The sequence below is a fragment of the Helianthus annuus genome, chromosome 10 (assembly GCF_002127325.2).
Source record: "Helianthus annuus cultivar XRQ/B chromosome 10, HanXRQr2.0-SUNRISE, whole genome shotgun sequence".
Lineage (NCBI taxonomy): Eukaryota > Viridiplantae > Streptophyta > Magnoliopsida > Asterales > Asteraceae > Helianthus > Helianthus annuus.
Window position 1 is genome coordinate 132,021,107 of NC_035442.2, and position 72,089 is coordinate 132,093,195.

General features: G+C 38.6%; 2 protein-coding genes and 1 long non-coding RNA gene across 3 annotated transcripts; all 3 read left to right on the plus strand.

Moving 5' to 3' along the window:
* The first annotated feature begins 12,043 nt into the window (after positions 1 to 12,043).
* On the plus strand, positions 12,044 to 13,623 carry LOC110882476 (hybrid signal transduction histidine kinase E-like). Its single transcript, XM_022130484.1, has 4 exons — positions 12,044 to 12,406; positions 12,798 to 13,095; positions 13,140 to 13,261; positions 13,342 to 13,623. Exons 1-4 carry the CDS (start codon positions 12,044 to 12,046, stop codon positions 13,621 to 13,623), a joined length of 1,065 nt encoding a protein of 354 aa, XP_021986176.1.
* Positions 13,624 to 23,458: 9,835 nt separating this feature from the next.
* Positions 23,459 to 25,335, plus strand: LOC110885638 (uncharacterized protein At4g06744). The gene has a single exon (XM_022133338.2). The coding sequence runs from the start codon at positions 23,546 to 23,548 to the stop codon at positions 25,109 to 25,111; it is 1,566 nt and encodes a 521-aa protein (XP_021989030.1). The 5' UTR covers positions 23,459 to 23,545; the 3' UTR covers positions 25,112 to 25,335.
* Positions 25,336 to 37,471: 12,136 nt separating this feature from the next.
* On the plus strand, positions 37,472 to 40,048 carry LOC110885637. The gene is made up of 6 exons (XR_002562342.2): positions 37,472 to 38,102; positions 38,192 to 38,301; positions 38,610 to 38,722; positions 39,051 to 39,288; positions 39,609 to 39,684; positions 39,756 to 40,048. It is a non-coding gene; the product is annotated as an uncharacterized LOC110885637 (long non-coding RNA).
* Positions 40,049 to 72,089: the final 32,041 nt, after the last annotated feature.

The window sequence follows — 72,089 nt, forward strand, 5'->3', positions numbered from 1 at the left end:
GGCGCTTGATGCGGAACTGGAGGTCTGGGAGGTATTGGATACCCATGAGCTGAGTAGTCCGGTGGTCCCATGTTTCCATGTGCTCCGTCAGGGTAGCGCGCATTATATCTAGCCGACACCACATATGGGTCGCGCTCATAGCCGTAGTTGTATTGTGCTTGTGATGGTTCAAACGGGTTGTAAGCCGTTGGACCTGTGTAAGCTGGTATGGGTTGGTCATACCCAAATGGTGGCGAATTTCGTGCAGTAGGTGCGGAGTTCGCTTCTTGTATAGGACTTGAAGGTCCTTCTTCTTGTAGCGGCGGATAGTGGCTACTACTAGAATGTCGAGGAGTGCTGAAGTGGATTCCCCCTCCTCCTCGTGTAGACATACGAGCATTTGTCCTCCTACGCCTCGGCGGATCAGGTATCACTGGTTGTGCCGGTGGCGGAGGTGGTGGCGTAACTGCCTCAAAGCGTGAATCCTCAGAGGGATCCTGTGGATGTCTCGGTTGCGATGTCTGATGAGATGGTGTGTTGTACCACTCATGTCGGTCAAACAAGGCCATAAAGCTGTCTGGGCCTTGATACTGCGGACCATGATATGAAGATCCATCAGATACTTCTATCGGATGCGTGGGCGTACCACGAGCTGGTTCAGTTGGATCCTCATCTTCCTCCATGGGATCTTCAGAAAAATGGTCTTGTGGCCCTAGTGGAACAAAACCTGAAGGTTCCTGTATGTAGTCAGCCGGATTGAACTGAGCTACGTAGTATGGACTAGGGTCGTCGTAGTTCCGGTGCGATACCGAACGTTGCAGAGGTATGAAGGAAGGTTGTGGGTTATTGGGATTATTTTCTGAATCTGGCCCAAAGGAGTGCCGGTAGGATGGCGTCGAGCTGTGCGAAGTGGAATGCCTCGCTGGTTCGTAAAGATCTCTTCGTCGTTGTGGCTCTTCGCTTCGTGTCATCGAAGGATGTCTTGTACCAGATGGCCCAGCTTCTTGATCGTGATGTGTCACGATTTCTCCTCGGCCTCTACGTCCCCTTCCTCTTCCTCGGAATATAACAGGTGGCATTTTCCTGCTCCAAAACTTATTAAAAAATCAATTTGAAAATAAAGACAAAAAGGAGTAATAATCCGAATTTGTCCTAAGTTCTTGTCTAGACTCAAGTATGTGCAATTGTGTCATTGAGATTAAACACAATAGGTTAGTGTTTAATTCACTCAATGTTGGCTCTGATACCAACCTGTCACACCCCGATTTCCACGTGTCTCACCGGTGGGCCCGGTGGGGGATTATCGTGACGATGTTGGCAACAATATAGTCAAACCACACAATTATATAATGCACAGCGGAAGCATAAGATAAATATATAAATTTCAACCTCTGATTGTAATATCAAAATGTATTACAGGGTTGATTATATCCACAGTGGATCGTAAATAAAGGTAAAGTAATGTTCCATCAGATACTGCAATCAAGCTTGCGAGGCTTATCCCGACGCTAGGGAGCTAATACCAGCCAATTACGTTTAGGTACCTGCACTTAATCTTTTTGGGGAAAATACGTCAGTTTACACTGGTAAATACATTCAACTGACACATTTGAAAATGTTTATTAAAATTGATTTGAATGCACAAGGCACAAACTCTTTTATAACTTGGGAAAATTCATAATGATCTTGTGAACGTTTTACATGTTCTTTTATGCGTTCAGTAGCCCGGGTCGTGCCGGGTTAAAGATTTATAGACACACCACATTGCGTAAAACCGTAGTATAAAAACCAACGGCTACGTCTTTTAATTTAATGTCGACACTTTATACCGGGTGTACGCCTACACCGGGATGTCGATGGTCGTGGCCATTTCGTAAAATGATGCCGAGGATATCCGGGACAACGGTCATTAAACCCCCCAAAGGCTTATAAGCAACAAAACTGTTTAAATGAGCCGATCATATTTAATCAATTAACCACCTAAGCGATGGAATTATATAATGCTCAATCAAGCGGTATTAATATACCGTAACCCAAGCCCATATAGGGGAAATAAGTCAAAAGTATTTACCTTTGCAAGTATTAATCCTTAATTTAGATCAAGTCACCGATAGCTTTTACTGGGGCTCCTAATCTGGAACGAAGGTTTTAATTAACCTCTTAGAATCCTAACGGTCCTTGTATTAGCCGTAGCTTAAACCGGTTGATTCCGATATATAGATATGGTTAATTCGCACGAAAAGGCGAAAACCGAGAATGGAGTATGATTTGGACCCAACAAGTTTAGTGACTTGTTTTATATGGGTTTATAGTTCATACTCTGGATTTTGGGGTTCAAATAATATAATTTGACCCATATCGGCTATTGCACGAAAACTAGTTCCATGGGCCGTACCGTGTGCGCAAATAGGCGAAACGGTTAATCATAAGGGTCGTACGTTTATTTCCTAAGTCAATATGCCTTAAAAGTATTTTGGTATCAGTAGGATACCTTCCGTAATGCCCGTAACGAGTTTAAGTTAATATTATGCCCCGTAGGGGCTTTTCGGTCATTTTAAAGACTGTAAAAGGGCTTTTCGAGTTCTACAGGAAATCTGAGTTTCCCGAACAGCTTATAAAGCTTAAAATACTTTATTTATTATTTAAAACCAGTAGCAACTGGAATCGGGTCAAAAGACCTTGTAGAACTCCCGTTTTGGCCAAAAAGGGCATATTCGGTATTTACCGAACCGTAGCCATAACCGCAGGTTATGAGCAAGGTAAAAATTATTAAAAATCTTTAAAATTCCCAAAATATTATTTTACCACAGTGGGTAAAAGTTTTGGTGACGAAAACTTGGGTTAGATGGGCGTTATGCTAATTGCGCCGTTAATTACTAAACTTTCTTAAAAGTGCGCCTTTTAGCATAACTCTCATTCTAGACCTCGGATTGACGTGAAACTTTAAGGACATGCTTATAATTTAACAAGCAAGGTTTTGGTCCGTTCACGTGTCCGAAATACTCGTTTTAATTTTAAAAGGCCGTTACGGTCAACTTTTAGGCGAATGACGGAATTGCGCAAAAGACTTGGATAACTCGTGAACCGACCACAGAGGCTTATACCAACATGTGACCTGGTCCTAAGAGAGTCCTAAGGTATATTTATACCTCACTAAAACGGGTCAGAACTGAAGTCAAAGCGAAAGTCAAACTTTTGCGACATTCGGCTCCGAACCGGTTCTATATAGTAAATGATCGATTCAAACGAGCGCAAACAGGTTTATATACTTAATATCATGTTTTATGATTGTCAAAACAGGTTCCATAACATATACATTACAGATTATGCATAAATCGCTAAAATAGCTTTCTGTTGACTTTTTAACCGCACGTTTGACTCGACATTTGACATAGTTAGAGTGGTGATCAGGGGGAACCATTTTAGAGGTTTATTACCCACATAAATACCAACTCATAACCACTTTTGATTCGTCATAAGACTGAACCATTACTGATTTATTGTAAAGTCAAACCGTAGTTACGACGGTTTGGTTTTTAGCTAAAAACTAAGGAAATGTGAAAGCACAAAGGGTTGGATCACTTACAGAAATTGTGTTCTTGCTTATAGAGCAGAAGAGAATGCTTGGGAGCACTTAGAATGATCAGAGAGGTGTTGTTTGAGTTGTGTGAATGTTATGTGCCAAACTTGGTTATTTATAGCCAATGTCAAGCAAGCATGATCATTACAAGCACTACAACAGGTCAAGGGTGATGGGTAGGTGTCCCCTGAAGTTATGGGTCAAGTGTAGGGTGCCCATGCCTCATACATTGGTGTTTGATCATTCAAAAGCTCCAAAAGCCAAGTAGTTACTATAATTCTGCATCTGGGCGTCTAATGCGGCCCGCATGGACATTCCATGCTTCTTTTACGCGGGCCGCCTAGGATTAAAAGATCAGACGCATAGTTGAGGAGGCTCGCGGCCCGCCTCAACTTAACCCATTATGCAATGCGGGCCGCGTGGGTTAAGATTTCAGAAATTTTTAAATCTTTTATCATGATTACAGAATCTGGCCATTAATAACGAAATCTTTCGTAATGATTTACCTGACCTTTCGGGTTTGAAAGGGTAACTTTGCGGTTTGGCCCTCGGTTATTTACCGATAGGGGCCTCGTGTTATTTTCCCGCTTTATTAAGTCCCCGGTTTATTTATTAATTATATTGGAAAGCCTTAACTTTCACGGTTGACGCTTTTAACCCTTCTTCTACGAATTCGATCGTAACTTTCTCGTTTCATATCGAAACTTCGCGAAATTCATATATATTATTTTAGTGAGGGTATAATACCGTTACAAGGTCTATGGAACGTTAAAGGGTCACTCAGAGGTATTATTAAACATGTTGACACAGTTAACCCCTGTAGTTTGTAATCTCTCACTTTCTTCCGCGTCTTGTTTTTGTACGATCTATAATTTATTCGTTTGAAGGTTTAAGCATTATTTAAGGATACTATACAGTATATTTACCCTTGTTGACATTTATAACCCTCGAATTTATATACTTTCAAGGTTTGTCAAAATTAGTCCTTTATTTATTATGGACGCCACGTGTAATCAAATGACACGTGTTAACACATCATTGGACACAAAATTTCGAGGTGTTACACTGGATGGGACAACCCCAAAGTGCCTAAGATACCTTAATTGCTCTAGATTAAGACGAGAATGCAAGAGGTTGTCGGTGAGGGTGATTCCTATGCTAAATGTAGGTGGACATGTCCAACCCTTTTCTGGGCTCTCGTTAAAGAAGGTGTATGCCGAATCGCGTAGGTCTATGTATGCATCGAACGAAGTCGATGGGGAGTCCTTCATGGCACAATCGGCACAGGGACGACTATCGTCCAAGTCCTCGCTAGAGTGGAAGGTATTGTTGGGAGCAACGAGGTTGTTTTGATTTGAATGCGAACCCAACAATTCTTCTTGGTCATCGTCTTGAGATGAATTAAGGAAATCCATCTTAACTTCTTTTAACCAGTTAAGAACTAGATCTTCTAGTTGAAATAGTTCGTCGAGGAGCATTTCTCCTAGAATATCTGGTTGAGCGCACTCGAGGGAGAGATAAGGATTATTTTTACTTTCGCCCCTCTTAAGGCTACAGGAAAACGATGGGTCTATATAGTGGGGCTTATAGTTTAGAAAATAGCATTCTAATTCTTTATGACCGCCTCCACATAATTGACACCACGTACCATAAGAGTGCCGAAAGTAAAAAGTATCATTATCACTCATGTTTCTGTCAGAAATTACCAACCGTCGGGATCTTACGGTTCTATTTTCAGTAACTGAATCTTGGGCACGGGGGCGTGTTGAGTGGGCACGGCCCCGTGTTCAGCTTACAGTCTGATTAAAACAGGATTGCCAGTTCCAATAATTGGGCACGGGGCGTATTCAGCGGGCACGACCCGTGCTGAGTTCTGCAGAAGCTGAAAAACTAAGAAAATCCTTAATAAAATAAAAATAAAATAGAAAAAATGATTAGGCCGCAGATTCCTAACTTTCTTAAAATCCTTGTGTCCCCGTCAACGGCGCCAAAAACTTGATGCGTGTTAGTGTGTATATAATTTAGGTGTATATTTTAAGCCCTTTTTACACTTTTTAGCCAAGTTTTAAATTTATAAACACGATATTCACTAACACTAAACACACATATGGGCAAGTGCACCCATCGTGGATGTAGTATAGTGTTGGTAAGATACCGAGGTCGTCCAAGGACACAAGAGCTTTTAGTACCGGTTTATCCTCAACGTCTAACCAAATCAAAATGTTAGAAACAGATTTTTAAACTAGAAAAATAAAACTAACTAAAATGCTGAAAAAGAAAATAAAAGTAAAAAACATATAGACAAGATGAATCACTTGGATCCGACTCGTGTGTAGTGTAACCTTTGATTATTTTCGCACTTTTGCACTTGTTTAAGAGATTATCTTAGTTATTGTAGTAGGCCCCTCTTTTGAAGGCGACGTTACCCTCAACCCAGTAGTTTGAGTCAGCAAGGATACAATCCTAAAGGGTCGGATTATTGAAAGATAATTAATTAAGTTATTAATGCATAATGTGGTAGGCCCCTCTTTTGAAGGCGACGTTACCCTCGGCTAAGTAGTCTGAGTCAGCAGGGATACAGTCCTAAGTAGCCGGGTTAAAGTTTTAATAGTAGTTTAACTTATGAGGGGATCAAAGAGTTTGGACCCCCGCCATCCAATACCGTTGGGTATTGAAGGAGGACCTACTAAATTTGATCCAGGTCCTTTGCAAGATCTATACACTGAACAATGGCAAGACTCTTACCAAACCGTTCCCTTAACCCCCGACCAGGTAGCCAACATACCTCCATATAGACCATGGAGATATGAATGGTGAAAATCTTTTATTTTATATAGACAAGAAAATAATGCCAAGACACCACGGACAAACGATAAGGAAGAATCACCTTCAACTTAAGAAACTAGTAATTAAAGTCATTAATACAAAACCAATTAAAAAGTGCAAAAGATTAAAAATAAAAAGTATTACACCAAACACTTGTCTTCACCAAGTGATGTAAGAGACTTAGGCAAACATGGCCTTTGATTGTCAAGAACTCTTACGATCAATCTTGAATCCCGAGACGACTCACACACTCTATGATGGACAATGGATGATGGTGGTGGATGATAGTGTTGTGATGGTGGTGGGTGAAGTGTGAGAGAGGTGGTGTGCCAAGGGATGAGTTGCAAGAGCTCCAAGCACTCCTATTTATAAGCTGAACAGAAGCCTGGGCACGGCTCCGTGTCCACTGGGCACGGCCCCGTGTCCATCCGACTCTCTCTCTTCATTAATTGCAATTCAAAATTTCATTAAATGCGTCTGCAACAGTTGACCACGCCCCCGTGTCCGCTGAGCACGGCCCCGTGGTGGGCAGTAGAAGCTTCTATCACTTTGTCTTTTCTGCTGACGCTTGGGCACGCCCCCGTGCTCACTGAGCACGGGGCGTGTTCAGTCTTCTGTCTTCTTGTTTTGCTTTGGGAAGATGCTGTCGGGAGGTCGGGCATGCCACGTTTGTTCCTTTTCTTGTATTTATGTTAGATTTAGCTTTATTTTTGCTTCTTTTGTTCATGTGAGCTCATTTAATCCTGAAAATACAAAAGGAAGACAAAAGCACACTTTTTCCAACATTAGTACTAACAAAGGGTTAGTTTTATGCCACAATTGATGTAATTTATATGTTGTATTTTGTGCACATCACCTATTTGGTTATGCCATGTGGTGAACGTATAAATATTCTAGTAACTTTTGGTTACTCACCATATTTGATTTAACGGAATATTGTGGAAAATTAGTATTATTTCTAGTAACTTCTAATATAGTCTTCTGGCCATATTTGCTATATGATATATTTTAGATATTTAGTACATTTTCTTTTACACCATTCCAAGGTGATGACTTTTCATTCAAACATAGTAGAAACTTAATAAATTTCTTCGGTATACATTAGAATATAATGAATTATGAATTACAAAATTCGATATCAGCGGGTAAACTATCGTTGCTCTTCTGGAGCATTTAATATGCTATTAACACGTGAAATAGTATCAACAGCGTCTCTACCAAGAAAACTAAAAATTATATTACTTATGTTTGTGACAGTATTAGTTGTGTTGTGTATGAGACATTTGCCACCTCAATTTGTGATTGCTCTACTGGAGCTTCAAGATTTGCATATGTTTGGGCCATTGATATCAGTTTTTTTTCATGATCATCCACACGTAAGGCCTATACTGCGGCCGATAATCCTTTGCTCCTCTGGTGACATTAACAAGTTATAACATTTACATCCGAGCGTTTTGTGAAATCACATTCTCGGTATTGCTGCATCAGGAGCATGTCGAGAAGATTTATAGCAAGCTTTTCAAAGGATGACTAACTTCTGGTGAGTTTTAGCCTTTGTTTAGAGGGAAAACATGTACTATTCATAAGGTTTTCCATCACTAGGCTATATGTTAGTCAAAAACGCCAAGTGCGATGAACTAAAGTTTGGGTTGAACTTGAAAAATCATTATTAAAACAAACGGGACTTTCTATATATTTGGGAGAACTTCGGGTTCTCAACATTGATTTAGGATTCACGTGAAATTCAATATAAATGAGCATCAACACTAACTCAAATGAATTATTATCTATCAATTTAAGTAACTAACATCAGAGTAGTTTACTTAAGCTAAAGTCCACTAATTATTTTCATAGCTATTTTCATCATTTCATGTGAGGGCACATTTCTAATGACTATATCAATGTCTATTAATATTTGTTTAGCAACAACAAGCAAATAGAAGAATAACCATACAATTAATTATGTTGACTATGCATAGCATTGTAACAAGCTGAAATATCAAATCACTAAAGCATAACAATGTTTATCTCAGCGTAGTTGTTTGGTAACCAGCTATCAATGAAATTTGTATTAATTTGTTTAGCACATGTAACTTGTCAAAAGGCAATACATATAACATATATGCTATCTAAAACAATGAGACCAGTAGAAGTATTGCTAAACAAATGAAATCCGTAACATCTACCCATAAGCAAGTTATATGCATGTTAATTATTCGCAATTTATATGCATATCAATTACATATATAAATCACACACAATCCTAGGACATTATACGTATACATATATGTGTGTGTGAGTGTTAAAGAGATTAAGCTCATATTAATTTGCTTGTCATGTCTAGAAAAAAAACAATTGCATTTCCGAGGATTGAAGAAAGTGCTGGTAATTTTAGTGATTATCAACATTTGTAGTGGTATTGGATTAACTTGTTGAATAGGTATTCTCGTTATATATTAACCAAGTTAGGTGATGCAGGAATGGCAGACTTGGTTGTTATAACGGGCTGGTGTGTTATCGGTTTTGGGTCAACTACCTTTATTAAATGGATTAATTAGTTAATTGATTAATTTATTAATTAATTGTGTATAGTTACATTGTGGCACCCACGGAAAATGCCCAGTCATCTTGATCTAACAATGTACTGATTTGGATTGCTTGTCAAATTTCGGGACGAAATCTCTTTCAAGTTGGGGATGATGTGATAACCCGAGATTTCATGTTCTTTCATTTGCGTATCTCTTGTGTGACAATCTTGTTTTGATAAATTGTTTATGTTATGTGAGGTGTTATTGTTTGAAAGATTAGAGTTGTGAGGATTGATGAATATGAACTGTTATGTTGTTTGTAAATGAGAACTTAAGACTTTCAAGTGTTTCGCCACTTAATGCTCACGACGAAAGACTAGACTTTCGTCATAACCGGCTAACCGACGAAAAATGGTGTTTCGTCGGGGTGATTATTCGCTGAGATGGGCTTCGGCCCAAACGGAACCAAAACACGCTGCATTCACTATTTAAACCTAAACCTGCACAACCCTAAACTCTTTCTAAACCTATCAACGGTAGGAAACCCTCTCGAAGCATCATCTTCTTGGTCTAATTACCCTAGCTACTGTATCAAGGTTAGTGTTTTGTTTGTTCATTGGATCTATATCCGATACGTCGATTTGTGTTGTGATGATCATGTGTGAATACGTTGGATCTTATGTGCGTAATTTCATCATTCATTAAACGTGTTATGTGGTTAGGGTAGTTTGATGGAGTCATAAAGGTTCTTGTATGTTCTCATGATTACTGTTTGGTTAGAATGATAAGTAAGTATTAATGGAATGACTGTTATAATGATCATGATCATATGAATATGCGAATTGTTAAGGAACTTGTTGCATGTTGTTGATAACTGAAAACTGAATGATCGATCGATGATAATGGTGAAACTGTTGATGATGATTAGGGTTCTAGAACCTGTCAAACTGTAACCATTGAATCCGTAACTGCTGCTCGGCGAAACATATGGTTTCTCGTCACAACCCATATCGACGAAACATGGGTGTTTCGCCGACAGGCATCTCGACAAAACCTGTGGGTTTTTCGTCACCCCTCACCTCGACGAAAGTTGAGCTTTCGTCATAGAGGGTGTTTCGCCGTGTATGTTGCTGAGATGAACAGTAGGTGTTGTGATGTTAAGGATGATAGATACTTGTGTGTGTACACTACCATGTCACATGTCAATGAGATTAAGAAACTTCGTTCAACAACTCACCTGCTATGTTATGTGTTACTGACATGCGAACTTACTAACTGATATACTGTGATCTCGTGAGGAATGTAAACTGTGTGAAAGCAATGACTTGTTTAATTGTGAAACTGATAATATTGTTAACCACGGTAGGGTTGGTTGACTAACTGGAACGGGTAATTTGATAAATACCGAACAAAGCTAAGGTGAGTTCACTGCCCTTTTCCCAAGCATGCGTCCCGGGGAGGGACATCTGGTAATCGTTCCGGGGAGGAACGTCGGGTTATTGGGATGTTGGTTATTACACTCATTTCTATCATTAAGTCCCCTTACATATACCGATTAGTTGCCGGGGAGGCAACGGGGTTATTAGTTGATAGCGCTATTAGGTTTGGCATCCTCACACCCTACCGGGGATGACGGTCGTGAACTAATTACTTTAACCACTTGACCAATGTGTGATAGAGCATTGGGGTTTGGGCAAATAAATCTAGAGCCATCTGCGGTAATCGAGTTAATAACAACATCAAATCATTGAATCGTCTTATACTCATATCTGGTAACTAAAACGCGTTAACAAACTTTGAACTCACCAGCATCGTCTGACACACTTGTCTGCATGCTTGCAGGTCGTTAGATTCTTGATTATGGACTTGCTATCTGGGAGTGCTGGAGTGGTCATGGATCGAGACTCTTGGATACTTGTTACATTGGTTTTGAACACTTGTTTTGAAACAGTTGATTTACAATTTACTATATGCTTCCGCTGAATGTTTACTTTGGTTTAACTTTTGACTTGGATTTATATTTTGAAATGAATGGAATGTTTTATTTAAATATTATGTGTAGTTCAATGTGATTGGTGGCTTGGATCCTGGTACGTCACACGTCCCGCGGTGATTCCGCATGTGGTATTTTGAGGGTGTGACAGTTTGGTACCAGAGCCACTTGTTATAGTGAACTAGGTTTTAAAACGTTTTTATAAAACCAGACTATAACCGAACAACTTCGAAAATCGACCATGACACTCAACTCCAGATTGCAAGGTTCGTCTTCTGTTTACTTTATGCATTACTTGCTTAGTAGTTACACACACACGACTTACATGAAACAACATATTCGATACCTTGATGTGATTACCTGTGCTGTATGTCTTTGTGGAGTTAGATAGTGTGGCACTACCCTTCGACTCTTGTGATTATTAATCCTGTAATGCCTTTCGTTGTGCTATTTGAATGTGGGGGAAACTTTTTGCGCAAGTTAAGAGGCACTGAGATAAGCATGCAAATTTCCTTATTATTATGGGTGCACACATAATAATAACGTGAGGTGCATGTGAGTCCTAGTGAGGCTTAACGAGTGTGAGAAGGGTTCTGCCCTATTGTTTGGTGTAAACTTTGTAGTTTGTAGATGTCAACGTGAGATTTGACTCCTACCTTATCCCGATTCTTAAACTTATTCCCTCTCCTTATATAGAATCATTAGTGGACGAGGCCATGGACGTGGACACATTGCGATGACTCAGGCTGAGTTGACAAATCTGATTAACACCCATGTGGCTGAGGCATTAGCAGCCTACCAAGCTAGTACGATATATGCCAAATCTTCTTTATTCTTGTGTCGCGTACACAACTCTTACCCTTGTGTTGTATTTTCCTTTCGTCCATTAGGTCAGCAAGTGAATCAGAATCAGAACCATCCACCTGCTTGCACATTCAAGACATTCATGGATTGTAAGCCACAGACGTTCAGTGGGACTGAAGGGGCTGTGGGATTACTGCTTGGTTTGAGAAGGCTGAATCAGTGTTCGCTATGTGTAATTGTCCCGAGGGGGACCGTGTGAAGTATGCTACATGCACTCTAGAGGATGGTGCCCTAACTTGGTAGAATGCCTAGGTGCAAATGTTGGGCATCGAGATGGCTAACGCCACTACTTGGGATGACTTCAAGGAGCTAATGCGAGAGGAGCCTTGTCCTCGAGATGAAATTCAGAAACTTGAAACCGAGTACTATGATTTGAAGATGGAAGGGTCTGAGATCGAGGCTTACACGAAACAATCTCATGAACTAGCAATTTTGTGCCCTAATCTGTCTCGACCTCCACCTCGAAGAATTGAACTATACATCAAGGGCCTAGCTCCATCGATAAAGAGTTTGGTCACTACTGCAAAGCTCAACAATCTGCCTACGATCATCCGTTTAGCACACAAGATTATTGACCAAGAGGTCGAGCATGGTGCGTTACCGCCACGTGTTTCTGCTACTACCCCTACTGCTACGGCTACCACACCTGCTAGTGATAACAAGCGTAAATGGAACGATACTGACAAAGCAACCAGTGCGAGTCAATCTTAGAAAAGGCCTGACAACAGCAATAACCGTAGTTTCAGTCAGTCGTCCTCAGTTAATCAAGGCCAGGGAAGCAATCAGAAACAAGGCTTCTACGTTGGTAAGAAGCCAAAATGCAACAACTGTGGTTTTCATCATTATGGATCATGTGTCCGGGCATGCCATAGGTGCGAAGAGGTGGGCCATGAGGCCAAAGACTGTAGAGCCCCGCACCCAAAGCAGCAGCAGCAGCAGAATCAGCAGCATCAGCAACAGCAAAGGCAGCAGCCCCATCAGAACCAAGGCTATAGGAAGGGGTACTTCCAGTGTGGGGTGCCCTCAGTTGAATCAGAATGTCAACGACAACAACAATAGCCAGAATAACAACAACAATGCTGGGAACAACAACAATGGCAATAATGAGGGCAATGGTGCTCGTGGAAGAGTATTTACGATCGGTGCTGGTGATGCTAGGAACGACGGAAATGTCGTGACTGGTACGTTTTCTGTGAACAACCTCTTTACTTTTGTATTATTTGATTTCGGTGCTGATTGGAGTTATGTGTCCCTTGAGTTCAGTCAACGATTAGGGTTAGCAACAACACCTCTAGAAGCTAAGCATGTAGTAGAGTTAGCCGATGGTAAGACAATTGAAGCCTCACACATTTTAAGGGTTGTGAACTAGATCTTGTGGGTCAAGTGTTTGAAATTGACCTCCTTCCTGTTACCCTTGGTAGTTTTGATATAGTGGTTAGTATGGATTGGTTGTCTATGCATCAAGTGGAAATTCTCTGTAAAGAGAAAACCGTGCGTATACCGCTTCCTAGTGGAGAATTTTTATCGGTTTAGGGGCATCGCAGTGGTGCGATGGTTGGAATCATCTCTAGGCGCAGAAGTGTCTACGAAAAGGGTATCCTGCTATTCTAGCACTTGTTACTGACACTCCGTCAGAAGAAAGAAGGCTCGAAGACCTGCCAGTTGTTCGTGAGTTTTCTGATGTATTTCCTGAGGAACTACCTGGTTTACCTCCTTACCGCCAAGTGGAATTTCAGATTGATCTTGTGCCAGGAGTGGCCCCAATTGCTCAAGCTCCTTATCATTTTGTACCTGGAGAGTTGCAAGAGATATCCAATCAACTTCAAGAGCTGTTGGATAGAGGCTTTATCTGACCCAGTTCTTCGCCTTGGGGAGCCCTAGTTTTGTTTGTAAAGAAGAAAGACGGGTCCTTTCGTATGTGCATAGATTATCGGGAACTTAACAAGGTGACTGTCAAGAGCCGCTACCCTTTGCCACGCATCGACGACTTATTTGACCAATTGCAAGGGTCGAGTTTTCATTTGAAGATCGACTTAAGATCGGGCTATCATCAGATGAGAGTCCAAGAGGAGGATGTTCCTAAAACGGCTTTTCGAACGCGGTATGGGTACTATGAGTTTTTAGTTATGCCGTTGGGTTGACGAATGCGCCAGCGGTTTTCATGGACCTCATGAACCGTGTATGCAAACCGTATCTCGACGACTTCGTTATCGTGTTTATCGACGACATTCTAATCTACTCAAAGAACAAGGATGATCACGAGCGGCACCTGCGTCTTATTTTGGAACTCCTGAGGAAGAAGCAACTCTACGCAAAATTCTCTAAGTGTGACTTCTGGATTCGAGAGGTACACTTCCTTTGCAACATTGTGAATGAATCAGGGATACACGTGGATCCTGCTAAGATTGATGGTATCAGAAATTGGGCGGCACCAAAGACTCCTTCAGAGGTGTAACAATTTCTTGGACTCGCTGGGTACTATCGCAGGTTTAGAAAGGAATTTTCGAAGATCGCCCAATCTCTTACCTCTTTGACACAGAAAAGCGTTGTATACTCATGGGGAATGAAGCAAGAAGATGCTTTCCAGTTGTTAAAACAGAAACTCTGCAGTGCACCGATCTTGTCTCTACTTGAAGGTACAGAAGATTTTGTGGTATATTGTAATGCTTTCATTCAGGGTCTCGGTTGTGTGTTGATGCAACGTGAGAAGGTGATAGCCTATGCCTCGCGACAGTTGAAGGTCCACGAAAGGAATTATACGACACACTACTTAGAGTTGGGAGCCGTGGTGTTTGCGCTCAAAATCTGGAGGCATTACCTGTACGGTACTAAATGCACTATTTATACCGACCACAGCAGCCTTCAGCATATTTTCGACCAGAAGGATTTGAATGTACGACAGCGTCACTGGGTAGAACTTTTAAACAATTACAATTGTGCAATCAAGTATCATCCGGGTAAGGCTAACGTTGTAGCTGATGCTCTTAGTAGAAAGGAATCGAAACCCAAATGTGTTCGTGCTTTGCAGCTCACCATTCATTCTAAGCTACCTGACTAGATCCGTTCTGCACAAACTGAAGCGTTGAAAGAGGAAAACATCGAAGTAGAGTACTTAAGGGGCATGGAAAAACGACTTGTAGAAAGATCGGATGGTATCCTCTACTTCATGGAGCGTGTATGGATCCCTTTGTTTGGAAACCTTAGAGAGCTTGTGATGGACGAAGCACACAAGTCTTGATACTCTGTTCATCTAGGTTCGTATAAGATGTATAAGGACCTCAAAGTCATGTATTGGTGGACGAAGAGGAAAGCTCACATCGTGACTTATGTGAGTAAGTGTTTGACCTGCTCGAAAGTTAAAGTGGAATATCAGAAACCGTCTAGATTGCTGCAACAACCAGAAATACCCATGTGGAAATGGGAGCAAATCGCAATGGATTTTGTCACTGGGCTACCTAGAGCTCAAAACGGGAACGACACAATTTGGGTGATCGTTGATCGTCTTACGAAGTCAGTGCACTTTCTAGCAATAAAAGAAACAGATAAGTTCTCACAACTAGCTACTGTCTACCTAAAGGAAGTGGTTTCTAGGCACGGGGTGCCGACCTCTATTATCTCGGATCATGACTCGCGTTTCATTTCAGATTTGTGGCAGTCGATGCACAAATCTTTTGGCTCACGCCTCGACATGAGTACTGCTTATCACCCACTGACGGATGGTCAAAGTGAACGAACCATCCAGACACTAGAAGACATGCTGCGGGCGTGCGTGATTGATTTTGGCAAGGGTTGGGAGAAACACTTGCCTTTGATAGAGTTTTCTTATAACAATAGCTACCATACCAGTATACAGGCAGCTCCATTCGAAGCATTGTATGGATGGAAATGTCGTTAACCTCTCTGTTGGGCAGAGGTGGGTGACAGTCAGATTACAGGCCCGGAACTTGTACTTGAAACCTCCGAGAAGATTGTTCAGATCAGGAATCGCATGGCACCAGCGCATGATCGTCAGAAAAGCTACGATGATAAGCGTAGAAAACCTTTGGAGTTCGCAGTTGGTGATCGTGTTATGTTGAAGGTCTCACCCTGGAAGGGTGTGGTGCGTTTTGGAAAACGCGGCAAGCTTAACCCTCGTTATGTTGGGTCATTCAAAATTCGGGAGCGAATTTGTAAAGTGGCCTACAAGCTAGAGTTACCTGCTGAGTTGGGTAACGTTCATGATGTTTTCCACGTGTCACAGCTGAAGAAGTGTTTGTCTGATGAGACACTTGTAGTACCGTTTCAAGAGCTGAAGATCGATGACAAGTTGCAGTTTGTCGAGGAACCTATCGAAATCATGGACCGGGAAGTCAAGGTCCGTAAGCATAGCCGAATTCCGATCATGAGGGTTCGTTGGAACTCAAGACGTGGACCGGAGTTCACATGGGAACGCAAGGATCAGATGAAGCTCAAGTACCCTCACTTATTCCCAGCTGACAAATCCAAATCTGATGCAACTAGTGAATTTCGGGACGAAATTCCCAATCAAGTTGGGGATGATGTGGCACCTGCGGAAAATGCCCAGTCATCTTGATCTAACACTGTACCGTTTTGGATTGCTTGTCAAATTTCGGGACGAAATTTCTTTTAAGTTGGCGATGATGTGATAACCCGAGATTTCAAGTTCTTTCATTTGCGTATCTCTTGTGTGACAATCCTGTTTTGATAAATTGTTTATGTTATGTGAGGTGTTATTGTTTGAAAGATTAGAGTTGTGAGGATTGTTGAATATAAACTGTTATGTTGTTTGTAAATGAGAACTTAAGACTTTCAAGTGTTTCACCACTTAATGCTCACGACGAAAGACTAGACTTTCGTCATCACCGGCCAACCGACGAAAAATTGTGTTTCGTCGGGGTGATTATTCGCCGAAATGGGCTTCGGCCCAAACGGAACCAAAACACGCTGCATTCACTATTTAAACCTAAACCTGCACAACCCTAGACTCTTTCTAAACCTATCAACGGCAGCAAACTCTCTCGAAGCGTCATCTTCTTCGTCTAATTACCCTAGCTACTGCATCAAGGTTAGTGTTTTGTTTGTTAATTGGATCTTTATCCGATACGTCGATTTGTGTTGTGATGATCATGTGTGAATACGTTGGATCTTATGTGCGTAATGTTCATCATTCATTAAACGTGTTATGTGGTTAGGGTAGTTTGATGGAGTCTTGAAGGTTCTTGTATTTTCTTATGATTACTGTTTGGTTAGAATGATAAGTAAGTATTAAAGGAATGACTGTTATAATGATCATGACCATTTGAATATGCGAATTGTTAAGGCACTTGTTGCATGTTGTTGATAATTGAAAACTGAATGATCGATCGATGATGATGGTGAAACTGTTGATGATGATTAGGGTTCTAGAACCTATCAAACTGTAACCATTGAATCCGTAACTGCTGCTCGGCGAAACATATGGTTTCTTGTCACAACCCATATCAATGAAACATGGGTGTTTCGCCGACAGGCATCTCGACAAAACCTGTGGGTTTTTCGTCACCCCTCACCTCGACGAAAGTTGACCTTTCGTCATAGAGGGTGTTTCGCCGTGTATGTTGCTGAGATGAATAGTAGGTGCTGTGATATTAAGGATGATAGATTGTTGTGTGTGTACACTACCCATGTTACATGTCAATGAGATTAAGAAACTTGGTTCAACAACTCACCTGCTATGTTATGTGTTACTCATATGCGAACTTACTAACTAATATACTGTGATCTCGTGAGGAATGTAAAATGTGTGAAAGCAATGACTTGCTGAATTGTGAAACTGATAATATTGTTAACCACGGTAGGGTTGGTTGATTAACTGGAGTGGCTAATTTGATAAATACCGAGCAAAGCTAAGGTGAGTTCACTGCTCTTTTCCCAAGCATGCGTCCCAGGGAGGGACATCTGGTAATCGTTCCGGGGAGGAACGTCGGGTTATTGGGATGTTGGTTATTACACTCATTTCTATCATTAAGTCCCCTTACATATACCGATTAGTTGCCGGGGAGGCAACGGGGTTATTAGTTGATAGCGCTATTAGGTTTGGCACCCTCACACCGTACCGGGGAGGACGGTCGTGAACTAATTACCTTAACTACTTGACCGATGTGTGATAGAGCATTGGGGTTTGGGCAAATAAATCTAGAGCCATCTGCGGTAATCAAGTTAATAACAACATCAAATCATTGAATCGTCTTATACTCATATCTGCTAACTAAAACGCGTTAACAAACTTTGAACTCACCAGCGTCGTCTGACACACTTGTCCGCATGCTTGCAGGTCGTTAGATTCTTGATCATGGCCTTGCTATCTGGGAGTGCTGGAGTGGTCATGGATCGAGACTCTTGGATCCTTGTTACATTGGTTTTGAACACTTGTTTTGAAACAGTTGATTTACAATTTACTATATGCTTCCACTGAACGTTTACTTTGGTTTAACTTATGACTTAGATTTATATTTTGAATTGAATGGAATGTTTTATTTAAATATTATGTGTAGTTCAATGTGATTGGTGGCTTGGATCCTGATACGTCACACGTCCCGCGGTGATTCCGCATGTGTTATTTTGGGGGTGTGACATACATTGTTTTATGAAATTAACTTATTAATAAAGGTGTCATTAATTGATTAATTAATTAATTAATTGTTTATAGTTACATTGTTTTATGAAATTAACTTATTAATAAAGGTGTCATTTAATTAATTAATTAATTAATTGTGTATAATTACATTGTTGGTCTCATCAAATCCAACCAACAGGAAGTAACGTTTGTAAAAAAGAAAAACCGTCATGAATATCATTGGGTTTTATATCATTTTTAGTTAAGTTACGTGAGAGCATTAATTTATTCAATTCCCCATGTTAATACATGATTCATGTAATGAAAACAAATATAATGTATTAAGTTTAAAGCAATAATCTCAGTTGCTAAAAGTGCGCCAACGGTTATTTGATTTTTTTTTCATTATCATCAGGGAAAAATTAAGGAAAAACCGTTCGAAAGAAAATCAAGAAAAGACGAAAAATTTACCGGCTGTTACAGTTACAGGCCACTCCATTTTCTTGAGCCCTCACGAACAACCGACCGTGTTACCGTAAAAAAAAATTGGATGTTGCATCACATGATCGAATTTACAATGAAAGGTAACATACCAATTGATTGAGTAGGTTTTAATCGAGATCTATAACAGATCTCCGATCACCATTTAAATTTACGGTCAGAAACCCAGCATTATATTTTCATTTAAAACTTAGCTACTACCTAGCTTGTGCTATGATCAGAATATGTATTATTAAAAGGGAATTAGTTGTTACCTGGTTGTTGACTAAAAAGGAAAAACGGAAGAATTCGTTGTCTATCACTGTGGGCACATGCCATAGTTTATGGAGATTGTGAGTTGTGACTGCAACATAGCCATTACAACCATCACCTATCCTAGTAACTCTCCTTCGGTTTTTATCTACGGTGCTCGCTTGATTTTTTCACAATGCTAGCAATAACCAAAAAGGATCTTCGAAAGATTGTCAAGGATCTCCCATGATAATTTTGTGAAAAAGAATGAGATAAAAAAACTGATGTAAGAGAGTAATCGTGCTGATAACGTGTTATAAACAAGAGAGCAAACATAAGAAAAAGATTTCATTCATTTCTCATTTCATGTACATATATCATATATATATATATATAGATCAATACTACAACAACAACCCTAAAACCCATTAACATTAGGTCAGGCTTGGCCTACGGGCCTCGTATTCAAAACAAAAGTTATATTTTTTTATCTGGTTATGGAATTGTTTTAGTGGGACCTACTTGTGTGGATGTTGGGTGGTATAATATAATGGAGAAATGGGCCATTTGGTCAACGGAAAACTTAGCTTTTTTTTGGCATAAAAGGTCAAACTGTGGTGGAGATGAAAGTTTCTTCAAGGACATCCAATAATGGAGATGATACATCATATATCATGGTTCTTGAGTCAATAGTGGATGTGCAAATCCATAAAACTAAGCAAGGTAGTGGTAGATCACAAAGTCAAACCACTCAGATGATTCATAATGTTCAAGTAAGGAGCACAGTAAGTTCACCTATAATCACGAGAAACTCAACTTTACGGTCGATAACCATACTCCCGGTGATTATCAGATTTTTCGATATCCAACTTCAGCTTATTAACTAAAGGTGGATATCAAAATTATATAACATGTGAGTCTTAACTTGATAATTTTGTGTCGTTGGATCATCCATTCTGTAACATAGCATGTCATCCAAATGTTATTAATTTAAAACCCAATCAGGTACATGTTATATGAAACTGGACGTGGCAGTTTGGGGCCGTTTATTTGTGGATGGGTCGATTTGGGTTGTTCTATCTCACACCAATCAAATATAACATCGCGCAAAGGAACATGTCAATTGGGTAGGGTACTAAAACCGGTTGAGAGTCACCAAAGCCAATAGTCTTTAGTTTACCCATGCTCCAAAAGGGTTTATTTAGAGATTCAGAAATAGTTACATATTTGTAATCCACTTAAGAACGCAAGTTCTCTGTGTATTTCGACATTAAGATGATTGGTTTTCCTGTATGTGCATGTTCTATCTCTCCTTGTATAATAACAGAATTTTACTCCCTTCTTCCAAAATAAATGCAATATTTTGTTTTTGCATGTTGACAAATATAATGCCGCTTTTCATTCTTGCTATGTTTCAATCAAGATTACCATTTGCCTATCGACAATTATTACAAAGTAGTGGTAAAACTGATATTTTAATTTCTATATAAAGTGCTATTTTGATATTTGAGACTACGAGTAATTTTCATACCCTTTTATTTAATTCCTTTTCAGCAAATTAAGATCGAAGTCGTGCACCTATAACTAACCGAACAGATTCTGAATCACCACGAAGCGCGGGAACATATACTAGTACAATTCAAACAACACATGTGTAGGGAAAAACAAATCAACCTTATAAATTAAAGCTGAAGCGAAGACACTAAGAAAAAAAAAACATGAAACACGTCAAAGACAATACTAAAATAGAGATTAAACACGTAAAGATAAATTAAAGTTAATTTTTAATCCAAGATATTTTTGCATAAAGATTAAGTAGATCTAGCATGTAAAGTAATTTACCATTAGTATATGTAAATAATTTTTACATATATGTAATGTATGGGTGTTAAACACGTTTACTATACGACATGAGATTTTACGGTTGATACGAACACAACTCGCCTGACTTAAAATTATTATTTTTGTATTATATTATATTATATTATATACCATACAAACGAGAAAGTCAGTGGCTGGTGGTACACACATTAATTGTTACTTCTCAAAGTGTCAGATCAAGTTTTCTTTTTAAGTTGAGTAAATTTCTGTTTTCGTCCCTGAGCTTTATCCATTTTAACTAGTTTAGTCCAGAAATCTAATTTATAACAAAATCATCCTTAAGGTTTGCATTTCTTAACACTTTTCATCCCTAATAATTAAATGAAAAAGCAACCCTTAGGGATGAAAAACGTTAAGAAATGCAAACTTTAGGGCTGGATTTGTTATAAATTAGATTTTTGGGTTAAACTAGTTAAAATTGACAAATCTCAGGGACGAAAATAGAAATTTACTCTTTTAAGTTTCAATTTCACTTTCTATATAATCATCTAATATACGCTTTTTAATTTAAATTTTCTATAGTACCTTTCATTTGTTAACTTCTTTAAAAAACTGAATACGCATTTGGGTTATTTTTTTTCTTGACATTCCCATATAAATTCTACTGAAAACAGAGTTATGTTCCAAAATATAGTTTTTTTTTATCATAAGCTATAGTGAATATCAGTACAGTAACAATTTGTTTTGAAACCGACCGAACATCATTGTACCTGTATTGGTACTTGCTTATATGGTTTTCATATGTCAAATTACACGTGCCGCTATCCTTTTGGATGTATCCCGACTTTAATCTTTTGGATTACATTAGACAACTTTTGTGTAATTTAATAAGTTGTACAAAATTTATACCAAATCGATACCATCCAAACAACATAAATACCGATTTTCATTTTTATTTTTCTTGGTTTGTTATGTCGGATTCAAATGCACATTGGATATATACAAAAGTCCCACCATATCGCTAAAAGGAATCTTAGTGGTTCAACTCTAAAATTATAACCAAAGAAATGGAAATAGTTGTAGTGCAAAAATACTTTTCCCAAAATCTCATCAACTTGTTAGGTAACTCCACATAAATTTCCAATATAATGATTATAAACATATTTATGATGTTGAAATCACATAATTGAGCAATGAGCAAGGTGGTGGGTTTAGGGGTTACTAAATATAATCATTGCCATAGAAAAAAATTGGTGGAAAACGAATAATTCAAGTTTTGCCTAATGGTTTCCTTTCTATTAGCTAGGGACCAAATCAAACTTTTTTTTGCAAAGATTAGGGAATATTTCTATACTTTATTTTAAAACATATTTAACAAATAAAATTAAAATATACATTTCTGATTTTGGTTATTCTTTATATCCTTAAGGGGACTCGGGGCACCCCCGTTTTCTTCCGTGATGATTTTCTACCACGGCGTTATACACCGCCGCCTCTCAATGAATAACGCGTTATTTTGAAAACGCGTTAAACGTATAACGCGTTGAACTTGATCAATGAATATGTATTAACTTGTACATTGGGTATTAATACTTGTACATTGGAATATCATCACTAGTGATACCACCCCCCCTACATTTCTATCACTAGTGATAGAATATTGGTTATACACATGGCATGACTTGATTGGATAGTGGGAGTGATAGATTCTATCACTAGTGAACCACCCCTAGTCCCCTAAGTATGCGAAATTATGTAAATAGTCTTGAAAAAACAAACAAACGTGGTGGTGGCGAAGATCATTTTCCAGACGAGGGATTGGCATTGGTGGGGCGGTTGTAATGATTCTGACTAACTAGCATCGGAAAAAGTACCACCACAACAGTGTAGTCCTTGATCAATTCGTTTGCCTAAGTAGTGGGCTTTCTTCATCAGACATGGTTTTTTATGAAGATGACGAGAAGAATGATGGGAGGAAGGAGTGTTGATTTTTAGGAGATTATTGTGTTACATTGCCATACATAGTGGATAAAGATGTTAGTCTACAACATAATATTAACTAAACAAACCACTTCAAAATAAAGATACAATCAAGGGAAAATCATTAAAATAGCCATGTTAACTAGAAAATTATCAGCCAATGCGGTGGTGGTGGAGTGGTAAGGGAGAGACTTGGTGTTCTAAATGACCCAAGTTCGATTCATGCCCTCCCCATGATTTTCTGCGGCACCTGGTATTCTAGGTGGAGATCGCTAGTTCGATCCATGAACTGAGCAGCTTTTACCTCACCGCACTGTCGTGCCTTCGGGCGAGTGTTCATGGGCTTCGGCCCTAGGTGAGGGTTTTCACCGGTTTGGAGACGAGTGAATCCCGATATAGTGAATTTTGCCAGTAACTCATTTGAAAGATTCGTGGAGCGTTAAAAAAGAAACTAGAAAATTATCAAATACTCATATAAAGGATATGATGGTGAGAGTCAAAATACCATAATTTAAACAAGAAAGTTATCTTGGTTTTTGAAAATATAGAAGACCTTACATTCTGAAAAGTCATTGCTAATTATTATTACACTTCTTAATTTCTAACAATTCCTTGTCTTTTGCTCGTCCATTGTCTTGGACAGAGAGATGGGCGGCCTCAGTACATTTTTCATCTTCTTCTTCATCATTCATTTCTTCACCAGCAATGGGAAACAAGTTACTCATAGAGAAACACTCAAGATAGTCATTGGTGGTGGTGTTGGAGGTGATGGTGGTGGTGTTGGAGGTGATGGTGGTGGTTTTGGAGGTGGTGGAGGTGAAGGTGGAGGTGGTGGTGGTGGAAGTGGTGGTGAAAGTGGTGGTGGTGCATTACCATCCCCACCACCAGAAGATGAAAATTGCCCGCCTCCCCCTCCACCTCCTTGCCCACCTCCTCCTCCACCATCGTGCCCGGAACCCATGCCACCACCACCACCACCACCATCACCACCTCCTCCATCGTGCCCGCCACCACCGTCACCACCTCCTCCATCGTGCTCACCACCACCTCCATCACCGCCGCCCAGACTAGTTTTCGAAAGCAAGCGACTGGAGATAGTCTACAACGTAATTCAAAATTTTAAAAAGAAAGTGACCTATGATCCCCAAGGGATTACAGATACATGGATCGGTGGAGATATTTGCAATTATAAAGGGTTCGTATGCGACATAGTCCCGCGTTACAATCAAAAAGCCCTCGCAGGCATCAAGTTTAACAACTTTAATTTCAACGGCCCAAACCTAACCCTCGATGATTTCATCATCGGCTTTCCGGACCTCGTTTTCTTCCATGCAAACTCCAACAACTTCACCGGCACCATACCCTCCAAAATAAAAGACCTACGCTACTTCTACGAGCTCGACCTCAGTAACAACAATTTCTCTGGCAGATTCCCCTACGAAGTCCTCCGAGCCACCAAGTTACTCTTCCTTGACCTCAGGTTCAACACGTTCGCCGGCACAGTTCCTCCACAAGTTTTCGGTCTCAACCTCGATTTGCTCTTCATTAACAACAATAATTTTATCCAAACCCTCCCCTACAATCTTGGTGAAACGACAGCGCTTTACTTAACCCTAGCTAACAACAAATTTGTGGGTGGAATTCCTCCGAGCATCGGTCTAGCTTCTGATACTCTACTCGAGGTTCTTTTCTTAAACAACCAGTTAACCGGTTGTTTACCATACCAGATCGGATATTTGAAGAAAGCCACTGTGTTCGACGTCGGATTTAATATGTTGCATGGCCCGATCCCGCACTCGTTTCAGTGTTTAAAGAAAATGGAGCTTCTGAACTTGGCACATAATAACTTCTCCGGTGTGGTGCCGGAGGCGGTGTGCTGCCTGCCGGAGCTGTCGAATTTCACGCTTTCGTATAATTATTTCACTCAGGTTGGTCCAGAGTGTCGGAAGTTGATCGATAGGGGGATACTAGACGTGACGCAGAACTGCATTTTGGATCTTCATAACCAGAGAACAGCAGACGAATGTGCTGAATTCTTCTCGAGAAGTCATTCTATATGTCCAAACCAAAGATTTCTCACAACTCATGTACCTTGCAAAGAAAGGCCGTGGGGTGCTCAGGTTAAGTCGTCGAATATTCAATGGAGCGTGCCACCACCGGCACCAGTGCAGACTCCACGACGGGGAAGTTATGGAGCTCTTTCGCCGCATTAACTCATATTGTGCGGCGTGTATAACGGCCTTGTTTTTTTTTTTTGTTATAATTTTTTTTTTTTTTTTTGTGTTTTCTAAGTAGGTGAAAATAATGGGCTTTGTTCTTCATATAGTCCTTGTGGTTTCTTTCGAAAGTGTGTACAAAATAAACATTTTGTATAGCTTTTGAAAAAATATATACATGTAATTGTGTATAGCAAAGTGGGGTGAACCTTTTCGTGCTATGAGATGCCTGCCTTTACATACAATTACATTCTGTGATGGATGATTAAAGCAAAAACGATAACATTATAGAAGAAAGTTAACATTTTACTAATTCTATTATTACAGTTAGTTGGTTTAACATATTAAACAAAAATTACATAAATAATAGGCTTGTTTTGGGGTTACATGAGCTCGATAGTGAAATTCGGAATCCTATTCGTTTATTACAAAAATCTTTTATAGGTCCATGTTTAAGGTCATTTGAGATGGCTCGATCCAATATTGTACGTAGCGGCCCACCTACTGGCTCATATTATTTATCCTAGAGAGAGAAGGGTAGAGAAAGAGTGACCAGGCCGGCACTTAGTCTTGTTTTCGTGAACTTTGATTTGTTTTTGGTTGTAGCGTGATGGGTTTCTTACTTAGAAGTTTAAGGAAAAGAAAACAGAAAGGATGAACAAAGTCATTGGGTTTGTTACTTTGAAGTTTAAGGAAAAGCTTTAAAATGTACAACGTTCGATTGGGGTTTTGATGAACCAGCTACCCAGGAGAAAAGGAAAGTCAAATCTGGTTAATTTCCCATTTGACATTCGGGTGAATTGTTATATGAAATCCGTTGGTGAGTAGAGTTGGGCCAACACAAAACTGATGTATAAAACTTGGGCGAGTGATTATTAGATCTTCATAAGGAAAATCTATAATAATAAAGGTATTAGACTATAAACTTAACTAGTTGATTTTCCGCCCCGCGTTGCGGCGGGGACCCAATGACTGCAAAACGTGTGTCAGCAACGACAAACGGATACCGAATATCAAAACATAAAAAAAGCAAAATAAGTTATTGTGTATATAAAAACTCATTCAAACGAAATACAGTTTACCTACTATGTGTATGAAAAGTAATCTAAACGGTGCAATTAGTTGCATTGCTACGTTGCTACATGATTTGATGAGCTCCGTACCAACCGGTACCGAATATACCTGGTACGGTATGGTTAGGTACCGGTCGGTACCGGTATGGAACCGGTATTTGTGGGTAAAAACCAGTGAATACCGGTGCCGAACCGGTGCCGAAAATACACCCGGTTTGGTAAATCTGGCACCGATACCGGTACCCGATACCATTTGCTCATCACTTAGTGATGTTACTATTCATTCAATTCTAGTTTTAATATAAAAATAAATACCGTTACCGAAATCCCTAAAAGTGGGTACCGGTACCGAATATACCTGGTACGGTACGGTTCGGTACCGGTCGGTACTGGTATGGAACCGGTATTTGAGGGTAAAAACCGGTGAATACCGGTGTCGAACCGGTATCGAAAATACACCCGGTTTGGTAAATCTGGCACCGGTACCGGTACCCGTAATATAAAAATAAATACCGTTACCGAAATCTCCAAAAGTGGGTATCGGTACCGAATATACCTGGTACGGTACGGTTCGGTACCGGTTGGTACTGATATGGAACCGGTATTTGAGGGTAACAACCGATGAATACCGGTGCTGAACCAGTACCGAAAATACACTCGGTTTGATAAATCTGGCACCGGTACCGGTACCCGATAATTTGGTATTGTTCATTCAATTCAAATTTTAATATATATTCTTCATTCAATTCAAATTTTAATTTATAGATAATTATGTGTATTGTGTATCATTAGGATAATTAAACTTATGTTTATATGTATATTTAACAATAATTAGCGGAAGGTTATGTTGGTTCAGTGGCACCGTTTCAAATGGCGGTTGTTCCCTCCAAAACTAACCACCGCATAACCATCTTCACTTATGTATATAATGACTGTTGCCGGAAACATTTACCGGCACCAAGACATTCTGAATTTCATTCGAATTGTCCATCTTATTCTTTCATTTCTGCACATACTTGTTATTGTGAATCATGAACATCAAACCAAATACTCTTCCTAATTCCGCTGCAAACCCGAATGAATCCCTACAAAGTGGTATCAGAGCCACGGTTGAACAAGATGATGCTCTCTATCCGACATCATCAGTGATGACCTGCAAACATTGTTCAGATGAAAAGAAAGAACGACGGCAGACTAATCCAATTCACAAGCAATGTTATTATTGTAACGAATCCGGGCACCAAATTATTTCATGTAAGACGAAGGAGAATGATGAAGCAACCCAATTAATTCGTCAAGCCATCAATACCGGAATACAACAACAAGATGCCGATGAAGATTATAGAATGGAATTCATAGTCACCGGAACAGAAGGAGGCCCGTGGTCCGAAATCTGGTATGTTAGCACTAATTTTAAACATCATTACACGGGAAATTTAGATGTTTTTAAACGAATTAAAAACATGTTCGGAGTAGAAACCAAAACCGGTGAAAACAATTTCTTATTCATAAGAGGGATTGGGGCGGTTGATGTTATGTCTGGAAATGGTAAGTTTCGAATTCAGAGCATGCTCTACACCCCTGAATTGGATTGGAATATTCTAAGTCTAGATCAATTAGTAATACAAGGCTTTACAGTCAAGATTATTGGAGAAAAATGCAGAATTTTTCCCACATTTAGTATTCCTGTGTTGAATAAAAGAAACGAAATTTCCGGATTAACGAAAGAAGACGAGATCGGTATGAAAGAAAGACAATCAATAATCAACTGTGATTCGGAACATTATGAATACAAAACAGATTATTTGAACACCTACTTAGAAAATATGAATTTGTCTTTTAATGAACCCGATTGGAACATCATGATCCTTCAAGCAATGAAGTTTAATGAATTTCAAGATTGCAATGCATTGCTTGATATGTCAGATGATGTTGATTATGTTCGAAAATACAAGTTCAATCTGGAAATCAAATTTGATGAAATGGTAGACTGGTTTATAAAGAAAAAGTTAGAAATCTCAACCAGACCAATAAGCGAAAGATCAATCTGCTTGAATTATATATGGTAGTGAAGAGAGAAGGTGGGCACAAGAATGTTACTTCAAATAATTTATGGGTTGTTGTTGCAAAGGATATGGGGCTCGATTATCAGGATGGTGAATTAATGAGGTTAATGTATGCGATGTACCTTGATGTTCTTGTTTATTATTATAAGTTCAAATCGACATAACAGAATGCGTTTGAGAAAGAGACGGTGAAGAACGAAGAAGTTACAAGACAAAGCCGGAGTCAAGATGATAAACGAGAAAATGTTGCAGGTCGAATGGAGAGAAACTCAAGTGGTGGCTGCATTACAGAACAGGCTGGAGAACACTACACATTATTTGCAGGTAATGACTGGCTTAGGATGAAAAAGCTGTAGAAAAGAAGAAGGTTTGATTTCAAGCAAGTAGAAAAAGCGGTGGATGAAGCAAACCGGAGTGTCCTAATGCATTCTCGAAAGTATAATCAAGTTTAGGGGAGTGTATTAGACTATAAACTTAATTATATATGTATTATGTATCATTAGGATAATTAAACTTATGTTTATATGTATATGTAAAAATAATTAGCGGAAGGTTATGTTGGTTCTGTGACACCGTTTCAAATGGTGGTTGTTCCCTCCAAAACTAACCACCGCATAACCATCTTCACTTATGTATATAATGACTCTTGCCGGAAACATTTACCGGCACCAAGTCATTATGAATTTCATTAGAATTGTCCATCATACTCTTTCATTTCTGCACATATTTGTTATTGTGAATCATGAACATCAAACCAAATACTCCTAATTCCGCTGCAAACCCGAATGAATCCCTACAAAAGGCACTAAGGGGCTTAATGGTAGCCTCTTAATGATTCCCTTTTACTTTTAATGTCAGATTTGTTTTTAGCCTAACGAATCTTGATCACAGTATGTCTTCCCCCTTATCTTGATCTAGTCGACTGTTTTGTGTTTATTTATATGATTACGGATGCATTTTCTTAAATTGGATTTGAATTACGTGATGTGTCTGGATACAAAATATTTTAAGTTACTAGTTGTTGTGCATGCTGAATTGTTCATTTGTTATTGTTTTAGCATAATGAATCTTGATCATAGTATGTTTGTGCCCTTTTGGGACTTTCGTGGCTGTATATAGGTTAGTAGGATGAAGTTGTGAAGCTTCATGATTGCTCACAACCACTTCTTCCACCATTAACTCGTAATGGTCTAGTTTGTCAAGCGCCACGATATTCTTTTGTCTATTATAACTCAATTAATTAATAAAAATTAAAATAGTTGGTACATGGTTATTACTCGCAAAACCTCCTACCACGGAAATGTAGGCCCTTTAGCTATACAAATTTGGTTGTTCTTGCTTTGATCGAGTCAATGCGAACCAAGCCGAGCTGGCTTGGTTTTAAATCGAGTCGAGCTTACGCTTAAATATTCAGCTTGTTTTTTATTTCAAGCTCGAGCAAAGGCAACTCGTTTTAGGTTCAAGCGGAGCTCGGGCTTGCTCTGGCTCTGCTCGGCTCGTTAACAGTCTTATTAGGGTTCAACTCTTTTTACAATTTGAAAATTTCTTTGAAAATCCTAAACAACTGCAAGCTTTTTATATGACTATAATTGTCTCAGAACCCGTTATTAATTTTGCATATGTTAATTGGCTATTATTCTTTGGGCTTTGTAAGTAAGAAACGTAAGATGGGTATGCAATAGGAATCAAAGTGGAATGGAGCACAAAGCATCAAAATTAGTGAAGATCTTGTGGCTGCTACTAAGCTTCGGCTGCATTTTCTTGCTATGAAGAGCAGACCTTGCAATGGGCCATCTACAGGTAAATCATAGAGTAAGATTTTGTTTGTAAACGCATGTTTAATTAATCTTGTTCTTGCGTTTGTTTCATGTAAGATACAAATCTCATTGTGAACAATTTTGTAGAAGAATTCTTGAAGAATTATACTGCATCCTCTATTGAAGAAATCCCAAGAAACGGAACAGGAGAAATATGGAACACCATGTATCCCGACGAACTCTATGATATCAACTCACACTTTTTGGATTATTTTAAACTATTTTTGGTTGGAAACTTTTATATGATTTATATATTTTATTAATTAAAAATATTTTCTTATGATGTTTAATTGTATAATTTGGATTTTTAGTAAATTTTTAATTGAATAATTTGGATTTTTTATAATGTTTTCTATCTTCTTTTATAAATTTTTATCATTTAGTGCAGTATTCAGAGCTCTCTGACTAAACAGATACATTTCATTTAACACAAAATAGTTTAGAGGGGTAAAAAAGTCGTTTTACATAGTCATTCAGATGTCTAACCAAACCACACTTATTGGTTCAACACTTAGGTCGTATGTAGTGGGGCGCAAAGGAGGGGTTTTTTGGGCTATAGCGCCCCATAGCGCCAGCCACACCATGACAGGCAGCGCGTGATGGATTTGCAAACCTTCCCCCCCCATTCACACACATATATATACATACATATGTATGTATAATTGAAGGGGTTATTAATTAATTGAGTAATGATGAGGTAGGGGCTTTATGACTACGGGCTCTAGTGATATAACGCCCCATAAAGCCCCTGTGTGATGTGGCACGACACGTGTCGCATAACGCCCACAAAGGTGTTTTATGACAGCACATGGCCTTAGTGGTTGTTTGTTTACCTCTTAATGAGTCTTTTAATGGTTCAGACCTCTTACTTCTTACTGGTTCAACACTTAATGGTTCAGACTGTTTGTTTCGCAAGCAGATGTCTGAATAGTTCAGACATTTGCCTCTGAATGGTTAAGTATTATACGAAGTCTGAACGGTTAAGACCTCTAATCTGAATTGGTTAGACATTTGCCTATGAATGGTTAAGCATTATACTGGCTCTTAATGGTTCACACCTTTTATTGGTTCAGAATTTAATGGTTCAGACATCTTACTGGTTCAGCACTTAACCATTCAGATGTTGCCACACAGTCCCTACTGGCTCAAAGTCTCTTACCTATTCAGATCTCTTACTGATTCATCACTTGCTAGCTCAGAGGTAGCCAAACAGCCCCAAAATTTAAATATCAAATTACATGTGAATTGGTCAAACTTATGTTGCATCTTAATAGAATAAATTTAACAACTATAATATTGTATTTATATTGTTTATTTTATTCAAATCAAGAGAATTATTATTTATCGAAAATGTGACAACCTGAACCTCAAGGTTAGTGTCTTTCGGTCTTGTGATTCTGATTTCTCTCATTATTTTTCTTTCCCGTTCTTGCTTTAGTAAATTTGTTATACACTCGTAACTTTCGTAACTTTGATAAACGTGTTAAGGTAAAACGCAGTTGAGTAAGTGTTTGTGTAGTGGGCCAATCCTTGTGTCAAATGTATGATTGGACCGTACCCTTGTGTTCCTAGTGAATGGGTCGTTTTATGTGGGCCGCACCTATCACAACTACCATTGGGTCACCACCAATTTTAACTAACTCGGCCCAATCCCCTTAAACTATCTCCTTATGCTTGCTACCTATCGGCCCAATCCGCCACTCCTAGACAACCCGGCCCAATCCAATCCCCTCCTTTCCTTAATATGTACGTGAGTTTATGTGTTTTAATTCACAATTGGTTGCAAACCCTACATCCCTCTAGAAGCACGACGACAGTAAACCCCCATCGAAGCTACTTGCGAGGCACCATCTCTCGTGTCCATAGTTTGTGAATATTCCTCTGAGAGAGGAATTAAGGAAACTGACGACTTGCCATAGTTTGCGAATATTCCTCTGAGAGAGGTGGCTTTTAGGCACGAGGTGCCAACTTCTGTTACCTCCAATTTTGGAACTATACCTGATTTATGACAGGCGATACACAACACCCTTGGCTCACGTATAGACATGAGCATTGCTTCTCACCGGTGGACAAATGATCAGAACAAACAAACCATCCTGGCACTCGAAGACATGCTGCGAGCGGTTACCATTCTAGTAATCAGACAGCTCTGTTTGATGCATTGTATGAACTGTAACGTTAATCTCCTTGTTGGATTAAGGTGGGTGACAACCAAATCACAGGTCCAGGACTTGTACTCGAAACCCTTGGGAAGATTGCTTGGATCGGAAATCGTTTGGCGGCAACGAGTGACCGTCAGGGAAGTTGATTAGCTTAGGAAACACTGAGAGTTCGCTGTAGGCGATCGTATCATATTGAAAATCTCACCCTGGGAGGGTGTGGTACGCTTGGGAAGCGCGGCACGCTTAATTTACATTACGTTGAGTCATTCGAAATTCTAGAAAGAATCGGTCACGTGGCCTACAAACTCGAGTTACCCGACGAGTTGGGTAACATGCACATTATCGGTTATGTCTCAAATCTAAAGCAGTGTCCGATGAAACATTTGTGATACCTTTGTTAGACAAATTGCAGGGGTCAATGAGTCTATCAAAGACATGGGCTAGGGAGTCAAGGTTCGTTAGCATAGTCGAATCCCAATTGTGAGAGTTCGTTGGAACTCAAGACGTGGACCGGATTTCACGTAGGAACGCGAAGATCAGATGAAGTTCAAGTATCCTCAACTTTTCCTGATGACCAATCTAATTCTGGTACAACTGGTGAATTTCGGGACGAAATTCCATTTCAAGTTGGGGATGATGTGGCACCTGAGGAAAATCTGCAGCATTCTTGATCTATCACTTCGTTTCTCTGTGTTTGCTTGTCAAATTTCGGGACAAAATTTCTTTCAAGTTGGGGATGATGTGACAACCCGAACCTCAAGGATAGTGTCTTTCGGTGCTGTGATTCTGATTTCTCTCATTATTTTTCTTTCCCGTTCTTGCTTTTGTAAATTTGTTATACACTCGTAACTTTCGTAACTTTGATAAACGTGTGATAAACGTGTTAAGGTAAAACGCAGTTGAGTAAGTGTTTGTGTAGTCGGCCAATCCTTGTGTCAAATGTATGATTGGACCGTACCCTTGTGTTCCTAGTGAATGGGTCGTTTTATGTGAGTCGCACCTATCACAACTACCATTGGGCCGCCACCATATTTTAACTAACTCGGCCCAATCCCCTTAAACTATCTCCTTATGCTTGCTACCTATCGGCCCAATCCGCCACTCCTAGACAACCTGGCCCAATCCAATCCCCTCATTTCCTTAATATGTACGTGAGTTTATGTGTTTTAATTCACAATTGGTTGCAAACCGTACATCCCTCTAGATGCACGACGGTAGTAAACCCCCATCGAAGCTACTTGCGAAGCACCATCTCTCGTGTCCGTCTCTCATGTCCCTACTTTTGATCGGTACGTGAGTTAATACATTGGTGATTTCATGTCATGCGTAGGCATACTATCAAATGTACATGTTGTGAATGATTGAAGCATGAATTTAGGATAATGTTTATGTTAAAGATGATTTTACGATGATGAATGGGTTCGGGTAGTGTGATGTTTGCAAATATGAATTCATATTAAACAACTTACTGAAAGGATTGTGTATTTATGTTTAGAAGTTGTTTTGATGATCTATTAGTGACTTCGATTTGCATGATGATGAATAATAGTGGAATGATTATGTTCGACTGAAACTGAATATGGATTAACATGATAACTGCCATCGATGAATACTTGAAATTATGGAATAGAAACTGATTAAATGATAACCTTGAATGAAAATGGCGGCCCATGTGTTTGACCTAATCAAACAATAATGTTTAGTTTGCATGTGAAGCAATAGCAAAGGTTGTCGGCCATTTACTTGAGTGGCCCAATCAAATAAAAGGTCCAATCACAATTAAAGGGATTATGTGTATTAGATTATATCATGTGTATTAAATGATGAGGTGATAATTATGATAAATTGGTGAAAATGACATGAAACCGAGTACAAATATTCATGTGAATATACAAGGGTTGTTATGATTTAGAGATTAGTATAAAGAAGTCAATGTGGGGTTTGGATAAATCTGTTATTCGATTTGGTTGGAATATGAATTATGAAGAAACTATAGTTATGTTATTTGGTTTAAATATGAAGCATGAAGCAATTAATAGATTCTGTAAGTATGGTTGTGACCTAGATTTCCTACAATGATAAATATTAGTAATGGTTAATCGTAATTGGGGTTACTTATTTATGTGAAAAGTTCTTTTAGTTATTACTACTTAATCATGAATCAAAGGAATGAAAGTTGGGCCACACATAATTGTTAATCACCTACACTTAGATCGGCCTACTAGTGTTGGGCCGCACACACACTGAATCAAACGAAAAACTGAACTACGCATGCATACCTGGGCCGCACACAAGGGGGATCACTCACACACTCCCTGATTTGGGCCGGTAAGGTTGGGCCAGACAACTGTTATGGGAATGGAGTGAACATGAATTAGTAAATGAACTTGGGTATATGCTGAATGATTAATATGTATTGTTGACTGAAGTACAATGCACACAAAATGTTGATTATGTGTGAAGTACAATGCACACAAAATGTTGATTATGTGAGTTATAGACACGTGAAACTGATTACCATTGATAAACATGCATGAAATATCTAGTGTATGTGCATTCGAAACTGATTGTTACCGGTACCCATGTTAGGGCGTGTTTGAGCAACTATTAAACAAGTAATTAATCTTACCGAGCAAACCAAAGGTGAGTTCACTGCTCTTTTCCAAGCAAGCATCCCAGGGAGCGATATCGGGTAACGTTCCGGGGAGGAATGTCAGGTTATTGGGATGTTTGTTATTACACTCATTTCTATCATATAAGACCCCTTACATCTACCGATTAGTTGCCGGGGAGGCAACGAGGTTATTAGTTGATAGCGCTATTAGGTTTGGCACCCTCACCCCGTACCGGAGAGGATAGGTGTGAACTAATGACCCAGTCATGCCCAGTGCTTTGATAGGAGCACTGCGGAACGGGCAAAACATAAATCAGGAGCCGTCTTGTATCCGAGGTATTATTAAGATTGTAATCAATGAACGGAATTAAATACTCGGTAACTAACGTTTTCGTAAAACTATGAATTCACCAGCGTTGTCTGATACACGTGTGTGCATGCTCGCAGGTTATAGGTATGTGTGGATGTGGAACTTGCTGTTTGGGATGCTGGAGTGGTCATGGGTCGAGATACTTGGAATCACGAGACGAGTCTAATGGTTATCATACATATGGTTTATGAAACACTTAATTAATGATTTATGCTTCCGCTGAGTACGATGATTTGTATTTACTATTTTTGTAACACTTTTTAAGTTAATAAATGAAAGTTTTATTTAAAATCTTGTATGAGTTCAATGTGATTGGTGGCGAGATCCTGGTACGTCACACGCCTCGCGGGGGTTTCCGCTTGAGGTATTTTTGAGGGTGTGACAAAAGAGGTGCTTAAGCGTGTGATTATCAGTTAAATATATAGAGTTAAGTGTCATTTACGTTCGTATGGTTTCTCAACTTACGTCATTTCAGGTGAAATTTCAAAATTGTACAATTTCCCTCCCCAACGTTTATGAAACGTACCATTTCATTCCCAAAAATTAGCCCAGTTAAAAATTTCTGTATAAACCAATAACAATTACCAAATTACCTAAATTCCCATTGATGAGGCGACGTCCGCGTCACCGGACCGAACACAACATAAAATAGCACGAAAACCACACTTCGACTCTATAAGGACGTCCAGCCAAAAGGATCTTCTGTAACTAACTCGGGGCCCACATTTATAACAGCTTGATAGCGACTAGTTCGACAATAACTTCCTGAACCATGTCAGCATTCCCACAAGTATAAATACTTTACTTAAAACTCTAAAAGGGGGTAATATGTACTTTCTCTCTCTAAACTCTCAAACTCTCTCCGATTTCTCCTTAACACTTCCCATTCTTATTCTCACGCCCGAGCTTGGTCACAGAGAGGCTCGCCTCCCTGTGACGAGGCTAACAGTGTGCTTTACTTTGTGTGATCTTATACAGGTTGCAGATAACCATCACGAGACTCATCTTCTACCCAGCCCGAGCCGTAAGTTCTTGAGTCATCAGTGGCGCCATCCTCTCAAATTCACTGATATATTCTTCCAATCAACTTCTTTACATTAAGGCATCATCTTTTCCATCTTTCGATGATCTCATGGTAGGGAGCACCACTTCTACGGCAGTATTCTCCCAAGTTTCACTGGGATATACTATCTCTCATGACATACAAACTACACCACCTACTATTAGTTTGGTAGTCTCCGCCACAGTCACTGCTCCTATTTCCTCAGCTATGTCTAAGTTTAATGATCCTTTTCTACAACGAAATGCAGATCTCTACGACAGCTCAAGTAGCAGCAGCGTGATAAAATGCTGCAGGGCTTGCGTGCAAACTTATTTGGAGACTCTCATTCTGGATCTAGCTCAATCTCCATGGGGACTTTCTCCTCCGGACCCTTGGTAAGTTCCATTATCACTACCTCCACTCCGTAACATATCTCACAGGGTCTCACTCCCTCATATGTTAATCACAATAATGGCCTAAATGGCTTATTTCGCCAGGGATCCTTGGATTTGATGCTCGAGACGAAGAGTTGATCGTACCATATCAGCCAACCTCCCTGTGCTCTCAGTCAAAATTCACACTGAGGATTGCAAATGCCCCGCTTCCTTCAAAATTGAAAATGCCAGCTTCGTTAAAATATTATGACGGAACGTCTGACCTGGATGATCACATGTTCTCTTTCGTTGGAGCTGCTAAATCGAACTATGGCCTATGCTAGTTTGGTGCCATATGGTTGCACAAACACCCACCGGTTCAGCCAGAATTTGGTTCGATGGCTTGCCGGAAAGGTCGATCAGTAAATTTCCAATTAATATAATCGTTCGTTTATGTATCCGTATTCGTTTATGTGGTTTTCAACCGTCACAAAACACGTGTCTCTATCCTTTTGGTGGTGTTACAACTTTAATCTTTGAGTTACATAAAAATACTTTTTTTTTAATTCAACAAGTTGCACATTAATTATATCAAACCAGTACCGTTCCAACAATATCAAAAATGATATTCATTTGTAGTTTTCTTGGTTTAATACGTCAGTTGTATCTATATCTATATACTATATATAAGCATTTCTCATGTCTAAAATTGTAATTTCCCTTGCAATTTGTAAGATGGCATATGAAAGGCCAAGTTAAAATGCTTATTTTTTAACTATTTTCTTCCATTTCTACCCCTACTCTCTTCATAACTCAACAACTCAATAGATGCCTACATCTCGACTCTTCTCCCACATTGAAAAAAACTCTGCTCATTCGCCACTACCATAATTGAAAGCAATGAATGCCATCAATGCTCATCCCGCAAAATCCTTTTCATCCCTGCCCTTGAAGAAACCTAATGGCTGCCCAACTAAAGGCACGCCACTTCATCTTCCCTACCAGTTAAATCCTTTCCATCTCATGGCAGAGGGACAATCGTGACCCCTCTCATTCTCTTCCAGTACACACGCTTCCACATCTTAAGAGAACACTATATTTTCATAAATTCCCCTAATCTCTAAATTAGGGTTTTCTGGTTCCCAAATCATCACCAACAATCATCCCAAAAATTTTGATTATCGTGTCATTATCAAATACAATAGTTCTAAGAAGTTCAGATGGAGAATCATCCGATACTCTTCTCTGGCTTCATCTTCTCTTCTCTGTGATTCTGGGCTCCTGCTGCTGATATAAATGGTTTTTAAGGAAACTTGTTTCTTTAATCCGGCTGAGTGTAGCGAATCTTCCATAAGAATAAAACGGAGAGAAATCTGATGAGCAGTTTGTTTGGTGGTCGACTGGTCCAAATCCATTCGCTCTCTCGATTCTCTTCTCTCTCAATCGTGCGTTATTCGGGATATCTATCTGGTGAGCACTTTGTTTGCCGATTTTTATTTTAACTTGTTTATCGTAATTGATGTTGATGTTGATTGTTGTTTTTTGTTTGTTGTTTGCAGGAATCAATCATATTGCTATAGTCAATTGGAGCTTTATAAGCATGTGATTAAGGAATGCGAAAAGGCGCTTCAAATTGATTCTACTCTCCTTCAACCTTATACCCTAAAAGGTTTTTTGTTCTTATTTTGTTTTAAGTTGTTGATTGAATGATTGACTACCTCTGTTAATTAACATGGGCAATTAGATGTTTGTATTCTTATTTGTTTTTACTGTGATTAGTGTCCTCGATTTCAAAAAGTATTGTTCCAGAACTACATGCATTCACAACATTAAAAATTGACATCTGAACTAATATGATTAATTGTTTTTTGCTAATTTATTTAATCAAGTTTTTAGGGTTTGTTGAAAGATTTCATATTTGTTACAAGTTTATTTTGCTTTGTATGAATTTGTGTTAATCTGTCCCCAAATATGCAGTGACGTTGTCAAAAAAAAGAAATAGAGCATAAAGAGAGCATAGTGACCAGCTTTGAGAACATGAGGAATCTCAAGTTTAAGCAGCTTAGAGAGCAACTCAAATCCACTAGCAGGTGCTTAATAATGTTTCATTTTATTAAATTTATTGGATAATATTGAATTAGTGGTGGCATTGGGTTTGTGGGCTGAATTGATGCGATTGTGTCAAAGATATCAACCCGTATAACTAGAATACAGTTATGGGTGTTGCTCTGCATAAAAGAAGTGATGTTATTGGATCTTGGTTTTGGGTTCGTTTTCAAACCTATGTCTGCCAAGAGCTGATTACATCATTTGTGGATGCAGGGCAGGCAAAATGACCATTCTGCCCCTCACTGGTTGATCAACTGGTTTGTGTATGATTATAAAAGGAAAGTATGGTATACTGGGTTTTTGTTGCAGATATATGTTGCTGGGTACCGGCTCACTTTAGTCCATTGCTGGTTTGGTAAAAAGATTTGGTATTTGGTCCAGAATCTGCATGTTACAGGAGTCACAACCTGCATTCAGAGGGGTTCTTGGTACGGGTTATACCTATTCGGAATTCTTAGTCAGTTTGCAGCTCTCCGAGTTTCCAGTGGCTGGGTGTCGAGCCTAAGTTTGGCCTATAATTGCTGGTCCTGGAACTGTTATTTGCTGGGTATGTCATCCCGGTTAGTTATAGATTGTTGCTATAATACTCTATGTCATTGCTTATGATGAGTCCGTTCACTCAATTCGGTTAGAGTAAAAAGTTAATTTCCTTATCATCCAGTTCGTTCTCCACCTTGTCTCTTATATCGCTAGAAGAAGATCTTCAAATTTTAGATAGTGAACATGATGAACAAAACCACACCCTCACAAGTCACAATCATAGATTTATCCTTTTAACAACATGATTGTGTATATGTTTTTCTTTCTAACTTTTTTTTTTTCTAATTTATTTTTGGTTATAATGATGATGATTTATATTTATGACAGAACGAAATGGCGCCTAGTTATCTCACCACGGAATGCAAAAGAGCGGTATTTGACCTTCCACAATGTTACTGCCATGGTTGGTACACATTCGAGCTCAATTGTCAGCAGCATGTTGAAGTTTTTATTTATGTTATTTTTTGGTTTTAGGTTGGATTTGGTTACCAGCAGCAGCAGCATCTGGTTCTTGGAATGAGGCCGGGTGGTGGTCGTAGGTTTGCACTAGCTGTCTGATTAGGTCAAAGCCGTGGGACTGGTTCCGTCCAAACAACTTCCATGCAGCAACAGATATGTAAATGATGTTTACTAATTATAATACCATGTTGTCTTACTATTGAATTAATTAAATATAAACTCAGTTATGATAAATTATTAATTGGGTAGTTTATTGATGACAAACAGTATGTATTTGGAGCATAATTAACTTTCTATTACAGATCTTATATTGTTAGTAGTAACAAATATTGCATCATCAACAAATTATGCTTGATAGAGTTTTAGGTAGTATTCTTGAAGAATATATATATAAATTTGCCATTAATTATCCGTTTCTTTTTATAGCAGCCTAGAGTGCATTTTCTTTTATTGTATAAATGGGTATTTGACATGTGGTTTAAGTTATCTATTGAACGGTCTGATAGTTGTCAAAAGTGGCCATGAGCGAGCTTCAGGCGGATATGCGTGTGACTTAATTTTTGAGCTAATAAAACACCCTATGTGGCAATGGCATGAGGCATTAATGCATAACACATGACTTGTTGGATCTGTGAAAGGTTTAGCGTAGAGAAAAGTGTCTCCAATTCAAAAATAAAAACCACCTGAAAGTGTCACAACTTATATATGATATTTTTTTAATCATTTTAAGGGTTGAATTATGATCCATCCCTATATTGTCGACTCCGCTGCAACGCGCGGATTCCCCACTAGTATATACCAAAGTCCCACCATATCACTAAAGAAATCTCAGTGGTTCTATAAGTTATAACAAAGAAATGGAAACAGTTGTCTTGCATAAATACTTTTCCCAAACTCTCATCAACTTGTTAGATAGCTAGCCATAAATTTCCAATTAATATAATGATTATAAATATATTTATGATGTTGAAATCACATAATTGACCCATGACTCTATGAGCAAGTTGGTGGGTTTAGGGGTTACTAGATATGATTTAAGACCACGGGTGTGGGGCGTAGGTTGGGGTGGAGATGCCAAGCAACGCTGGCTAAATTATACCGGACCAGCGTTGGATACGGCATTGCCCCGCTGGCGTGGGTTTGAAGCCTGACGTGGAGCAGGGTAAGGTGAATTGGCTAGCTTGGATTGGCTGATGAGATAGGACCGTTTGGCATAGCCGTTGGCCAACGGCTATTTAAAAAAAATCTTTTACTTATATTCTATATAAATCAAACAATTCTTACTCATTTTTACTATCCAAAAATTCAAAAACCACTACCAACTTCCAAAAAAATATATACAATGGATTCTTCAAGTTCAAGCAATTCGTATAATATATTTGTTTTGTTATCCTCATCTGACGACGGGGAGGATATATTATTATCAACAGTGACGATGGTCGTATTTTTTATGGTGATGTAATGTATTTTTTATTGTAGTTATTTAATAAATAAAAGGGTTATTAGATTTTATCACCTCTAACTATTGGCTATTGCCCGCTGTCACCCTCAACTATCACTTTGACGCCCGCCACCCCCAACTTAACACTTATTGTGTTCTGTCACCAAGTCGCTAACTGATCACTAACTTTTGATCTCGTTACTATACTTTTGGGGTGTATTAAGATCTCTAAAACCTTCTTAATATCCCTATGAGACCCCCAAAAGTATAGTAACAGGATCAAAAGTTAGTGATCAGTTAACGACTTGGTGACAGAATACACTAAGTGTTAAGTTGGGGGTGATGGACGTCAAAGTGATATTTGAGGGTGGCAGCGGCCAATAGCCAATAGTTGGGGGTGATAAAATCTAATAACCCTAAATAAAAGGTGTTTTTAAAATTACTTTATTAAATTATATAATTAATATATAAAAAAAAAAAAAAAATTGGTGCCACATGGCACCCCAACGCCGTCTGGCCACGACCCTTACACACCCCACTTTATTGGGTGTGGACAAATAGAACGCACAACTGACACGTGTCGAACAATACTCTCAACATAAGCCCACACACCGTATATTCTATACAAAGAAAGGGAAAAAGTTGTAGTCCACTATTCCCAAAATCTCATAAACTTGTTAGATAACTACAGTAGAAACTCAATAAATTAATACTCGATTATTTAATAAACTCTCTAAGATAATATTTTTTGTCGGTCCCGACTCGGGGATAGGGTGCTAAATTAATAATTCGCTAAAATTATAAGATAATACATTTTTGATAATTTACTTAGACCCCATATAAAATATAAATTAATAATTCCTTATATATAGCATATTACATGAATGATTTATGAAGGTTTCTTGAAAAATGACTCAATTGTCTTTTGTTTTTTGTTGAAATCAATTTCCCCTTGAATCTCGTCTCTAATTTTCCTTAGCATGGTAAGAACTTCTGGTGTTGTTTTCTCATAGCTCAACAAGAAATTGTTCAATGTGATTGCCGCTTTAATAGCTTCGTTTTCTCATAGTTACTATGAACCCATTCTTGCAATTGCTTTTGAGTGAGATTTGGATTATCCTTGTTGTGCTTGCATAATGCTCTTCGAATCTCGTCTGTCATTGTTGTTTTTTTTCACACCTTTAAGATGGGAAGCCATGTTGTGTGTATGATTTGTTTGTGTTAACCTATTTTGATCTTGTATTTATATAGAAAATATTTTTGATGTCCATAAAGTGATACATTGAACACAAGAAACATAATAAGGTGGGAGATTGAAGGTTTCTTTCAAATTGGGCCGTTCATTTGATATACATGCATTGTATACAATAATTAAGTGGAAGCTTGAAAGGTGTTTGTAAACTAAGTATTCTACTATAAATTAATAAAATATTAATTAATAAATTTTGATGATTATAAGTGTATTATTTTATAGAGTTTCTACTGTAGAATTAAAATTCCAATATAATGATTATAAACATATTTATGATGTTGAAATCACATAAGAACAAGGGGACCCATGAGCAAGGTGGTGGGTTTGGGGTTACTATATGTAATCATTGCCAAAGAAAAAATCTTAATAACAAAACGAATAATTAGTTTGCAAAATCCAAAAAAAGGCCGATTTGGTCTCATAAACTATAAGAAAGTACATAGCTACTAGCTAGCCGTAATCGAGTCAGAAATTTTTTTATGGGATACAAAAATTTTAACAGTTGTCTATCCTAAATATAAAAAAGGTTTCGGCCTGATTTTAGTTAGATCGGATCAAGTCAGGTCATATCATATAACAAAGGAATAAAACTAAATTAAATTTCAAACGCATTAAAAGAATATGTCAATCTTCATTTGAAATTCACAATAGAAGTGCAATATTTAGTAAAATAAATGTTTTTTTATTTATTCGTATTGAATATCTCAAATTCACAGTAGAAGTGCAATATCTAGTAATATAGAAACCATAAGGTTATGAGGTAGATGACATAAGCCTAAATACTTTAACTAACTAAATAATAGTTAAATTAACTCACTTCATTTAAACAAATGATGTCTATCTTTTTATATTTCGAGATATATGACAAGTTTAAGAAAAGAATACGGCAAAAATTGAATCAATCTTTAAAGCACCCATTTTCACCATCAAGAGCATCTCTCATAGCTGTCGGTTGGCTTTCTCTCAGACGTTGAAAACCGCTCTCTACAAAGTGGTTGCCCAACCTAGATCCATTGAAGCGTGGGTTAGGTTGTTCCTGCTTCCTCGCTGCACTTTGCAAGTGGTCAGACCAAAAAATAGGCAAGAAAGAAGGTCTGGGAATAGGGAGGCATTGCAACAAAGATCAATTCTGAATTCTTTAGCCATATGGGGGAAATGGTATTTTTATGTTAGTTAAAAATATATTTGATAGTCCTACGGTGGGGTCTCTTGGTCAAGGAGGTGTTGATAATCCTGAGGAGGGTACTGTTAGTAATACCGATGTTAGGCAGTGTTTTCGAAAGATTGCTGATGGCCATTTTATAGCTACAGTGAAGGTGTTATGTTCATCAGGTGTTGCTCCGTACAATGATAATACCGTACAGGCTTTAGAGGCTAAACACCCGTACAGAGAACCTCCATCTTTGCCAGGTACTATATATTCTGAGCCTCCCCTTGCCGCAGAGGTGGATAGTGTTCTTTGCTGCATTAAATCGTTTCCTAAAGGAACCTCATGCGAGAGGGATGGCTTGAGGGCACAACACATTTTGGATGCTTTATGTGGAGAGAGGTCTGCTATTGCCACTGATCTCTTATGCGCTATCACTACGGTAGTCAACTTATGGCTAGGGGAAATGCCCATCGTGTTTGGCAGAGTTTGTCGCGTCTGCTCCCCTTACACCGCTTTTAAAACTCGACAATGGGATTAGACCTATTACAGTGGGTACTATATGGAGGCGTTTGGTTTCCAAGGTGGCTATGAAGGGTGTTGGTAAAGAAATGACCAAGTACCTTAATGATTTTCAGTTTGGGGTCGGCGTGTCGGGTGGCGCTGAGGCCATTTTACACAGCGTCAATAGGGTTCTAAGTGAACGTCACACTGATGGGTCTCTTGCAATGTTTACGGTAGATTTTTCTAATGCTTTTAACCAGGTGGATAGATCAGTCTTACTTCGTGAGGTCAGGATGAGGTGCCCTTCTATTTCTTTGTGGGTGGAATTTCTATATGGGCAACCAACTAGATTGTATCTTGGAGATGGGCACATTTGGTCTACCACGGGGGTTCAGCAAGGGGACCCATTGGGACCACTTCTTTTTGCTCTTGTTTTGCACCCCCTTGTGCATCAGATTAGAGACAAATGCAAGCTTCTCCTTCATGCTTGGTACCTTGATGATGGGACTGTCATTGGAGGTTCAGAAGAGGTGGCTAGAGTGTTGGACATCAATAAGGTGTCGGGTCCAACATTGGATCTTGAACTTAATATTAAGAAAACTGAGCTATTTTGGCCTTCTTGTGATGGTAGCAAGTTTCGTGAAGGGTTATTTCCTAAGGAAATCGGGAGGCCATTAGTGGGGGTGAAGTTTCTTGGGGGGGGGGGGCTGTTAGTAGAGACGCAAGCTTTATTAGTGGGTTGGCAAAGAAAAGAGCTACTAAGGCAGTAGATTTGATGCGTCTTCTACCGAAATTAGGTAACCCGCAGAGTGAACTACTCTTGCTTCGATCCTGTATGGGCATTGCCAAACTTTTTTTGGCTAGAGGACATGCCAACCTGTACACATGAAAGATGCAGCGTTGTTCTTTGACAAAGGTTTGCTTGAGGGGATTGAGGAATTGGTGGTTTGTGGAGGTCCTTTCTTTGGAGACCTCCAGTGGCAACTTGCTTCTTTACCTATTAGGTTTGGAGGTTTGGGGTTGTATTCGGCTGTAGAAGCTTCATCCTACGCTTTTTTGGCCACGTGGGCCCAATCATGGGTGCTACAGGACCACATCTTAAGAGACAGTGGCATATGCGGTATGGATTCTAATTATGTTTGTGCTTTGGCTTGTCTTCGTGATACGATTCCAAGCTTTGAGTTCAGCGGTTTCACTAATAAGGACACCCCCCTAAAGCCTAACATGTCTTGGCGAGTGCTCTTTTTAGTAAAATTGTCCACGAAATCGAAGTGTAGTTTGACTTGACCGTTAGACAAAAAGCCGTTTTTGAGTGTCTCCGAGCACCACATGCACAAGATTTTCTTCTTGCTATACCTATAGACGGGTTAAGCCAGCATATGTCGCCGGTGGAGTACCGTACTATCCTTAAGTATCGCCTCATGATTCCTTTATTCCCAGTTGACGAGGTATGCCCAGTTTGTCATAAGGCGTGTTTGGATTCTTTTGGTGAGCATGCAGTTCATTGTAGAGAGCTCTCGGGGTTCAAATACCGATATGATTTGGTTAGGGATGTCATTTTTGACATATTCAAGTGCGCTGGTATTTCTGCTAAGAAAGAGGCACCCATTGATTTCTTAACAGACCCGTTGGAAGGGAGATCTACCCTTCGACCAGCCGACATTCTGGTCTTCGAATGGGTAGGAGGAAAACATGCCTGTGTAGATCTAACAGGGGTTTTCCCGCTTGTGGGTTTAGGGAGTAGTGCTTTCACAGTTGGTCAGGCTGCTTTAAAGGCTGCTTCGGGTAAAGTGATCAAGCATGAGAAAATGTGCCTTGACAACCAGCACGTGTTTATCCCATTTGCTTTTGATACTTTTGGTTTTCTGGCGCCAGAGGCTGTGGATCTACTTAGTCGAGTTCAAAGGGTCATGTATAGTAATGTTATGACCCCGAGATCTATGGACGTAGTTTTTAAAAGACTTAGTTTTGCTATTCAAAAAGGGGTAGCGGCTCAGCTTGTGGCCCGTTTACCAACTATCTCGATGTAAATTATTATTATAAATATATATTATTTTGATTCAACAAAAAAAAAATTGGAGAATCTGAATAGAAAGTTGCATGTGGTGTGTCAGACTACTTTTAAACAAGGCTAATCCTATTCTCACGTCACTAAATTCTTATTCTAAGAGCATTTACACTTTATCTTTCTTTGTGTATATCTATGTATATAGAGAGATAGAAGAGATGAGTGTGTGAATCTTAACAACCTTAAACAATTCTAGTTAATTTGTTAATTTACTAAACTACCCCTATTATAATACTCATCTTCTTCAATATTTGCTGCAAACTTGAAGTGCCCAAAAAGTTTTCCAATCAACACCATTGTAATATTTTTTTCTTTTAATTCAGATACTATTTGCTTCAATATTCGCTATTTCATGGGGTCGATGTTAAAATTTAATAGGGTGCGGTCGGGATTTTACCGGAAATTTAAAAGTACTTTTTTCTAAGAGATACGACCGCCCACCCACGAGTGTGGATAGATCCGCCCCTACTAGCTAGTTCAAACTTATGCTATAACTATCCAAGATAGTACACTTGATCCCTCACATAGATGAAGGTTAATTTGTTTTTTTATATACATATAAACGACCAAAATACATTTGGAATATTAAAAGACAAACAATTAAAATATAAAGAAAAAAATGTCCGGATAGTACTTCTGGTTTGTCCATTTTTCACCTTTAGTCCCTAACTTTCTAAAATTACAGCTAATCCCCAACTTTTGCAATTCCCTTTTCGGATAGTCCCTGACGTTAATGGAGGTTAGTTTTTTTTTTTTTTGTGTTAAGTGGGTGTGAAATGACAAAATTGTTGTTTATTTAAATAAAACAAAATAATAAACTTTAAAATATATCTTAAAATAAATGGGACCCAAATTTAAAATAAAGAAAAAAAACATATCAAAGTCTCATCCTTCTTCAACCAATTACACCATCGTTCGTTCACTGTCGTTTCCACCACCGCACCTCCCCCATCTCCGATCACTCTGCCGCTACACCTCCACCATCTCCGATCACTCCGCTGCCACTTGCAATTCCTATTATTTCAAATGCAAATATCCTATATAACATTAAAAGCCATCATCCAATTCATCTATTAATCAATAAAGCTCGAATCTTTTGATTCTTGAAAACCTAAAAAACCATCTGGTGACCCACTAATCAACTAATCAGCTTTCTCACAAATCTGATAAAACCTTCTACCCCCATTAGTCAACTGAACCATTGAAGTACAAATCTTGATTATCAAAAGTCAAAATCGATGAAATTAAGCAAAAGCAGAAACCAAATTGATTATACAAATGCAGATAGTATTCAAACCTATATAAGTGAAACTGAATGAAGAAAGCAAGATGGCGATAACAATGGTGGAAATTCACAATCGAGTGAGAGATCTGAAGCAGTATTTACCGCCGTCGGAGTTGCAGCAGGTGCAGAGTAAACAAATCTAGAAACCGTTGAGTTTTCGACAAACGTCGTTGAACGAAAAAGTCACGAGGTTCCGTCTTCCGGGCTCTATTAACGACACCATTGTTTCATCCGCTTGAAAAGTAGAAATCTGAAGTTAGAAATCGCCGAGAACGACGTCGTTTTCGTCACCGTCGTCGTCTCCGTTTCTGATAATTACGCTTTTACAAGCTCCGATGACTACTTTGATTGAATATTCAGGTATTTTTTCTAGACCTAGGTTGAATAATGGGAGAGGAAGTGGTGGCGGTAATGAGCGGTGATGGTTGGTGGTGGTGGTAATTGATGGTAGGGCTATCCAAAAAGCTCGCGGCTCGGAGTTCGCTCGAAGCTCGCTCGGACATAGCTCGGAAAAAGCTCGCTCGATATGGCTCGGTTTGAAAGTGAGCCGAGCCGGCTCGGCTCAGTTAGAAAGTGAGCCTAGCTGGGCTCGGCTCGTGACGAGCCAAATTGGCACACTTGGTAGTTCGGCTCGGCTTAGCTCAAATTATTTTACTTATTATATATTTTATTTTTACATACATATAATATATTACAAAAAAGTGATTATTATTTACATGTATTTAGGCTTGTAGTTTGATATCTATGACATATTAAAAGGTTGATGGCCGTGCTAATGAACAAATATTGTATTTACTTGAAATATAAAACTTATTTTGCGTTGTTGAACGTGATTTTGGCTTGTAATGTATTAGGTTGAACTTATTTTGAATATGTTCCTTTGAAGTCTTGAATAATATTTTAGAATACTGAATTTTGAGAGTTATGTATTAATTTTTATTTTTAAAATCGAGTCAAACCAAGCCGAGCCGAGCCAGCTCGGTTTAAATCCAAGTCGGGCCCGAGCTTAGATTTTCAGCTCGGTTTCAACTCCGAGCCGAGCCAGCTCGTTTTATAATCGAGCCGAGCCCGAGCTTGTCCTAGCTCGGCCCGGCTCAGCTCATGAACAACCCTAATTGATGGCAGTGGTGGTGGTGGTTTGATTGTGGTGGTGGTGTATAGTTTATGCAGACAAAGAAAGAGGATGAGAGAAGGGGGGAGGGGTGGGGTAAGAAAATGGTGGGCCCCACTTTTTGTAAGTATTATATTTGGTTTATTTTAATATTACTTTATTAGTTTTATATTAGTAAGGGCATTTAGGTCATTTCACACCAATTTAACACAAAAAACTAACCCCCATCCACGTTAAGGACTATCCGAGAACGATTTTGCAAAAGTTGGGGACTATGGATGTAATTTTAGAAAAGTTACGGACTAAAAGTGAAAATGGAGCAAACCACAGGAACTATCCGGACATTTTTCTCAAATATAAATAAAAAAGAAAGTGTGGGGTCCATTTATTTATTGGATTATTGTAAAGAAAATGTTGGACCCACCTTCCCCTCCTACTTCATCTACACACTAGAGGCGTTCAAGATTGGATTATCGGACTTTTGGATATCTAAAAAGTTCGGATACTGGATTTTAATATCCGAATCCTATCCGAAATATTAGATACGGATTCAGAATATAAAACGGATATCTGAAATAAAAACAAAAAAACTTTTTCTACATTCAAATACAAACAGGCTTCATATATCTTTTCTTTAATCTATGGGGGTGTTTGGGATTCCTTTTCAACTTCTCCTTCTCAAAAGTCCTTCTCAAAAGCAATAAGTAAGAAATCTTGACTTCTTCTTTTCTCCTTTTTGAAGGCATAATTAGCTCCAAAAGCCCTTCTTTTGTTTCATGGTGTTTGGGATTTCTTTTGACTTCAAAAGTACTTCTCAGATGGTGTTTGGGATTCCTTTCCTTCTCAAAAGTCCTTCTTAGCTCCAAAAGTCCTTTTCAAAAGGAATCCCAAACACCCACTATGTATAACATAATATATTACATTCTTATTTTAAACAATGACAACGAAATCAAACCAATTGAAATTAAATACTCTTGAAAACAAATTGAAATTAAATACTCTTGAAAACAAATGGCAACGAAAATCACATTAATATCAGATCTGGATGAGTACAAACTTCAAATTTATTTGTGATTACAAACCAGATCTGGATCCATTACCACGATGGCATAAACCTCGCTACAAGAAGATGAGCGACAACGAAAGGGGGCGTTGAATCAGGAAGATGAGCAACTCTACGAGGAGATTCGATGGTCGTCTTCGGTTCAAAATTAGATGTTGGTGCAGTGGTGTGTGTAACTTGTACGAGGGTCGAATGTAGAAGACGATGGTTGATGAGGCTTGTAGAGTTTAGAAGATGGTTATGGTGCGATGAGGTTGATTCAGGGTGAGATCAAAGCTTCAGTAGATGAATGCTTGATGGAGAGGAAGTGAGGGCGTGGTTGGAAAAGGAAGAATGGATAAAATTTAGGTTTCTAGCATATATTATTATATTTAGTGATGTGTGTAAAATGCAACATATAAATTACATCAAATGAGGCATAAAACTAACCCTTTTTTAGTACTAATGTTGGAAAAAGAGTGTTTTTGTCTTCCTTTTGTATTTTCAGGATTAAATGAGCTCAAATTCACAAAAGAAGCAAAAAGACAGCTAAATCTGATATAAATACAAGAAAAGGAACATAAGTGGATTGCCCGACCCCTCAACAGCATCCTCCCAAGCAAAATAGAGAAGGCAAAAGACTGAACACGCCCCGTGCTCAGCCAGCACGGGGCCGTGCCCAAGAAGCAGCAGAAAAGACAAACCTATAGAAGCTTCTATTGCCCACCACGGGGCCGTGTCCAGTGGATACGGGGGCGTGGCGAAAATACAGCAGGCGCATTAATTGTAATTGTGAATTACAATTAATGAAGAGAGAGAGAGTGTCAGACAGGCACGGGGGCGTGTCCAGCGGACACGGGGCCGTGCCCAGCCTTCTGTTCAGCCTATAAATAGGAGTGTTTGGTTTCATTGCAACTCATCCCTTGGCACACCACCTCTCTCACACTTCATCCACCACCCACCACCACCATAACACCATCATCCACCACCATCATCCATTGTCCATCATAGAGTGTGTGGGTCGTCTCGGGATCCAAGATTGATCGTAAGAGTTCTTGACAATCAAGGCCATGTTTGCCTAAGTCTCTTACATCACTTGGTAAAGACAAGTGTTTAGTATAATACTTTTTATTTTCAATCTTTTGCACTTTTTATTTGGTTTTGTATTAATGACTTTAATAACTAGTTGCTTATGTTGAAGGTGATCTTTCCTTATCGTTTGTCCGTGGTGTCTTGGCATTATTTTACTGTCTATATAAAATAAAAGATTTTCACCATTCATATCTCCACGGTCTATATGGAGGTATGTTGGCTACCTGGTCGGGGGTTAAGGGAATGGTTTGGTAGAGTCTTGCCCTTGTTCAGCGTTTAGAGGTCCTGCAAGGGACCTGGGTCAAATTTAGTAGGATCTCCTTCAATGCCCATAGGTATCGGATGGCGGGGATCCAAACTCTTTGACCCCCTCATAAGTTAACTACTATTAATACTATAACCCGGCTATTTAGGACTGTATCCCTGCTGACTCAGACTACTTAGTCGAGGGTAATGTCACCGCCAAAAGCGGGGCCTACCATAATTTGCATTAATAACTTAATTCATTATCTTCCAATAATCCAACCCTTTAGGATTGTATCCTTGCTGACTCAAACTACTGGGTTGAGGGTAACGTCGCCTTCAAAAGAGGGGCCTACTACAATAACTAAGATAATCTCTTAAACAAGTGCAAAAGTGCGAAAATAATCAAAGGTTATACTAATACACGAGTTGGATCCAAGTGATTCATCTTGTCTATCTGTTTTTACTTTACTTTTATTTTTCAGCATTTAGTTAGTTTTTATTTTCTTAGTTTAAAAACCTTTTCTAACATTTTGATTTGATTAGACGTTGAGGATAAACCGGTACTAAAAGCTCTTGTGTCCTTGGACGACCTCGGTATCTTACCAACACTATACTACGTCCACGATGGGTGCACTTGCCCATATGTGTGTTTAGTGTTAGTAAATATCGTGTTTTATAAATTTAAAACTTGGCTAAAAGTGTAAAAAGGGCTTAAAATATACATCAAAAATATATTACACTACACGCACATCAAGTTTTTGGCGCCGTTGCCGGGGATACAAGGATTTTAAGAAAGTTAGGAATCAACGGCCTAATCATCTTTTTATTTTTTCTTTTTAATTTTTAGGATTTTCTTAGTTTTTCAGCTTCTGCAGAGCTCAGCACGGGCTGTGCCCGCTGAACACGCCCCCGTGCTCAATAATTGGAACTGGCAATCCTGTTTTAAGTCAGACAGTAAGCTGAACACGGGGCCGTGCTCACTCAACACGCCCCCGTGCCCAAGATTCACTTACTGAAAACAGAACCGTTAGATCCCGGCGATTGGTAATTTCTGACATAAAAGTGAGTGATAGTAATTCTTTTTACTTTCAGCACTCTTATGGTACGTGGTGTCAATTATGTGGAGGCGAACATGAAGAAGTAAAATGTTACTTTCTAAATTATAGGCCCCACTACATAGACCCACCGATTCCTTATAACCTTAAGATGGGCGAAAGTAAAAATAATCACTATCTCTCCCTCGAATGCGCCCAGCCAGATATTCTAGGGGAAATGCTCCTTGACGAGTTATTTCAAATAGAAGAGCTAATTCTGAATTGGTCAAAAGAGCTTAGGAAGGATTTTATTGATCCACCCCAAGACGATGACCATGAAGAAATGTTGGGGTCGCATTCCGACAACCTCGTTGCTCCCAAAAATACCTTCATACCTAGCGATGACTTGGACGTTAGTCGTCCCTGTGCCGATTGTGCCGTGAAGGACTCTCCATCGACTTCGTTCGGTGCATACATAGACCTGAGCGATTCGGCATACACCTTCTTTAGCGAGAGCCCGGAAAAGGGTTGGACTTGTCCACCTAGAATGAAAATAGGAATTACCCTCACCGACAACCTCTTGCGTTCTCGCGTTAGTCTAGGACAATTAAGGTATCTTAGGCACTTTGGGGTTGTTCCAACCAGTCAGGAGCCACCCGATACTATTAAGTTCCTTAAAAATTAGACATACTTCATAAAACAACCTCTCGACACGGGGCCGTGTCCATCCAACACGCCCCCGTGCCCACCAAAAGATTCCCTTCTGATCCTTACGTCAGAATACGGACAAACTGTGTCAGAATTCTATCTGCACACGGGGCCGTGCCCACTGAACACGGGGCCGTGTCCAGGATGTTGTCGTTTTCTATAAATGCAGCCAAGAATTCTGCACATTTAGACCAATTTGGGACAGAGATTTGAAGGAATCTTCTCTCAACTATCCTAGAATGTCGAGTGAAAACAGCGAAACATCTTCCGTGCATTCATCAGACAACCGAAGAGGAAGGAGGCCCTCCATTGAAGCTACACTTGTGCATTATGTAATAGCATTAAGGGAGGCCCTCGACGAAATGACGTCAGTAGAGGAGGTCTTAATCGACCGTATTAACGATCTTACGGTGGGACTCGAGAGTAGCTTCCAAGAGATTAACCTCTTGCACCAGAGGTTAAATATTCTTGTAGCACCTCCAATGGAACCGGTCCTCCCTCAACAGGATTGGAACCTGGCGCTCGGAGTTAACAACCCTACCGGGTGGGACGACTTTCCGGCGGAACCTCCTATGGAACACCAACAAGAGATCCCGGTGGAAATCAAAACCCCTCAAACTAATGCCAATGAGCCTTCTTTTCTCCTTCCAATGGAGGTGGAGGAGTGGCTCGCCGACATGTGAGGAAAGCCACACCCGGAAGAAGGAGTTCTAAAAGGCCATGTCTAACCAAGACTACTAGCTTCTTGGAAATTTTGCTAATTAAAATAATGTGTAGGCTAGAACTCCAGGGTTTAATGCTTCTTTGTTTTCTTATCTAGCTTAATATAAATTTAGGACTATGTAAGATCTCTCTATGGTTTTAATAGAATGGCGGTTTTAAGGATGGGATGGTTCATAATAAATAAAACACACTCATGGTGGTAAAGGATGAACAGGGAAACGAGAAACATGGCCCCATGCACAAGAACAAGGCAACCCGACATCAATTTCTCCGTTACAGTAGGTTCAACACGGGCCGTGTCCAACCAACACGGCCCCGTGCTGCACCCCCTGCAGAAAAATGCCCAGTTCAGGTAACTGGATACGGGCCGTGTTCACCAGACACGCCCCGTGTCCAGGCTTCTGTTTCTTTTCTTTAATTTTCGTTACTGGCACCTGAACACGGGGCCGTGTCCGGTCCCCACGGGGCCGTGTCCAGACTGCCAGTAACATAAAATCTTTGCTTTTTAACACCATATTACACATCTAATCAACCTAAAAATTTATTTTTGGGACACATTGAGGACAATGTGTAATTTAAGTGTGGGGGGGGGGGGATGCTAAAACCTTGAAATTTTGCAAGTCCTAATAACAAGCCTTACACAAAACTCTACTGGAACCGCTAATCACCCCAAATTTTTTTCAACAAAAAAAAAAAATTCCCATTTTTTTTTACTTGTCTAAAGTTTAAGTTAGGAATTCTAAGATTAATAAGGTTATATCTTTATAAATTTACAACCAAGAGCGTCGTGATAAAAAGAACCAACATAAGAAAATTATGAAACGGGCATGACAAGCTTAGTTAAAATTTGATTATATATACTTGATCACATAGAAAAACCCATTCCCACAAAAAGTGAGTTTTGAGCCTTTATTGAGCATACAAATATACATTTTTAGACTAAATGCTCATTTTTCGTTTCTTGTGTGAATAGCCGCTTGTTTCTTACGACTCTAGAACTTGCCACGACGATTCATTCTCAGTCCTTATCAACTTAAACCCAAGTAAGTAAATGATGGAGGCATTAGGACTAACCCTTTTTCTTTCTACACCATTTTTTTTTTCAATTTTTTTTACCACCTACCCAAAATCCCCCTAGTTAACCCCTTTGAGCCTAAACCTTTCATTTCTTTACCCTAAAACCCTTTTTACCCACCAAAAACCCTTTTTATTTTTACCCTTTATTTTAGTAACAAGCTCGGTTTTCGTGTGACTAAAAAAAATAAAAAAAATAAATAAAAATGATGAAGTTTGAAATAAACAAACAAAGCTCTTAAAACAAAAGCTTGTTTGAAGAAATACTTCAAAATAAAAGTCACTAAAACAAAATGTTTTACGAAAACCGACGCTTTTTACGCTTTTCGCCCATTTCTACTAACCACTAACCCACTCACCCACCTTTAGCCCAAGCCTTTACCCAAAAAGTCCTCTTGATATTTACAAAGGTAACGAGTTAAAAAAGAGGAGGATTGATAGAAATATTTGTAAGCGTCACAAGATATTCTAAGTTATATATTAAAATCCAGATTTATTAGTCGGATGGCAAACAACCTTCCCCATCTAGGTTTAAAGAAGAAGGAATATGAAATCAAAAGGGGATAGATGGCGATGATGTGATGTCAAACGTCATCACTAGCAAAGGAGATGACTGATCCTTTGCCGTCACTTTCATTCGGCCCCTCCTCCGAATCTTCCTCATGTTCATCCTCCGGTTCTTCTTCCTCCTCCGCAGGGTTCAACACATCATTGAGTCATGTGTTTAGCTCTTCAATTTGGTCACAAGCATAATCTAGATCAGTTTGCATCCCGAGTACCCGTGCATCTATTTGGCTCGCATAGGTGACCAAATTGTTGTGTTTCTGCTCCGTAACAAGTTGTCTTTCCCTTAGTCGCTGAATTTCTAACGTCTCCTCTTCCACTTCCTATTCTCACGGTTTCTTTCTAGGACCCACAACAAACTCCTCGTGAGTAGGTATCTCAAGCAGATGTTTCTCGCATAGGATTCTCCTAAACCCAGGGAAGGATTTGGGAGGCTGTGATGGTGAATCGGTATTGGCTGGTTTCTTACCACTAGAGGTTTGGGAACTAGACATGACAAAAATGTAATGCAATGCATGAATGAGTTCTAAGTAAGTATGTGTGTATAGTGTATGCAATAAGAATGGTGAACCTTGCGCCATGAAGTGTATTGTCAATGTCATTTTCGAAAGAGAACGGTTATAGTCTTGTTTTAAAAAAACTTAAATCGAGTTCACTATAACCAATGGCTTTGATACAAATCTGTCACGCCCTCAAATTCCATACGCGGGGTTTTACCGCAAGGCGTGTGACATTCTAGGATAAAGCCACTCACAATGTTGAACCATTCCAAATTAATTTTAACACGTTTAACTACTACATTCAACATGAACAGTGATAATAGTTTTAGAAGTTTGAAAACGCAAGTTTAAGTTATTAGCGGAAACAAAAGTATAAAATCCATACATAATGGAAAACCACAATTGTTTAGCAAGTTTAGGCTATCGTTCCCACGTGCGTTGTACCTAATGCCCTGCAAAGCATGCTAAGGTGTATCAAATAAAGTTGGCGAGTTCATAATTTTAGTTCAATGGAAAAGTAAGTTCCAAATAGAAAAGTTATATAAGCATGTCATGGGTAGCTAACCCACTATTAAGCAACTAAACTGGTGGTACCGAATACTGACAATGTAAGTTTTTGTGTCCTTCACATCAATGTCTATCCGCATTGATACAAAAGTTAAGGTCAAAAGTTCTCGTCCGGCTCCTCGCACGGTGTGAGGTTTGTCAAAGCTAATAGTGGTATCAACTAATAGCCCGTTTTCCAACCCGACAACTGATCGGTATAAAGAGTAGGGATTTTCAAGATAGATGTTCCGTTTAGTCCACTACAGACATGAAATTAAACTAGAGTTTTTAAGTTATCATATTCCATGCAGGAACAAAAGGGTAGTCCTAACCCAGGGATAAAGTAGTGAACTCACCTTAAATTTGCTCGACTAGAATTTAGTGACTAGAGTTAAGTGTGGTCAACCACGTCCTGATATGGTTATCGTTTTATCGTTAGTTAATATTCACATAAGTCACTTGAATTCTACACGTATACTACCACATAATATGCAAACACATCGACACTTAGTTGTTTGCTCGTGTGGTTGCGTTCGTGTATACAAGTCATAACATGTAACACATTTAATGATATTTGTTTAGATGTTAAGTAAAATTTAACACCTCATACCAACAAGCAATTGCACTTATACACATAACATCAAATTTCAGTGGTTTCAACTCAGCGTTCGTTTTTGGGCTGTTTTCGTGATTTTCGTTTAAAATAGTAAACGGATTAGAAAAATCACAAATAATTTATGAGACGTGTCATTTGGTCTGAAACGGTTTGTATAATTTTGTCAAAGTCTAATTATTCACAAAAAAAATCACCAAAAATCATTTAACACACGAAGAGCAATTTCGTCACATTCTGTCGACAGTTTATGGTTTATTTTACAAAACAATCCTCATTGATCCGATTAATGGTATTCCAGTTGGATAACTTTTTAAACTCCTAGGAATATCTACTGTAAAAATTTCAAGTATTAACTCTAAACACAGACCAATTTATGACTTTCGTAACAGGTTGCAACTTCTGTAGAAAAACACAGCATGTACCTATGTTTCTGTTTTAATCATTTGACTGACCTAAACTTGTCAAAAAATTATGAATCCAGTTGGATTTTGAAAGCGATTTCATTGAACTTCGTCTTAGACTCACGAACCACACATTTTCATTATGTTTTGATTAAGTTACAACCAATACAAGTTGACACAAAATTCTACGCAAAAAAAAACTGTTTGCTTTTAGATCCTTATAAAAACGTGTTCATATCGTGTTATCAACTTTTCGACTACAAAAACGTGTATAGCAGTATGTAGATCAGTTTAATCACCAAGTTATCATCAAACTCATGTTATAAATCGAAACCCTAGCATCATACATGCATGTATACGTAAACTACAATTCATTAAACCCATGAATCATCATACAATCATCAAAACGCAGCCATGGTTTCACGTATAACAGAAACTATAAACAGATTGAAATGGATTACCAGAAGCAATTGTGAAAGCTTGAAAAGAACAATGGAGTTGAAGGCTTTGAAGGTCACAGTCGCCGTTTAGAGAAAAGAATAAGATCGCATGTTATCAACAAGATTAGTGTTTGCATGTTATGAATATAATAGAAACTATAAACAGATTGAGATGGATTACCAGAAGCAATTGTGAAAGCTTGAAAAGAACAATGGAGTTGAAGGCTTTGAAGGTCATAGTCGCCGTTCAGAGAAAAGAATAAGATCGCATGTTATCAACAAGATTAAGGTTTGCATGTTATGAATATATATAACAACTTGAGTCGGTGTAAGTTGTTCCGATTTTGTATAAACATATAAAAGTTCTGAGTTTAAGTATAGACAATTGACGGTTCCGAATTTAGTCTTATTTAAGAAGTGTCCGGGTTTGTGAACCATTAGGATCCGAATTTAGATGTAAGGGGTTTCTGAATTTGTGAAGGGTTTAGGAAGAATCCGAATTTAGGTAATGGGTTAGGGGAATTTCCGAATTTGTGAAGGTTTACTGAGGTTTTCCAGAATTGTGTGTTGTTTTCACTAATTACTCATTAAGTCCTTCAAGTTATGAATCTTTAGAACTTGCATAAAGAGTTAGTATTTTAACTTTAAGTTCAACGAAACTAGTCCCACTAGTTTATATATCTAACTTAGAGTGCGGAATCCTCTAAATCAGAGCTAATCAAGAGCATAATGCTCTGATACCAATTGTAGGTCCCTTATCCTATGGATCTTTCACAGAATTGTATATCTGACTTAGAGTGCGGAATCCTTTAAATCAGACAAGACAGAAAAGTGTAGAAAACAGAAATCACCACAAACTGATCTTTATTGATTATCTATTAAACTGATTACAATCAATCAAGATCCCCAACACTCCAAAAATTCGTCCAAGCCTCTCTCTCTCTCTCATGAATTCTCTCTTTAATCTCTCTGCAAATTTTTTCTCTGGTGATTATGGTGATAACCCTTAACCCTAATGTAAAGCCTTGTTTATATAACACAAGTTTGCAACTTGGGGTAGGTTAATACACATGGGCTGCGAATTAGACAAGCCTAATTCGCCTACCGTAACCCGATGTGGGTTTGGTTTATCCCAATCACCAGTAACTAACTATTACAAAGCTAAACCCGCTAACCGTTTATCGTTTTACTAATTACAAGATATCCAAAGACCCAAATCTAAAAGTTGTTGTCACAAACATGCACTAACATATATCGGAGTTAATCAAATTTTATTTCTACTTTGCTTTTGGTTTGATTTCTGAAAAATCAATTAGTTTGTTTAAAACCGGTTGTTGTTCGTTACTCTTCGTCTTCGTCTGGGCTAACTTGAATCGTCGCTCCTCTTATTCACAAGTCGGTATTTGCAAATGGCGATGGAAGTGAATTGATGAAATTATGGGGCAAAAAGCATTTTTGTATATTTTGAACAATGTTATAACCCCGTGTATTACACGGGTTGAATAAATAAATTTTATATACTAAATAATAAAACAATATATCTTTAAAAACCTCATTTATTGCACGTGTTGAATAAATATAATTTTATTTATTAAATAATAAAAAGTTATATCTATAAAAACAATATTGTACAGGTTGAATAAATGGAATTTTATATACCAAATAAAAAAGTTATATCTTTAAAACCACGTGTATTACACGGGTTGTATAAATAAATTTTGTATACTAAATAATAAAACAATATATCTTTAAAAACCCCATTTATTGCACTGGTTGACTAAATGTAATTTTATATACCAAATAATAAAAAAATTACATCTTTAAAAATATGTGTATTACACGGTTTGAATAAATGTAATTTTCTGTACTAAATAATAAAAAATATATATATATCCTTAAAAAAAACCCGTGTATTGTACGAATTGAATAAATCTAACTTTATACATCAAATAATAAAAAGTTATATCTTAAAAAACCTCATGTATTACATGGGTCGAGTAAATGAAATTTTGTATGGTGAAAATAAAAATATTTAATATATTAACACAAAGTTTGGTTTTCATGATAAAAATAGATTATTCTGTTGTTGCAAAATTTGTTAACGAAGTCTCAATAAATTTAACCATTTATTTAAAACTCCGTAAATGTATAAATGATAAATAATATTAGTTAATTTTGTTTTAAATTTCGTAAAATCTATTTAATACGAAACTAAACAAAATGTTCAAATATATAGTTAAGATCAAATTAGATAATTAAGTTTGAATTTGAAGTAAATAGATTAATATAAAAGTAATAATTAATTCAAATAAATAATATTATAAATGATAAGAAGATTAAACTAAATAATAATTATCCATAAGATATTAAACTAAATAATATTTAGTAGAAGGGTTATCTATAATTAATTATAAGAGATTAAACTAAAATAATAATTATCTATAAGAGATTCTCTTATATAATGACAAGTGTCCACAAAATGGGTTCTTGAAAAGCGAAAAGATAAAACCAATGGTTTATAAAAAAAAAGTAGATTGTTGATATTTCTTTGATCTCATTATACTGTTTGAATCATGGTGATTTAGTAAATAAATAATAAAAATAATTGTAAGAAAAACAAAAAGGAAAGGCCAAGAATAGACAAATTTGAAGTTTAAGAAATTTTAAGTTTCAATAAAAAGAATATAATAGTCATTTTCTAATTTAGTTTTAATAAATTAATTCAATTCAAAATTCAAAATGGTATTTGGTATTTCTAACTTTTAGGAATGGAATATATGTAAATTAAATGTTGGATTGGGTATATATAATTTTTGAAGTTAGTAGAGGGACATGTATAATTTGATTAGTTTTTTTATGTCATTAATTTATTTTTTCTTTAAAGGGTTTCTATTCTATGGATAAATAAATTTATTCTTTTTTTAAAATACCTTCACCGAGTTTTGTTTTCGGTTGGCAGCCCAATCGAATTTTAATTTGGGCCTTCACAGTTGCATTAACAAATCGATAGACCATCCACATGACTGTTTTAGCCCAAACCAAAAGAATTTTTGAACAACCAAGTAGATATGGGCATAATCAGGTATTCTTAAAACCTGGAACCAGTTCCAACCCAAAACCGGGTATGGATACAAGTGAGTGGAACGGGTTCTCAGTGGAACCGGTTCCGGGTACAACCCGGGTACACGTCAATATATTTAGAACCGGCAACCGGTTTCGGGTACAATGGAACCGAGTACGGGTACTGTGTGGAACCGGGTACGGGTGCTATTTGGAACCGGTTACTTTGAGTTGTTCAATAAAGCTGTTGCACACTGTTCGGAACCGGTTCCACTGATAAAGCTGTTTTTTTTTTTTTAATTTTGTACCGTTAGGAACCGGTTTTTAAATATAAAAATCGATTTCAGGTCCATTCATTTCAAATTGCATCCATCTTCTTTCTTCTCTAATTCTAAACACATTCAAAGAACAAGAACATATGGCATCGGAAGAAGGAGTTGTTTTGGTTTTAGAAACCAAACGTAACCCCGCAATTTGGAAAAAAATTGATTTGTGTTTGATGTCGGATAACCATGAGATGGCTAGGTGCAAGAATTGTGGGAAGTTCATGAAGGCGGCAGCCAACTCCACCCTCAAGAAGCATACCGACAAACATTGCCCGGTGACAAAGGCAAAAAAGGAAGAAAAGGGCGAAGGATCCGGTTCTTCTAATGTGTAGTTTGGTGGATCCGTTTGTTTACTTATGTTTGATGTGTTATGTTTTATGTGTGATGTTTGTTGGTTTAACTTTATGCCGGTTCCAATGGTCATATTTTGCATTTAATGTGTTTAGATACTCAAGATTCGGTTCCAACGGTCATAAACGAATCGGTTCCAACGGTAATATACCGGGTACAGATAGGAACCGGGTACAGGCAGGAACCGGGTACAGGTAGGAACCGGGTACAGAGAGGAACCGGGTACGGTTGGTTTTTTTTACATAATATGGGAACCAGGTAATACCCGTCGGATTTTTTAAACCTGGGACCGGTTCCTCTGAACATCGGGTAGGAACCGGAACCGGGTCCGGATCGAGTCCACTGGAATCGGGTAGGAACCGGTTTTATGCCCATCTCTACAACCAAGCCAACCTTTATATTAAAAAAAAACAGCAAGCTGCTGGACAATTTTACATAAACAAATGCAAGTGTAAAACATGAAAATTATAAAACAAAACCACCGATCCACCCCACTAGCCCAAACCAAATAACTCTTTCAATCTAGAGGTGCACAAAGCGGGTTCTGGACCGTAACCAGAACTGGGTAGGAACCGGTTATTTTGTAGCCGGGTATTTTTAGGACTGGGTTTAGGGAAGAACTGGGTAGGGACTTGGTCGGGTTATATGTGTGTGTATGAGAACCCAGTGGAACCGGATCGGGTATGATCGGGTCAGGTTTACCTAGAACCAGGTACAAACCGGTTTCATCGATTTATTTTTGAAATTTTACGGCTGGGAATCGATTCCTAACGGCAATATAGTCGTTTTGAATCGATTTTGACCATTTTAACCCTTTAACTTAGTATATATAGGCCTAGAATGTTTAGTTTTTACCACACCACTTCTCTAACTCTCAAAAATACAAAACCGCTCAACGATGGCAAGCAATGAAAATGTTTTTTTGGTTTTTCAAAACCAAGAGAGCCCCGGAGATTTGGAAACACTTTGATCACTGCCTCATATCCTACAACATCAAGATGGCTCGGTGCAAATATTGTGAGATGTTCATAAAAGTCGTGGCAAACTCGACATTAAAAAACATACGAAAAAACATTATCCGACTAAAAAAGCGAAGAAGGAACGGGAATCGTCTGGAATGTCGGCCAAAAAAAGTGGTGTTGTTTAAATTAACTTTATGTTTTTTATTTGGTTAAGTGTATGGTTAATTTTAATGTTTAAGCTTAGGTATTAAGATGTATGTTTTGTGTTTCATGTTTGAATGCGTGATTGTTTTAATGTTTGTTATTTTAATATTTCATGTTTTAATTTTCAACTTATATAAAACGTGTTTTTAGGACCCGTGCGTTGCGACGGAACTGTTAAGCCAAGCAAATAATAGATGTAAAAATGTTAAACCACGCATACACGTTACATGGTGTTTACTCAAACAAATTTAGACGGAAACGTAAAACAGTATTGTTGCGGGAATTCAGACATCATTTGTTCGCATCATTACGGTACACATACTGTACCGGTACTCAATATAGCAACCAAAATAGAAACCTAAAAAATAATACTTATAATTCTGGTCAGTGTCAATTTGGTTTGATTTGTTAGGGTAACCTTATTAGTACCTCTAAATCAATAGATTTACACATTTTTTACCTATATGTATAGGTATATGTAGAGAGATACCGAGAAAATGTGTACCAATATCACACTCTAAATAAATCTAAAAAACAACACAAATAAAGTAAACAAATCATACAAAACAAAATAGTTAACTCTTTTGATATCAAAATAAATCAATCAATAAAGAAAAAAAAATCAATCTCTCATGCATACTTGAAATTTAAAGATATATTTAATTAATATGCCATGTATGCTTGAAAATAAAAATAGAATAAAGGTGTCCTTTTTTCGCTTAAATAAACATGTATATGTGTGCATATTTAACGGACTTGAATTTGTGATTGAATCCAATTTAATAGCTTATGTCATCTCAGTTTTTACATTTTATTATTTCGTTGCTTTTATTTTATTGGTTTTCGGTCATGGTGTGGCAATTAAATAATAACGGCGAATAGGGTTTTCCTCCGAAGGTATTGACTGGTAAGAAAAGCATCGAACAGAGAAGAAGCAAGGAACGGCGAATAGGGTTTCCTCCGAAGGTATTGACTGGTACGAAAAGCATCTAACAGAGAAGAAGCATCGAATGGAGAAGAAGCATCGAACAGAGAAGAGACGAACAGAGAAGAAACGAAATTGTGTTATTGACTGGTACGAAATGAAATTGTATTATTGACTGGTACGAAAAGAATCAAACAGAGAAGAAACAAGGAACGACGAATAGGGTTTTCTCCGAAGGTATCAGAATGCCGCCAGAGACGACTGATGACTGGTATGATATTCCGTTCAAGAGAGGCAGGAACAGGCACTCTGATGGTTCGTTTAAGAAGACTGATAGGTATACGAAGGTATTTGTTTCTAATCTCCCTAATAAGTGCTCGTCCAAAGATCTGATCGAGGTGTTAAAGGGTTATGGTATCATTGAAAATACGTATATAGCGAGGAAGCTGGATAGGCTTGGTAAACGTTTTGGTTTCGTGACTTTTCGGAATGTTTCTGATCCGAAAAGATTGGAGGGTGACTTTAAGGATGTGTGGATAGGTTCTTATAAACTTTTCATAGTCCTCGCTAGATTTGTTGTTGGGGAAAAGATGCAATACGAAACTGGTAATAATACTCGGAAGAATCATGTCAAGAAACCGATAGAGGAGGCGAAGACTCAATAGCCGGTAAGGGATGAGGGCACAGGTGGTAGGTCGTATCATGATACCGTGAACAATATAAGGCAGACTATAGGAGTCGTTACGGTTTCGATTAATGGCAATGCCCGTAGCTTTGTTCATTGGCATAATAAAGCTTTGGTAGGACAGGTTATTGATTTCAAAACGTTAACATCCCTTCGGATCAAACTGAATGAACAGAGATATAAGCATGTTAATATCAAATATCTTGGTGGGTTGTTTGTATTATTGGTTTTTGAGGATGAGGAGATCATGAGTTACTTCTGGGATACGGCTGACAGTTGGAAATCGTGGTTCGGTACATTGGAAAGGTGGAATGGTCAAGAGGTGGAGTATTAACGGATTGCTTGGCTCAAGATACATGGTGTTCCGCTCCACCTGAATATGGATCCTATTATGAATGTCATTGCTAATAACTTTGGAAAAGTGATTCAGGAGGCACAAATAACTGACAATGTGGGCGACTTATCGTTTGCGCTAGTGGCAGTCCTTTGCTCTAACCCGACTAGGATTAATGCCAAGGTTAATCTTAAATGGAATTCTTCGGTGTATAAGGTCTGGGTGGAGGAAGATGTTGGAGAGTGGATACCGGATTGTATTTCGGTTAAAGACGTTGAGTTTTCTTCTTTGAATGATGAGGTTAATTTAACTGATGTGGAGGATAAAAAATATGAAAGTATGGCCGATGAGGGGGATAACATGGGAGATGACACTGAATTGGGTAATACTATGAATGATCCTAAGGACCAAGGAGCTCATGTGTTTGATAAGGTTAATGGTGATATTGGTTTACCTAACAATCCTTTGGATTGTAATAGTAACGATTTGCATCATAATCCTTTGGATAGTAATGGCAAGAGGAGAAATCGGAGAAAAGGCTTTAGAAAGAAAGGTGGTAGAACCGTCAATAGTTCTCCGGCGGGCTAGGAAAGACCAAAGAAGAGGGCCAGAAGTGATTCGGACCCATTTGATATTGATAGATTTATTGGGATAATGTCTGTTGGGCCTTCTCAGGTGGATCCATGCGAAGAGTTGCAGGGGAGCCCAAACATGTATTTAACTCCTGATCTTAATAGGAGGTGTGGTCAGGAGCACTCTGGGAGTAGTGAGGATATTGAGAATAAGTATTGTGATAATGTTTCAGCCGAAAATAAACAGGAGGCCAAGGTGGAGTCTGCCAATCCGGTCACTTCGAATGAAGGTGTTAACACAGAAACTTCAAATATGATTCAGTTGGGGACTTTTCTCGGAGCTCAGAATTTACAGAACTTCCATACTCAGGTACGTAATTTGGTTGAGGATGAAGGTTTTCAAGGGGTGAACCTATGAATTTAATTTCTTTGAATGTGCGGGAAACGGGGGTTCAAGGGAAGGCTGGCTGGTGTTGTCAATTGCGTAAAGAGCAGGAAATAATTTTTTACTCATTCATGAATTTCTGTGCTCGGTATTGAGGATAAGGTTATAGAGAGTTTTTGGGGTAGGGGTGATTTTGGCTTTGAAGTTGTAGATCCAGTGGGGAGGTCAGGTGGTATTTTCACAATTTGGGACAGTAATTATTTTGTTCTATCCTCGATGGTTAAAGATCATTCGTTCCTTCTGGTTTCTGGTACATTGAAGGGCAATGGAGAGTTGGTTAATATTTTGAATGTTTATGCTCCACAAAAAGTTAACGAGAAGAGGTGTTTATGGGAAACTATTCTTCAGGTGGTCGAGTCGAGAGCGGGTCTTTGGATTATGGGTGGGGATTTCAATTCGGTTCGAAATATTGATGAAAGGAGGAAATCCAGATTTAATTCTACGGCTGCGAATGATTTTAATGTGTTTATTAGCGAGACAGGTCTTATGGAGTTCGGTTTGAAAAGTGGGAAATATACTTATGCGGTGGGCAACAAATTGAGTTGAATAGACAGATTTCTAGTTTGTGAAGATTTTGTTAACAAGTGGCCTACTACTTTGTATAAGGTTTTACCTAGGGGAAATCGGACCATAATCCGGTATTGTTGAAAACCTTTTCTTGTAATTTTGGTCCCAAGCCGTTTCGTTTTTTTAACTCTTGGTTAGATCGGGATGGTTTTGAATCGGTTGTGTTAAAGGTGAGTAGCGATTTCTATTATGAGGGTCCGGCGGATGTTCGTTTAATGCATAAGTTTAAGTGCATGCGTAGGGCGATTACCACATGGAGAAATGAGTTATTGGCTCTTGAAAAACAAGAGGAGTCGACCATTACTCAGGAGTTGATGGCGTTAGAAAAGATTTTGGAGGTTAGGGATCTTTAAGAGGAGGAGGTGTGGTCTTGGGAGGAAAGAAAGAAAAGGCTTTCTCAGTTAGAGTTTTTTCGGGCTAAAGATCTCAAGCATATGGGCTAAGGATGGGGATGCTAATAGTAAATTCTTTCATGGTTTGATAAATAGGAGATGTGCTTCCAATTGTATTCCGGGATAGTTGTCTGATGGGGTGTGGAGATCGAAACCTAAGGAGGTTAAGAAAGCCGTTTTTCATTTTTTTCATCTAAATTTTTGAAGAATTACCGTAGAGACCGAGGTTGGAGTGTTTTGGATTAAAGACGTTTATGGATGACGACATGGTATTTCTATCTAGTACTTTCACGCCTGAAGAAATCAAGAATGTTGTTTTTGAATGCGGAGATGATAAGGCCCCAGGACCCGATGGTTTTAATTTTCATTTTATTAAGAGGTTTTGGAGTTGCTTTGCAGGTGATTTTGCGGTTGTCATGCAAGAATTCTTCGAGCATGGTTGTATTAATCAAGGACTAGGATCCGCTTTTGTTACCTTGGTTCCTAAGGTCAAGGATCCCTCGACCTTAGGAGATTATCGTCCAATTACACTTATAGGGGTGATCAGCAAGGTTATTTCAAAGATATTGGCTAATAGATTGAAGACGGTGCTGGGTGACATTATTTCAGAGGCGCAGTTTGCGTTCTTGGGTGGGAGTTATATTCTAGATGGCCCTCTTATGTTAAACGAGATCCTTTCTTGGGCTAAGAAGACGGGTAAGGAGTTTTTCTTATTCAAGATTGACTTCGCGAAGGCGTATGATAATGTTAGTTGGGATTTCCTCATTGATGTGATGAAACAAATGAACTTTCCCTCCATTTGGTGTACGTGGGTCAGGGGGGTGTTGGCTTCCTCTAGAGCGTCTATTCTTGTTAATGGTTCTCCTACTTTCGAGTTTGGATGTTCAAAAGGTATTAGACAAGGTGACCCTCTATCGCCGTTCCTTTTTCTTATTGTTATGGAGGCTCTCTCTACTATGTTGAGAAAGGCGGAGTATATTGGGGTTTTTGATAGCATTCGTCTTTCGAATGGCGACTTGAGGTTATCTCATCTGTTGTTCGCGGATGATGTTATGATTCTCGGTGATTGGTCTTATTCTAATTTTATTAATTTAAAAAGGATATTGAGAATATTCTACCTATGCTCGGGCCTTAAAATTAACCTTAATAAGTCGTCCTTGATAGAGTAGGTGTCGAATGGAGTGTTGTTAAAAGGATCTCAGAGTCCATGGGATTTAAGGCGGCATCGATTCCTTTTAAGTACCTTGGGGTTATTGTTGGCGCTAATATGAATAGGGTGGCTAATTGGCAGCCGGTAATGGATACGGTTAGAAGGCGATTATCTAAATGGAAGGCGAATACTCTTTCTATAGGAGGGAGACTTGTGTTAATCAAGTCGGTCCTTCAAGCCTTGCCTACCTACTATTTCTCTATGTATAAAGCGCCCTTGAAAGTAATTGAAGTTTTGGAAGCGTTGATGAAGAGATTTCTATTGGGGGGGGGGGGAATGGTGATGTGAGAAAGGTTCATTGGGTGGCATGGGAGACAGTAGCAAATACTAAAGATAAAGGTGGTTTGGGTGTCTCTCGTCTTTTTTATTGTAATCGAGCGCTAATTTCTAAGTGGTTATGGAGATACGTTTCTAAGAAGAAGTCCATGTGGAAGGGTATCATTGACGCTATTCATTGCTCAAAACGAAAATGGGATATGTTTCCTATTCTAGTGGTTGGATTAATATTGTCAAAGAAGGTTATAAGTTAAAGGTTAACGGTTCATCGTTTATTCGATTAATAAAATGTGAAGTGGGTAATGGAAAGTGTTCTAGGTTTTGGGTGGACGATTGGGCCCCTTTTGGTGTATTGAAGGAGGATTACCATGCGCTTTTTAAGTTGGAAGTTAATAAGCATTGTGCGGTTTGCGAGAGGCTGATGAAGGTAGGGGATACTCTAGTTAATATGTGGTCCTGGAAGAAGCACCCGTCGACTCCAGAGGAGGTTCAGCAGCTGCTGACGCTGCTGTCCCTTTTGCAGCAAGTCCGTTTTAAACAAGGTGCAGATTTATGGAAGTGGGGAGGCCATCCGAGTAGCTGCTTCTCGGTTGCGGTTGTTAGAAATTGGATTGCTTTTTCGCGTCTGGTTGTTAATTAGGTTTATTTTGATTAGTGTAAATGGGTTCCTATCAAGTGCAATATCTTTATGTGGCGTTTATTGATGAAGCTCCTCCCCACTAAGGTAGCGCTATTGAAACGGAACATTTTAATAGACGACAATCGTTGTCTTTTTTGTGGGGACGGTGACGACGAGGTGGACCATGTATTTACAGGTTGTGCATTCGCAACTAGTGTGTGGAATGGAGTTCTAGGATGGCTTGGTATTCCAAACTACTTTAGCTTCAGTGTGAGCGACTAGGGTAATATGCACAAGATGGATGGTTTATCGGCTACGCGTAAAGATATTATAAGAGGTATGGTTATGGTGTGTTGTTGGCGTATTTGGCGGGCTTGAAATGACATTGTCTTTAATCATAGGAGGAGCAATGTGGTGGAGGTTGTGGCCGAGGTTAAAGCGTTCGGTTTTCTTTGGTTTTCGAATAGGCATAAAGATTTTGTTAAGTATTGGAAAGGTTGGAGTAATGTAATGTTATTGTAAGTTTGCGGCCTTTTCTCTCCTCCTTGGAGAGTTGGTGGTTTTCGCGTTTGTTAATGAAGTTCACCTTTCAAAAAAAATATGCTCACTGAGAGAGAGAATAATGCTAGAGAAAGAGAGTGAAGATGAAAACTGTTGGTTTTCGCCCATTGGCGAGAAACCTCGGCCGACCAAGGCAGCGACATTGTTATTTTGATGCGATGGTTTCAACCAAAAAGTCGACAACGATTGTATGCTAACTATTCCTGTAAATCTGGAGGCCAATGATGCAATGGCTGTCCTAATCACAACTAAGAGCGATGATGGCGAGTGCATGTAGAGAGATCGCAGTGGAAGTAGACAATCGGTTGAATATCCAGCAGCGGTAGATGGTTCTGATGGTTCCGATGAGGCTAAAGGTGGCTACTCGTGACTGTGGGATAACGACGTCGACGAATAACTGCAGTCCGGCGGTTTGGTGAAAAATACCGAGAAAATAAAGATGGGAGCTGGTTGTGGTGTCTGGTGTGGTGCTGATCATAGAGATACAGAGAGAAGTGGTGGATTGGTGGTCTAAAGTGTAAACCAATCAAAACAAAGTCTTTAGATTGGGAAATGGAGGATGACCTGCGCTTCATCATGTTGTACATAAAGCATTAATGACATGTAAAAAATTCTACAGTAATTTCTACTCGCAAACACTTTTTGCAAATTAATATAGAGGAAATAACAATAATATTAAACAAATTTAATAGTTAATATTACAGATAAAATACTAACGCTACAACTAGAATACTTAAACTAAATTATGAAAATACTAAAACTATACAACTACTAATACTAGCTACAATTAAATTTCATTACGAGTTTCTAAATTTATATCTTGTTAACCTGTGTTCTATAAAATCATTCATACTTGGCCATTGATTCTTAAATAAATTGCTTATCATTTGGTTCTTCCTACTTGTCTGTTCGTCGGCGGTAAATTTCTTGAAATCTTTCTACTGGTTGGGCCATGCTAATGATCTTGGCTCTAAGATCTTGGCTTTTACGTTCGGTTGGATCAGTTGTTTCCTCTTCAAATCTCTTCTTAACCCGAGACCAAAAACCCCTCCCAAAGTTGTTACTTGGACCCTTCCCATGTAAGTCTTCGGTCATGACATGTACAAAAGCTAGACCCTAACGCGTACTCCTCACTATCACTCCAACATTGAGACTGGCCATCTTCTCCCTCAATTTGCTAACGTGATTCACTATCCTTTTTATCCCATAGACTAACTTCTTTCATCATGAGTGATATACTAATATGCTACATGAAACAGTAACTGCCGATTTAAAATAACACTAGATCAAAACATTTATCTAGTTAACTGATGAGTAAACTCAACATTATATATATATATTTATATATATATATATATTAAATATAGAAGCTAATGAATAGTAATTTTAATATTTTATATACTTTTAATGAATAGTAACAACTCTATCATCTTATTGTATATATACATGTTTTATTCCAAAATTTCATACATTTGGACTTTTGGTAGAGTGGTTGGTATGCTCTCTTTCAATAGAAAAGACGTCAATTCGATATCTCATTTCCACTTCACTTTTCTTAGGCCACGATGCCCTCATAACACCAAAACATAGATCTCTCCACCCCAATTTCATCTTAGAAACCCTAACACCAAGTCACCATATCCGACCACCTCTCCACACTCATTTAACCCTGAACAGTGTATACAATCGTGGTTTATTCTGACTGATCATCTTGGGCGGTCATCCACCTTATAATCTTTGAAAGTCTCAGACGAGACCTAAAAAGAGAGAAAGGGAAGGAGAGGGGCGGTGACCGGAGTGTCACCACCACTCTAATCAAGGTTTCTAGGGCTTCACCACTCTAATCAAGGTTTCTAGGGCTTCAGTTCGATTTGATTCGTGATTCAAGGTTTCTAGGACTTCAATTTCTGATTCAAGGTAAGTACTGATTATATATTTATTATATGATTCGAATTCGTTTTTTGATTACTTTACATTTTTTTCGTTTGAAGATATTTGAGAAGGGTTTTGTTGTTTTCTTGTGAAACAGATTGGTTAGGGTTTATGTTCAATCTGTTATGTATAGGTGTTAGAATCCATTTTTGATTATATATACATGCCTTTTTAGTCAATGGAAGATATTTGACAAGGTTTGGTTGTATTAAAGAGTTAAATGCCCGGATAGTCCCTGTGGTTTGGCCTTTTTTCACCTTTAGTCCCTAACTTTCTAAAATTACGTCTATAGTCCCCAACTTTTCAACTTTCATTCCCGGATAGTCTCTAGCACGGATGGGGGTTAGGTTTTAGTGTTAAGTGGATGTGAAATTACTAAAATGCCCTTATAATAAAAAAAACTAATAAATTAAACATCCCCTTATCCTAACCCACTTTCTCTTTCTAAACAACCTCACTCTCTCTCTACTGCATCTCTCTATGTATAGTGTATACAACATCCACCACCACAACCTCCTTCCACCACCACCACAACCTCCTTCCCCCACACCACCAACACTCTTCCTCTCTCTACATTACACCGCCCTCACAACCACACCCCACCGGCCGGCACCTTGGTTGCTGCAATCAAAACCACCTCCACCACTGTTACCATCACCGTTCAATCCCCCTCTCTATCTCTCTCTCTCTCTCCATGGTTTCCGATTCCTGATGAACACCTCAAACTATCTTGCACCAGGGCATGATAAACACATCCAATGATTCATCGTACAATTCCCTCTGCTATCTCTCATTATTTCCATTATTATTATGTTAATATTATTATTTTGTGTGTTTTGAATGCTTGTTTGTTTTGAACAGAGATAGGGGTCATAATTAACCATTAGAGACAAGATTTGTGCTGCATGTACACCCCTTATTATCATAGCTGAAGTCATATTATTCACCTTCTCTGGTTGCTTCAATTTCAACCCCTGGAATCATTCTGTTTCCAAGAAACTTCGCTTTCATCATCATCAGCTTTCTCGTCTTGCTTCTGGATCTAACAGTAAGTTTCTTGTCTGATCTTTTTGTTTGATCATTTCAGGTACATTTCTGCGATTCACAGTTTCAATTTAAGTAAAAATTAAGTCT

Coding starts and splice junctions, on each gene's coding strand:
- LOC110885638 (XM_022133338.2), top strand. CDS start 23,546: ATGGGCGGCCTCAGTACATTTTTCATCTTCTTCTTCATCATTCATTTC.
- LOC110882476 (XM_022130484.1), top strand. CDS start 12,044: ATGGCTAACGCCACTACTTGGGATGACTTCAAGGAGCTAATGCGAGAG. Junction 12,407..12,797: donor CTACTACCCCTACTGCTACG/GCTACCACACCT, acceptor GGGTGCCCTCAG/TTGAATCAGAATGTCAACGA. Junction 13,262..13,341: donor TTCTCTGTAAAGAGAAAACC/GTGCGTATACCG, acceptor AATCATCTCTAG/GCGCAGAAGTGTCTACGAAA.